At 47.9% G+C, this 56,758-nt stretch overlaps 2 protein-coding genes, 1 long non-coding RNA gene and 1 pseudogene across 5 annotated transcripts; 1 reads left to right on the top strand and 3 right to left on the bottom strand.

Moving 5' to 3' along the window:
- Positions 1 to 2,124: 2,124 nt before the first annotated feature.
- On the bottom strand, positions 2,125 to 2,262 carry LOC144116798 (U2 spliceosomal RNA; annotated as a pseudogene).
- A 4,556-nt stretch (positions 2,263 to 6,818) lies between these two features.
- On the bottom strand, positions 6,819 to 26,194 carry LOC144114706 (uncharacterized). Of its 3 annotated transcripts, none has more exons than XR_013311088.1 (4): positions 25,797 to 26,194; positions 24,252 to 24,330; positions 22,100 to 22,169; positions 6,819 to 7,269 (listed from the first exon to the last, which is right to left on the bottom strand). It is a non-coding gene; the product is annotated as an uncharacterized LOC144114706 (long non-coding RNA). The 3 variants fall into 3 exon arrangements; XR_013311089.1 differs by having other exon boundaries at positions 6,819 to 7,254; XR_013311087.1 differs by having other exon boundaries at positions 6,819 to 7,225; positions 25,797 to 26,193.
- A 5,014-nt stretch (positions 26,195 to 31,208) lies between these two features.
- Positions 31,209 to 36,170, bottom strand: LOC144114708 (uncharacterized). Its single transcript, XM_077648608.1, has 2 exons — positions 35,777 to 36,170; positions 31,209 to 33,166 (listed from the first exon to the last, which is right to left on the bottom strand). The coding sequence occupies exons 1-2, from the start codon at positions 36,068 to 36,070 to the stop codon at positions 31,289 to 31,291; spliced, it is 2,172 nt and encodes a 723-aa protein (XP_077504734.1). The 5' UTR covers positions 36,071 to 36,170; the 3' UTR covers positions 31,209 to 31,288.
- Positions 36,171 to 40,691: 4,521 nt separating this feature from the next.
- Positions 40,692 to 46,283, top strand: LOC144095484 (uncharacterized). The gene is made up of 2 exons (XM_077629212.1): positions 40,692 to 40,871; positions 45,446 to 46,283. The coding sequence occupies exons 1-2, from the start codon at positions 40,833 to 40,835 to the stop codon at positions 45,818 to 45,820; spliced, it is 414 nt and encodes a 137-aa protein (XP_077485338.1). The 5' UTR covers positions 40,692 to 40,832; the 3' UTR covers positions 45,821 to 46,283.
- Positions 46,284 to 56,758: the final 10,475 nt, after the last annotated feature.

Raw genomic sequence — 56,758 nt, 5'->3', positions numbered from 1 at the left:
ACGACGGAGGCCTCGAGACGCCAAGCCCTTGAAAGCATCCAAATAAAGTTTTTCTCTCTCTCTCTCGGCTCCGCGGCGAGGTACGCGTTGTGACGTAATTCAGTAGCTTCGGCAGTTGGGCGGAGCTGTTCTTTTCGAGCTCTTGGCTAATTTACTCCATTCGCAGTACACATCTGAAGGTACATGCAAGTGGGCGAGAGAGCCCGATCCAGTGGACCCGTTGGACCCAGCGGAGGCCGTTGAAGCGTCGTGCGTCGGCTTTAGTTTCAAGCCGCCATCTCTAAACGCGAGCGCCCTTGAGCACCCATCCGTTTTTTGTGGCAACCGTGGGAGACCTCGACGCCGCCTGCTGCACCGTGCAACCGCGCTGTTCAAAGAACCACAATCCGTTGACCCCAAAGTCCCGGCCAGCCTCCGATGGGCGCAACGCGCCGTCCTTGTCCTGGCCCCTCGCGACTCCCGCACTGGGGTTATGATATTTAATTTGCAACGGCTGCTCACGGCGGAAGGGGGGAAACGACCCGCCGGCGACTAACCTAACCGTGCTCCCTCAAAAGCATTGCACGCTCTGTGGGGCTGAGGTCGCTGAAATGCAGGCCGGAGTTTTTGCGAGAACTTCGCCGTCGGGTTCGGGAACGGGATCCATCGTAACGCTGGCAAGACGCCGGTGCACACGTAAACGAAGCGACGGTAGCGACTCTCGATGGATGCCTTCAACGTGCGGCGGCGGTAGCTTTCATTTCGGAAGCTGCTAGACCGTACCGCTAGCCACCAGAAATCACGGAGTCTGCATTTACGTCACGTATCACGTCGCTCTGTCCTATGACGTCATAAGAGTTCGCTGTGACGTCATAAGAGTTCTCGAGTTTGAATCGAAGCGGCGGGAAAAACTTTTTCTACTCTGAATCTAAATTTCTTTGAAATAAATGCATCTTTCGCTCCCGGACAAGCGGCAACAAATCCATGAAATTCCGTACTATCAGATTTTGGTAAAAAAAAATTTGGTAGAGTTCTTCTCACTGTCCCTTCAAGCTACGCCTTAAGGGTATGACGCCATAGCCTACTGGGCTAGGCTTTCGATCCTGGGAATTTGCCACCTTCGAACGCATTTTTCATTTCTTAATCTTGCTTCAGGTAATTAATCGATCAATTGCACACACTACGTTTTCTTAATTAGCATCATCAAGCATTGGCTTTTCATATTGAGCATTTTGGTACCTTTGAACCACCTTTTTCCAATTTTGTCATTTTCTTATTTCTTTAATAACCAATTAATTAAAATTTCATTAACTCGTCACCGCCTATCACACACCAATCAATCATCAATCACTAGAACCACAAATTACCATGATACGATTTTTTACCGCAGCCCCCAATTATTTCCGACATGCTGTGCCGACTATTACTGCGCCGATGGCTTTTCGACCGAGCGAGCTGTATATGCTATCGCGTAAAACACGACAATGTTGTTAGGTTGACAGCCTCGAGGGTGTAGGAGAGTGCAAGGCACATCGAACAGAGAGACATAGGGAAGCGAAATAAAGTTCTGGGTTGTTGAGCTGAAAGCACCGAAACGAAACGACACTAACGTTCCAAAGCCGAGGCATGCATCTGTCGCTTCGGAACGTTAAACTCATTTGTATAAAATTACTTATCTTTGCCATGTGGCACCATTTGGAAAGACAGAGCGAGGAAAGGTGAGTACAGCCGAATTCACCTCCATTATTCTTCGAAATACGAGGGATTTATGGGGTCATTGGGCTTTCAACCCTAAGATGTTCCGTTTCTGCTCTCGTCGCAAGGTTAAGAGGATGAGCACGCGGGCAGTGTACCTCTTCAGTTTTCTAGATTAAGTTGCTGATATACATGCAGTGCATGGTTGCTAATAGGAAAACGTAGAGGAAGTGCGCGTACGGGGTATACGGAGTCTCATACATCTAGAGCAATAAGGTCATGCCACTCCTTCCAATGGAGAGTGAAGAGAGAGAAGTTGTTGCCAGGAAGAAAGAAAAGGAAAGTGCACAGGCCTGCCCACTGGCTCAAGCCGAGCCACAATCGCTACCACGTGCAGATAGTGGGAGAGTTGAAAGAGGGGATAGAAAGACAGGATAGTAAAGACGCGCTAAAAACAAGGCCGATCCCGGAGGCAGTGCAATACCGGGCCAACCGGTGGCGGGAGTGAAGCATCCTTCAAGCACTCCACCATATTCCAAAAATAAGTCCAATTGGACCCGCAACAGATACTCTACGGGGTCCGGAAATTTCCTTTTAATGGCTGCATTGCAAGTAAATTATATAATTATGTTCTTGCGGCTTCGTTTCGTGTGTGTACACATATTTATAGCATTTATCACCTATGAGTGTAGCACCTCAGCAGCAATTGGATATTGGTCATAGAGTAAAAAGAATTTATTCCTGACAATGAAACAATAGATGTTGTGAAATGATGATGACAGGTTGGTGATGTAGCACAGAGTACGCACAAACATGGACACAGTTTCAGGACAGTTTCAAGGCCGCAGGGGTGGCTCAGTGGTTATGGCACTCGGCTTCTGACCCGAAAGATGCGGGCTCGATCCTGGCCGCGGCGGTCTAAATTCGATCGAGGCGACATTCTAGACGCCCGTGTACTGTGCGATGTCAGTGCACGTTAATGAACCCCAGGTGGTCAAAATTCCCGGAGCCCGTCACTACGGCGTCCCCATCGCCTGAGTCTCTTTGGGACGTTAAACCCCGATAAATCATAACCAGTTTCAAGACATTGCACACAACGGGCGATATTTGTCCTCCAGCTACTGAAATCACACACCACTGGCCTAGCATAGAACTTGTGTTAGTAATGTCCTTCGTCGTTCGCTTCGTTAAGTAGGTAAACTAATGAATGATAGTAATGGTTGGTTTTTTGGGGAAAGGAAATGGCGCAGTAACTGCCTCATATATCGTTGGACAAATGAACCGCGCCGTAAGGGAAGGAATAAAGGATGGAGTGAAAGGAAGAAAGAGGTGCCCTAGTGGAGGGCTCCGGAATAATTTCGACCACCTGGGGATCTTTAACGTGCACTGACATCGCACAGCACACGGGCGCCTTAGCGTTTTGCCTCCATAAAAACGCAGCGGCCGCGGTCGGGTTCGAACCCGGGAACTCCGGATCAGCACATCAGAGTTCCCGGGTTCGAACCCGACCGCGGCCGCTGCGTTTTTATGGAGGCAAAACGCTAAGGCGCCCGTGTGCTGTGCGATGTCAGTGCACGCTAAAGATCCCCAATTTAAGGGGAAAGGAAATGGCGCAGTATCTGTCTCACATCTCGGCGGACATGTGAACCGTGCCGTAGGGAAGGAAGGAATAAAGGAGGGAGTGAAAGAAGAAAAAAGGAAGGTGGTGTAGTGGAGGGCTCCGGAATAATTTCGATCACCTGGGGATCTTTAACGTGCACTGACATCGCACAATTAACACACGGGCGTCTGCGTTTTGCCTCCATTGAAACGCTGCAAATGCTTGGGCTTCTGGCACGGCAGCTGGGAGACTAACCCACTATGCTCCGAACTATGCAGTGGACAGAGTCACCAGTAGAATACCTAGGCGTAACAATGGACCAATACAAAGATGCCACTGAATACTGGAGTGGCACAACAGATAGAGCGCGAGAGAAAACGCTAAGCGGGGGCAGACGCGAACTATCAATGTTCGCTCGGTCGACTGTGTGCAACCTGTTTATTGTGGCAAAAATTTGGTACGTGCTTCAAGTTTTATGCATGAAGAGAGTGAATGTGCAGAAGCTGCACCGAGTTTTCGTGGTGTTCGTATGGGGGGTCCACGTGGGTGCGAACATGCCAGGACCATTTTGTTTCGCTCTGTCAGAGTAGGGGGTCTGGACTCGCTCATTTGTTTTTACGACGGATGGTGTCGTTCCTCGTGGTGGGTTCCTCAAACATTTTATGGGACCTTATGCTGTCTGTCAGATATAAAAATGAGGACGCAATAATAACGTCCTCCTAGTGGTGCCATCTGTTTTATATAACAGAAACCATCTTGTCAACAAACAATGTAACCTGACCATGGCGGCTGCGTTTTTGTGGAGGCAAAACGCTAAGGCGCCCGTGTGCTGTGCGATGTCAGTGCACGTTAAAGATGATAATAATAGTAATTGGTTTTTGGGGAACGAAAATGGCGCAGTACTTGTCTAATATATCGTTGGACACCTGAACCGCGCGCCGTAAGGGAAGGGATAAAGTAGGGAGTGAAAGAAGAAAGAGGTGTCGTAGTGGAGGGCTCCGGAATATTTTCGACCATCTGGGGATCCTTAAAGTGCACTGACATCGCACAGCACACGGGCGCCTTAGCGTTTTGCCTCCATAAAAACACAGCCGCCGCGGTCGGGTCGCGTTAAAGATCCCCAGGTGGTCGAAATTATTCCGGAGCCCTTCACTACGGCAGCTCTCCCTTTCTTCTTTCACTCCCTCCTTTGTCCCTTCCCTTACGGTGCGGTTCAGGTGGCCAACAATATATTAGACAGATACTGCGCCATTTTCTTTCCCCAAAAACCAAGTATTATTATTATCATTATTATTATTATTATTATTATTATTATTATTATTATTATTATTATTATTATTATTAACAGTCTTTTACTTCTATGAGCGGCAGAATCGTTAGTAGAAATAAAAAGAATTATGCCCATATTTTCTCATGTAGTTTCTCTCATGTATTTTGCTGTGGGTGAGATAAGGCAGAACGAAGGCCTGATGCTGCATTTATGACCAGTGAACATACTGAAAAGCCCAGTAAAAACGACGAATTCACCCCGATGCGAGGGGTCCTTGATCGAAGTTCGTCGCCATGCTGAGTTCTTTTAGCTTAGGCAAATGTAGCGCGCGCTGAACTCGGGGAGTAGCGTACTTTAAGGCTTCATTTCAAATAGTGTTTGGCGCATGAGCACTTTAAAGCACGGTATCAGATACGCCGGTATGCCCAAGACACTCCCCGTGAAAAAAAATACGCATATGAATTGGAAATCGAGCATGTCAAGTTTGTTATCACAAGCCCAGTCTGACGAACTCCAGTAACTATGCCGTTATTCGCCATTTCTGATAAGTACCACGTGTTCCTTCATCTACTGAGAACAGAGTCATGATGGAAGGAGTTTGGACAAGAGCAAGAAAATGCACTGCGACAAAGCAAAACGGACGAAACTAGGGAATATATAATTCCAGTAGCTGCATTTCCAAATTAGGGTTCATATGCTGAAACGATAACTCTAGCGTGTACCAAAATTTTATCAATATGGAATACGGTGATCACCATCGCCAAAGTCAGGTAGGCTAACCAAAGCGAGCGAAAATGTTTTATGGGTAGTTTTCAGCTGCGTCCACATATTTTTAGGCATCATCGTACCTAGAGGAAGCTGAGCCGAGACTAATCAACGCCGTTGCAGCGGTATTTCCCCTGCGCGCATCGTAAAAACTCAGTGACGTGGATATCGCAGGAGTTGCAACTACCTTTTCGAGTTTGTTGCCTCTGAAGTTAGCATCAGTGAGTTTTTATACGCTTTAAAATGAAGGCGACATGAAGAAGCAGAATTTGGTGCAAACTCACTGCCTTTTTGAGCCCGTTAGTCAAGTTCTCTCTGTAAAACTCCACTATCATGCAAAACAAATCGTTGAAACTAGGGCGGTTGAGTTATTACCAGATCCGGTTGAAAGCTGGTTTCACAAACTGCTCCTGCAGAGCTGAGGGCACCTCAAACACAGCCCCGCAGAGAGGTCGAGGAGTAGCCATGAAACGGGCCGTAGCATATAGGTTGCAATATTTGCGTCATTTATGACGACCCCACCCATGGAAGGCTGGCGTTATCAAAGCACGAATGTAGCGATAAACAGCGAATATGCTAGCAGTGGACGTCTCTGCTGGAACTGTGGACGGGCTCTGCCACGCGAGGACGAAAGCCGAGGTGTAAGATAAACACAAACCGTATTTATAGGAAGTATACGCTTCTCTAAGTATGCAGTACACGGGCCTCTAGAATTTCGTTTCCATCAAAAATTGACCGCCGCGGCCGGGATCGAGCCCGCGTCCTTCGGGCCAGCAGCCGAGCGCCATAACCACTCAGCCACCGCGGCGGCCCCCAGCGGAATATGGATGCTGCTGAAGCCACTAGGGAGAAAGGAGTCTGTGGGAAGGTCATCAGAGGAAGACCTGTCTAGGGCGCCCCGGCTTGAAGTTCGTGGATATGAGACTGAGCTATCTTATTCCAACCACTCTATTCCATCCTCCGCTACCCGCTTCCATCGTCTTTCCCGCTGGCACAAGCGGCTCACTGCACTTGCCATGTCATATTGCCGCGAATCTTTGCAGTTTGTTCATTCTTCAAATCTGCCGCCACGCCTTTGTTCGAGACTAGATTTATTTCGATTGATCGCAGCCACACTGTAAAAAAAATACACCTTTAAAGGAGTTTTCAGGTGTCTATTATAACTCGCACCCGGCCCAGAAGAGTGTGTTTTCATACACTTTCCACGCGGTGTTTCGCGAGAGAACCAGCCCGAAAATGACGTGACCTAAAGGTGTTGGGGCGACTCCCACGCTATTGCCGCCGAGCCATTGGCGCTTCAGCGCCTCTTACACCCCTACACCCTTCGGAAAAAATGCATGCAATGGGTTCATAAGTTGATCTACTTTTATTGCTTTTCGAAAGTCTTCATTAAATTTACCATTATAATGCTTACAAAATGTAGTATACCTGCATTACTGGAGCTCTTCATAGCAGTACACAGGCTGTGTGCCAACAAAAAACATTTTTGACAGGCAAATCGCAATACTGTAGAAATGTGGAAAATTTTTATTATCAGAACAAAGACATCCACAGAGCACAAGAAGCTTCGCCAATGAATTTTTTACTGCCATCCAAGGAACAACTGCACCATGCCTGCTTTACTGGTGTTATGGTGCTGCAAAAAATAAGATTCAATTGCAGTTACTTCTACCTCCTATTTTTTTTCAGAGGAAATGATCAAAAATTCATGCCTGTGCATCATTATAAACCAGCTTGAGTAAGGCTTGGACTGTGACAATAACTACCAGGAATAGCTTGTACGCAAACTTAAGGCAGCATATGCTGAACATTCATTAATCTTGACAGTATGGCAGTTGTAGAGTGAACTGCAGTGGTGAGCCTGATGAGTAGTCATCCTCCCTCGACGAACAGGTTCTCAGCCAGGTCAGGATCTCCTTCGCAGAACGGCATGCATGATGAGAGTCTGCATTTTACACAACTACAGTACATTTCATATCAGTTCACATTGCTCAATGATCCTTATAAAATGCCAACATACTTCTCATTAATGATGTGCGATATTATGCATGCTAACACTAACAGAGATATGCTTTAGTAAAACGAGCTTTTGGGCAAGTTGGTTACTTTGCTTCCACATAACTGCAGCGTAGAAAATTACGAGCACAAAAAAGGGGAGAAACACATACGACACGGACAAAAGCTTTTGTCCGTGTAGTATGTGTTTCTCCTCTTTTTTGTGCTCGTAATTTTCTACGCTGCAGTTATGTGGAAGCACTAACAGAGAGAATAAAATCTGCCCATATGGCAAGCAAGCGCCAGCTGTTATTCCCTAAACCATTCCAAGGAGGCCATTGTGGTTTCAGAGAAAATAGCTCTAAACGGCATTATAAAAACAATGTTTGAACTAGAAAGCTACCTGTTAGGAAATGGAGTGAAGGTGGTCAGGCCATGCAATTAATTCTGCATGAATTGCTACAAGCTAGTGCAACCACTGGCCTTGCTGGAGAGTAAACTGATTATAAAAGGCCCAAAACATTACGACAGCAGACGAAAATATAGCGCACTTCATAATGCTTTACAATCACGCCAATGACAAGTGAGGTGTAACATTCACTGTGACAGAAAAAAATATAGTATCTGCATTGAAGTCAGCTATGCAACCCCTTCCATGACAGTGGGCTGCATCAATGCAACACAAAGCATGCATTCATTATTATGCCAAGTATGTGACATCTTGAAAGGCATGCAACAGTGCCAAGTTAACGTATAGTCCATGTCTGCAGAAAGTAAACTCAAAAACCATTAAGAAAAACTTGCACGAGGTCACTAAACTACTTCACAGAAAGCCACCAGGCCAGTTGGTGCATGATTCTTGGCAAAACCGTGCAGGGTAACAGGACACCGACAAGATGACACATATACAGCGCTGACTAACAACTGAGGAATTTATTGCTTTGCTCGCAATACAGGAAGCATCATCTTGTTGTGTTGGGTTTTATGGCAAATAGGCAGCTAAGGCCATCATGTGCCAAACACAAGGTATAGAAAATTGCCTTGTGCTGGATTTTATACAAAAAATAACAGACTGGTGGCGTGAAGGACCTAAAATTTTATTTCACATCACATAGTGAAGGTAAAGGGCATAAATATTTTTAAAACGGCTAATGGTAAAAGCTTTAAAGAAGGCCAGGTAACCTTAGCGGCCATCCTTTGCAGGGCAAGGATGTCAAGGCCCTCAACCAATGAAATAGACACCTTAGCGTCTTCTCAGGAGTGAGAAAGTGGCTGAGGTGTATCAAAGAAAAGTGAGGCGTTCACAGGTCATTAAGACAGCCAGCCTCTCGTAAAGTTAAAAACATCAGAAATGTCAACAATTGCATTATCACGCAAGACTAGCGCTGGGTGAAATGAAATACATTGATTATAAAATTGACTAAAATACTTTTTCCTTAGTTTTTCTAGGTTCGAACACGCGAATAAGATATGGTTTAGTGTGAGCTTGTCTCCGCATCTTTCACAAACAGGTTTGTCTTCTTTTGTAAGCAGTTGTGTGTCAGGTGTGTGTGTCCTATGCGAAGACAACATAAGATTACATCAGTGAAACGTTCCTGGTGTCTGCATGACTTTCATTCCCCCAAGGTGGGTTTTATGAAGTGTAGTTTGTTGTTGAGTTCATTATCCAACTCTTTCTGCCATTTGTTCTTTATGTATCAACTTCAAGCAGTCTTTAAAAGGTATGTCCACATTTCTGATTTCAGCATTTTGAGCTCGTACTGCTGCTGCGTCTGCTCTCTCGTTACCCCCTATACCGACGTGGCTTGGGATCCAGCAGAACCTTATCATATGTCCTTGTGTTGTGAAATTTTCTATGTTGAGTATGATGCTGCCTACGGAGGGTTCAATTGCATTTATTGACTGCAGCGATGTGAGTAGGCTCAGGGAATCGGTGTATATTATACTGTTTTCGATGTTCTCATGTACTAGTTTGTCCACAGCCATACAGACTGCATAGCATTCGGCAGTAAAAATTGATACATAACTTGGTAATCTTACTATTTTTTCCCATTTCCCCTGTACTACTTCCAACATGCATCTCTGTTTTGGAGCCACCTGTCTAAAACTCAATGTAGCTTGAATATTTCTCTTTCAAAGCCAAGTATTTTTGTAGTAGGTGTTTATGTGGGGTTTGTTTTTTAAGAAACTGTGTAAGCATGAAGTCGCATGTAGCGGGAAGGCAGTACCATGGCGGCAATGGATCGTGTCTCGGGGCAATTTAGGTAGAGCATGTAATATTCCCAGTTCATGACATGCATCTTCCAAGCGTAATAACAAAGGTCTGATTGTGGTTTATTATTGAACAGTCTTCTAGATGTGCACTTGGTAACTATGGGGTAACAAAGGTGTTTTGGTAAGGATCTTATTTTCAGTACATATGCACAGGTACGCATTTATCTGTTTGCAAGAGATGGTTCATTTGTTTCGACATATACACTGTTCATTGGGGATGTTCTGTATGCACCAGTTGATAAACAGAGACCCAAGTTTTGCATAGGATCCAGTTTTTTGAGGTATGGTGGTGTTGCAGACCCATACACAATGCATCCATAGTCCAAAGTGGACCGTACTACGGAGCTGTAGATCTGTAAAGGGCATAACCTATCGGACCCCCAGTGTTCCCGTGAGAGTATCCTCAGTATATTTAGTGATCGGGAAGCTTTCTTTTTGAGGGTGTTTGTGTGGGGTAGGAATGTGAGCTTTCTGTCAAAAGTTACGCCTAGGAATTTATGCTCGTTTTACTTGTAAAACAGTTTCATTCAAGTGCAGGGTGGGATCAATCTGCACGCCTCTTTTCAGTGAGAAAAGGATGGCAACTGTTTTTTGTGGAGAACTTAAATCCATTTTGGTCTGCCCAAGTCTCTAGTTTGTTCAGTGTAAGCTGTATCTGTCTTTAGCATGTTGATAAACTGGAAGATGTGCATGAAATTTGAAGGTCGTCAACATATACGGAATACATGATGGACTTTAGAATTATTTGCTATATTGGGCTCATTTTTACAATAAAAAGAGTGGTACATAGAATACAGCCCTGCGGTATGCCATTTTCTTAGATGAATTTTTTCGAAAGCGTGCAGCCTAGACGTACACGAAAGAAACGGTCAGAGAGGAAGTGTTTCAGAGTTTAGCATCCTGCCACGGATGCCTAGATCCGCGAGGTCACGAAGAATCCCAAACCTCCACGTGGTACCATAAGCTTTTTCCAACTAAAAAAATATTGCCAGACAATGCTGTTTGCGTATGAATGCTTCACGGACTGTGTTTTCAAGACGGACGAGATGATCGTTTATACAGCATGCTTTCTTAAATCAACACTGGTGGATATCAAGAAGTTTTTGCGATTCTAGGATGAGCATTAACCTAATATTTAGCACACTTTCAAAACTTTTAGAAAGATAACTCGTAAGTGCTATTGGCCTGTAACTACCAGCCAAAGTTGGCGGTTTTCCAGATTTCAGGAATGGCACAACCACGGTGTTTTTACACGCCTCTGGCATTTTTCCAGACTGCCATATTTTATTAAGAATTTCAGAACAGCTTCTACAGCATCTTCAGAGAGGTGTGCAAGCATTTCATAATGGATTTCTTCTGGGCCTGGTGCTGTCTGTTTGCCGGCCAGAAGTACTGCACGGATTTTTTGTAGTGTAATTAATTTATTGTAATGTTCATTTGCACTGCCACTGGTCGGCAGTCGTTTTTCAGTTGTGTTCTTGCATTTTAAAAATGATTGTGTGTAGTGTGAGGAGCTTGAAACTGTGGCGAAGTGTTCCCCTAGTTTGTCGGCCTGTTCGCTAATGCTTGTTTGTCTATCCGGAGATGTTAGGAAAGGAATTGTGAAGAAAAGCTGCCATTAAGTTTATGGACTTGTTCCCACATTTGTTTTGATGTAACTGAACTATTTATTGATGATACGTAATTTTTCCACGAAGTTTTTTCAGTATTGCGACAGATCGTGCTCTTGCTCTCACCTTTTTAAAATTTATGAGGTTGTCGTGTGTAGGTTATCTTCAGAAAGTTCCCCAGACTTGCAATCTTGGTTATACCAAACCTCGTGGTTTCAGCGTACTACTCCTGACGACTGCGGAATAGCTAGATGTGCAGCCCCAATTATGTGTGTTGTAAAAATTTCATTTATTTCGTCAATGCTAAGATCATCCGAAAATAATTTCTCCAGACAGGCCTTTTCTTCAATAGTGGCCAGTCCGCTAAGTGCAGTTTCCAACGGCGTGGTTTAGTTGGAATGATTGGTGGTGGTGATGAAAACTTAATTATCACTGGAAAGTGATCACTTCCGTATGGGTTATCAACAACATTCCACTTAATATCTGTAAAAACGGATGAACAGCTAAAGGACAAGTCTATGCAACTCATCTTACCTGAGGATGAAGAAGAGCAATACGTAGGTTTGCCTGCATGAGCAAGCAGACGTTGTTGCACAGAATAAAATCTTCAAAAAAACCCGACCTCTAGTCTGTCTGTTGACTCCCCCAAAATGGGAAGTGTGCATTAAAATATCCGACTACCAGATATGGCTCTGGTAACTGATTAAAAAGTGCTTCTAGGTCATGGAGTGTTACTGTGAGGTGTGGTTGAAGATACACTGTGCATATGGTAATTGTTTTAAAGCTAACGACAGTGACTGCAACGGCTTCATAATTCGTCTGGAGCTTGATTTCATGTGTTGCAACACCGCTCTGAACTACAACAGCAACGCCTCCAGAGAGCCTATTCGCCTGCTCACGGTCATGGCAAAAAGGTCCTAAATTGGTCTCCTGAAGGCACAGTGCCACAAGAGACAGAGAACGTAAGAGATCTGTTGCATCACCATAGTTATTTAAAGTTATTTAAGGCACGGCAGTTCCAGTGGATAAGAAATGCCATTATAAATTTTTAAGGGGATGTATTCTGAGCCCCAGGACCCTCCTTTTTGAGGGCGTTATTTTTTTTCGGTCAAGGGAGCCCCGCCGCCGTTGCGAGCTCAGAGTTGTATCCATCGCCTCAGTGGAGCCACTGGAGTTCCGCGGGGAACCCATGGGCAAGGGGGTGGTGGACTTCTCCCAAACGGGGGAAGCCTTGCGGGCTGCCAACTTGGTGGCCGGCGGGCCCGTTTGCGGGGGTGGCATAGCAGCTTTCTCTGCATCTGCCAGGGGCGCGGATGGCCCTGCCTCAATCTCACTTAGTGTGAACTGGGCAGGTGCCGAAGGCCGCTGTGATGCGCCGTACCTGCACACATCGGCGAAGTTTGTGTGAGGTGTGGAGAAAGTGCCATGTGACATTGCATAACACCTTCTTGCCTCTTTAAATGTGATATTGTCTTTTGTCTTTATTGTAATTATTTCCTTTTCTTCCAGGCAGGACAAGACCTTGAATAAGCAGCGTGTTAGCCTTCGCAGTTTGCACAGCGTGGCGCGGCATCGCAGTCGTCTGATTGATGGTCATTTGAGGCACATTTAGCACAGGTGTTAAAGCCGCGGCAGCTTTGTGAGCCGTGACCAAACTTCTGGCATTCGAAACAGCATCTAGGACTGGGTATATATGGGCGAACGGAGATTTTTGCACAGCCTACTTCGATTGACTCGGGTAGGGTGCAAGAGGCAAACGTCAGGACCAGGTGTTTTGTTGGAATCTCTTTGCAGATTGTAATTCTATGGACGTTGGTTACATTTTGAGGAGAAAGTCCTTCAAGCATCTCTTCCTCTTTTAGGTGCAGAAAGTCATTGTCCGAGATGACACCACATACTGTGTTCAATGATCTGTGTGGTGTGACAAAAAGGAATATCGCCAAAAGTTTTAATGTTTGCAAGCTTTGATATTTGAGTAATGTCGAGCAGTTCGAGCAGGAGGTCACCACTAGTTGTGACTGTACTGAGGACCCAAGGAATCTAAGAACTCTTGAAACAAGGAACGGGGATATTTGTCTGGCTGGCTTTTCTGTTTCTTTACTGTGGACGATGTGGTACTTTGGAAAAGTTTTCTTTTTGTTGAAAAACTGGGATGTGACATCGGTTCGCCCCCTTTTCAGACGGCGATCATTAGTAAGCAGGGAGGAAGCCATAAAAAGTTTTGTTCTTCAGCCATGGTGCCAGCCACCCGCCATGGAGCCCAACAAGGGGGCGGGACAGGAACATTAAACAAGCCCTTCCCAGCCAGCTATACACCACTGCTATAACCAAATATGACGCAACTTAGGGTGGTTGGCCACACAAGGTTAACCCTCGCCGCCTATGAAAAGTGAAAAAACCGAGAAGGGAGGAGTTCTAAGAAAGATGATAGGAAAGTAAAAACGGAGGGGAGGACAAGAAAAGACTGCCGATTTCCCCCGGTCGGGTCAGGCCGGGGGTGCCATCTACAGGAAGCTGGGGCCAAAGTGGTGTGTTGCCTCCGCTGAGGGGCCTTAAAGGTCCAAACGCTCAGCATCGGCTCAACCACCAGGATCCCCTTTCCCCCGGACATGGCGATGCCATGCACGGCGAAGCGCGGGTGCTCGTGTCCGTAGTGATGCACTGTTCACCATCATCCCCCTGGGGGGGGGATGTCCCTGCAGATGCTCGGGAACCCGTGGTGTCACCACTCACCAACACCTGCAAGCTGCAGGCGCCCCCCTGCGGGGAAGGAAGCATCATCTAAAATACAGAGAACGAAGGTCACGGAATCATCATTTTGTGACATCTGTCGTGATTATTTACCCATATATAATCACGGTCTATATCCGTGCCTTAGTTATATATCCAGTCAATTTCTTTTTTTAATTAACGTTAGTGATGATGTGTTTACGATGATTTACACCTCATATATCTCAGGCATGAGCTATCGATTATATTTCCTCAGAATTTTACAATGTTGAAAGTGCAGAATGCATTCACTGTACAACACGTGTGTTGCTTGCTTGCTGCCATATCCTGTCTATGTTGCCGAAATGCTCCATTATATGAATGTTGACACGCCAGCCTTTTTTCCCAACATATAATGATATACATGACAAAGCTTTTGTAAACCAAGTCACTATCACATGCTGTGAATTTGTCTCTTTGCTTCTTCTTACACCGGGCTGTCTTTGAAGCACCTCTGCTAGGTGCGGTGCATACTAAATTCACAGCAGCCCGCCCAACCACTTTCCTTAGCACGTGGCTGACACCATGCACATATGGCATGATAGCTAACTTCCATTCTTCTTTCTGAAGCCTCATTGGGGTGGATCGGCAAATTTCTTTCATTACCTTGAAGCCAAGGCCGCAGATGAGGTGATCTGCGAAACTAGCTTCACGTAGATGTGTCAGTTGGACCTTGACACTTTCCTGCTGATGGTCAATACACAATCTATTTAGAGCATTTTTCAGTGAGTCTGTAGCCACAGCATTTTTTTCGACTGTGGAAGATAACACAAGCACATATGGGCCTCTACAATGTACAGTCATAGATCGAAAAACTGAAACTGTACCTCCACTGGCATTTCTTTCCTCAGCTCAAAGTTGGCAAGAAATTCGGAGGTCTCAGAGATGTCAACAATGTCCTTGTATTGCCCTTGGTTAGCTTGTGGATTACTAGGAAGTCGTACACAAATCAGAAGGTCATTATCATATTCGTGCCACGAAAAGCTTCTATTGGCGATCTTGACAGGCAGTTGAGCACAAAGTCACTGAGAACTGGTGCAATGCAGGAAGCAATGCATACTCCTTGCCACTGAATGTAGATTATCATTAAACTTTACACAGGTAGAACGCAAATAGATGGTTAACAACTCCACTAATCCATCCGCATTGGTTCTGGAATCACACTGCTCACATAGAATCAATGCCTTCTGTTACCATCTCAAACAAGGTAGCATGTGCAGCATGCAAGTCCTTAATTACAATGAAGTAGACACTTCTGGATAGCTGTTCGAGAGGAATGCAGACATTACTGGCTTCGTTGCCAGGAAAAGGTCTTCCACGGTGAGCAAGGAGAGCAATTCTTGCAGATACTGCCCTAAGGGTTGCTGCCACAATCCTTGTTCAGAGACAATTACAACAAAAGGCCAGTTATCCTTGTGTGTTTCTACCGTAAAGAAGGCACAGGCCCTCACCCTTCCTCCCAGCCAGCCCTAGCTTGGTCAAGTTGTTGGCTTGACACAAGTGGGCATGTCAGCTGGTCGTCCGGCAGAGCTATGACGAACCCCTTCATGTTGTTCACGCAGATTCTGCTATCGGCCGTGGCAACGATGGCCAGCACCCAGCAAGATACGACCGGTTTCGTCACCCTGGCACTCCCCCCTCTCTACCCGTACGGAGACTGTGCAAGCAGGCCTCTTCCACACTCCTGTCTTTTGACAAGACCACACCGGAAACCACTGCACTAGACTTCCGTCCCGCCTGACTACTTAAGCAGCCTCCTGCCCCGGAATTCTTTCAATGGGCATGCCAGCTGGTCATCCGGCAGAGCTATGACGAACCCCTTCATGTTGTTCACGCAGGTTAGTAACAAATATTCCACTGTCAAAACCTCTGAACGCTGTTTTGTCCAGCTGGCGTGCCCTCGCAGCTTTTGTGCTTTCTGCTCTTATGTAAAACAGTTTTTGCTTTCTTTGCTACTGCTTAGCGGCGATGTTGAAACCAATCCTGGCCCCAATACTGAACATTTGCTGAAAAAACTTCTTGACGGTCAAAAAACAGAGAAGTGATTAAATGCCATAGAGTCTAAGCATGAAACCGTGGAAGCCATAGCGTACAAATATCCGTTCTAGCAGAGCACTTCCGAGAACATGGAACGAACAATACAATGTCTTGAAAAGAAGCTAGTAGATTTAGAGGACAAAAGCAGACGAAACAACCTGATCTTTTTTGGTATTGAAGAAGAGGTGGACGAAACACCCGAGTCACTGATGACTACTCTAAATGATAAAGTGTTTTCTAAATACCTAGGTGTTCAAGTAACTTCCGTTGCGAGACTGCATAGGATGGGCCGTAAGCAGGCAAACAAGTACCGACCTATCATTACAAGGTTGATAGCTCATCGAGAAAAAACGAACGCACTGCGTAACTGCCACAAGCTCAAGGGGCAAAGTATTTCAGTTTCAGAAGATTTTTCAGCAGTGACTTGGCAGACTAGGAAAAACCTTTGGGACAGCACGGTTGAAGGAAAGCAGGTATAAAAGTAAAGCTTCAGTACAACAAAATTAAGTTTCACAAACAAATACTATATCAGTGGGACAGCGCTCAGATGGCAAGAGTGCCAGTCAGTCTACGTCCTGAAAGCCCTAAACAGCATTGACTTAATGACTGTGTTAAGCAAAAATCTGAACTTTGGTATCTAAACATTAATGCCCGAAGCATACCAAACAAAACTGCCGAATTAGAAAGCATTGTAACCGCACACAAACCCCACGTTCTAGTAATAACAGAAACCTGGTTACATAGTGGCGTCACCAACTGGGAAATAACACCCAATGGGTACAAAATTTACAGACACAACAGACTCACGTGGTGGCGGCATTGCTATTCTTATCAAAGAAACACTGAAGGCTACTAGGCTGCCTGATATTACAGGAATTGAATGCGTTGTTGTAAAACTTTTTCTCAATGAATGCAATTTAATTGTAGGAGGGTTCTATTGTCCACCAAACTGCAACGGCTTCTTCGAAAACAATGAGTTCTTGTGCGCCTGTAGGAAAAAGGGCTGTGCTATGCTCCTTAAGGGAGACTTTAATGTTCCATCTGTCAATTTTAATGATTTTCCTGAGCCCCTTTCAAGTGCTTCTGAGCCTTTCGTTGATATAGTAGTTCTCCATAACCTTACTCAGCTTGTCAAAGAACCTACCCATGTTCACATAACACACTGTCAATTCTGGACCTTTTTCTTGCAAACGCCGCTGTTATTCGTAAAAACCCACAAGTTCAGGTGTTCGAAGGCATATCAGACCACAAGATTGTTTACCTAACTTTGGAAGTGAACTTCGATTCACATATTGAAAAACAAGAAAGAACTGTCCCTATTTTCTCGCGCGCCAATGATATTGATGTACTTGATGCACTGGAGAGCTCATTTTCTACATTTCAAGTTATGCGTGGATCAAATGAACATTCAATTGATGACCTGTGGCGTTCCTTGAAATGCCTTATCTTAGAATGTGTGCAAAAGTTGGTTCCGGTGAAGCGAAAAGTGCTGCGGAAACGCAATCCCTGGGTAACAAAAGAAATCGTGCGGTTAGAACGTAAGCTAAAAAAGGCAAGAAAACAACACAAACTACGCCCCACTATTTCCACTTGTAACAGGTTGCTTGCCTTCCGCATATCATTAGCTGAAAAAATAAAAAACGCAAAAGATCATTCTCAGAAAATAATGCTAAAAAACTTTCTGGTCTCCTCCCCGGAGTTCTGGCAGCACTTATCGCCGAAAACGAAAGTTGCACCCAAACTCTGTATCGGTGATACTATTATCGCTGACAATGCAAATATCGCAGATGCGCTCAACCAGTACTTCTGCTGTGTTTATGCATGATGACAGTATCAGCACACACTTTCCAGTTTATGAACACATTCTGCCAATTGGTGACGTCACGATTACTCAGGAAGGGGTGTTAGCACTTTTACTCAATCTAGACACCGAAAAATCGCCTGGAGCTGAAGGAATTCCGAACGCATTTCTTTTCCACTACGGCGAGTGGTGTTCAAGATACATAACTTTAATATTCAAGAAGTCATTATCAAGCGCGGAACTCCCAACCGAATGGAAGTACGCAAAGATCATTCCCATACCAAAAACAGAAAATCCGTCCCTCCTCACGTCATACAGGCCAATTTCTTTACTTTGCACATGTGCTAAATTGCTCGAACACATAATATTCAAGCACATATCTGTCTTTCTGAATGACAACGCATTAATTGATACCAGACAACATGGGTTTAGGCAATGGTTTTCCACCGTAGCTCAGCTCATCGAAACAGTTCATGATTTAGCAGCAGCTTTAGATAAGCAAAGCCAAGTTGACATAATTTTCCTCGATTTCGAGAAAGCATTTGACCGCATCTCACTCCAAATTACTGCTGAAACCAAGGCCCATACTAAAGAACAACACCTTAATTAACTGGATTCAAGAATACCTCTTTTTACGGAAGCAATGTGTTCAAGTCAATGATGCAGCTTCTTCTTCCGCAAACGTTCACTCAGGCATTCCACAAGGCTCAGTTTTAGGTCCGCTATTCTTTCTGATTTTCATAAATGATATCGTCAGTGACATAAGCGTGAAGATCAGGCTTTTTGTAGACGACTGCGTCCTGTATAATGAAATACGTAATGCAAATGACCAGCCAGTTTTAAACACCTCCCTATATAAAATACAAACTTGGTGCTCGAATTGGCAGATGACTATTAATCTTAAAAAGACTGTGGCAATGACCGTTACACACAAAAAGAACCCCTTAACATTTGCTTATAACATTAACAACCACTGCTTATCTGTCGTTTCCAGCTACAAATACTTGGGAGTTATTTCATCAGATCTTGGGTGGAATGAACATGTAACACACATCTACAATAGAGCTATGAAGAAACTTGGATTTTTAAGGCGTACGTTAGGGAATGCTTCACCTGAAATTAAAATTTTAGCCTACAAAACATTTATCCGACCCGTCCTAGAGTATGCCGCGATTGTCTGGGATCCTAATACACAATCTAATATTACCAAACTTGAGAAAGTTCAAAGAAAATCAGCTAGGTTCATCTTTAACTCATACAGCTGGCGCACGTCCCCATCATTACTTCTAGAAGCTGCAGAACTGGGAAGTCTCACATTGAGACGTTACCGGGATAGGATGAAATTTTTCTATTTACTCTATCATAATCAGTTGGGAATAGACAAAAGTTTATACATTCTGCCAGCTAACCGCCGCTCTACGCGCTCATATCGCACCAAAAAAGTCCTAGATTTTCGTGCAGGACTAACGCATTTAAAAATTCTTATCCCGCACACTATTTGCAATTCGAATGCGTTATCTGCCTACATGGTTGACTGCCCAACGGTTTCGTCATTCCTCTGTGCACTTGCGCATAAATCCTGAGTGACATGTGCCTCCCCCCACAAAAATGACATTCATGTTGTAAATAGTATCTTGTGTTTTGTTTTTGCTCTGATTTATTACTCAGCGTCCTGTATCTTGTTTGCTGATTTTGATGTTTTTGAATTTGTTGATTTGTGTTGTCCACTCCTGCCTAAGGCCTGGTAATAAGGCTGGCAGTACCTGTAAAAAAAAAAGTTTTGGGGATTTGTTTTTCAATGTTTGGCACTTGACCTTCTTTTTACAGCTTCCAATGTCATTGCAATGGCTTCATTTGTTTTCCCAGAAAGTGCATGAAATAAGCACACAACACACCCAGCAAAGGTGCTTCAAAGACAGCCCCGTGTAAGACGAAGCACAAATTCACAGTACGCGACAGTGGCTTAGAGTGCAAGATCCCTGTGTCATGAGGAGCGTCATATATTGGGAAATAAGGTCAGTGTGTCAACATACATCTAATGGAACATGTCGGCAACTCAGACAGAACATGGCAGCATGGTAGCAAGACACTTGTCGGACGATGAGTGCATTCCACAATTTCGAGAATGTAAAATGCTGAGGAAATATAATCGATAGCTCATGCACATATACCAGATGTACATCATACATAAGAATTGTTCAACCTGCATAAGCACATCATCAGTAATGTTAACTAAAAATAAATTGACTATCTGGATAAATAATCACAACAGATGTGACCAAATGACGACTCCATGACTTTCCTCCTCTGCATTTTGAATGATGCTTCCAGTATTTATTTTGAGCAAAGCAATAAACTCCTCAGTTGTTAGTCAGCATTGTATCTGTGTCTTGCCTGTGTCCTGTTACCCAGCGTGCTGCTTTTCCAATACTAAAATACTGTCACACATTCTTAAGAGACGAAGTCTAGATCTGGAAAACGACCACATGGGGTTCCAAGCAGATGTTTCCTTTCTGCGCCCACTCTTGAAGAAATACATACAAATAAATGTGTGCATTTGGAGATCACAAATGCTAGCTGTAGCATCACAAGGTTCACAACAAACAAGTCAGGCAAATTTTTTACTCCACGAGATCTGGTTCCCTTTCTTTAAGGCATACACGCACCATTTAGAGAACAAAAGTACAAACTAGATAAATAAAATAAATCATCCATAATATTAAAACAGCGCTTAGCAACAAGGACCAAGAACGAAGGGAACACACAAAATGGCGCTGATCTTACAACTAAATTTTATTTGAAGTAAGCACGTCAATTTATACATACAACAGAACTATGCACATGTGCATGGTCAAACACAGATGTACTTATTAAAAATGCAAATAAAAATAACACCGCATGAATTAGCCGGAACACTCATACGCATTTTCCGTTACGTGGATGATTCCCTGGTTTTTGGAAGGCCCCAGGATCTTGAATATGTCACGAGTTGATGTTTTTACACAAAATGGCTGTTTTTACACAAAATGAAGTCCCCTCCCAAAATGGCTTGCAATTTCTTGGTTTAAAACTGACTTTTGAACCAGACCATGTGTTGGCAATATTCCCCCCCCCCGAAGCAAGAAGCCCCCTAATTGAACTATAAGTCATTCCATTCCAAACTTGTAAAAGCTGGAACTGATACTAGTTGTTATGGCAGTAAATAAATCTTGTTTTCATCAAATGAGCAGCAGTCTCCTAGCCCAAGTGCGCAAGTGCAGAGAAGCAGGATACCCAGACTCGGTTACTGTATCAAGTGCTGATAAAGTATTAAAAGCGCTGAAGTCCTCTGAGCGCACCTCAGACGTGCAGTCTAGTCAAAAAGAGAGTGACTGTCATGCCATATGTCCACAACCTGTCGCGCTGGTTTAAAAAAGTGGGGGCTACGTACGGAGTTAATGTTCTTTTTTCAGCTCCTAATAAACTATGTAAAGTAGGAGCCGCAGTACAAAGAAAAAGCAAAGGACATAGAAAGAGGAAAGCGTGTAACATCAACCATGTCAATCAATATGTCCCGTGCAGGACTGGCATTGTCTGCCAGATCCCGTTGTCTTGTGGTCCTACGTACGTAGGTCAGTTTGGCCGATGTATTAATGTACACCTCATGGAGCACGCCAATTCCTTGAGAAAAAAAAAAGACGAGCTTAGCCAAGCATTGCTTCATTTGTAAATGCACACCGTATTTTGTCCACACAGAAGTGTTGTTTATGCACAATGATTGGCACACAAGGGAGATAGCAGAGGCCTGCAGAGGCCTTCCATATCATCAGAAAGACAAGCAGTTGCGTCAGAACGCCTTCAGTAACCCTAACCTCCAAGGAAATGAAATGAGCACAGGGGATAGGATATCGGCGATAACTGCATGAGCCTTTGATGCGGTGTTATTTTTATTTGCATTTTTAATAAGTACATCTATGTTTGACCATGCGCATGTGCGTAGTTCTGGTGTATGCATAAATTGACGTGCTTACTTCAAATAAAATTTCGTTGCAAGATCAGCGCTGTTGTGTATGTTCCCTTCGTTCTTGGTCCTTGTTGCTTAGCGCTGTATTAATATTATGGATCATTTCCAACTCGCCCAATCTGCCGTTCTACAGAATAAATCATTTTGCAAACATCGCTACTGTAAAATGGTGTTAACAAATGGCCACATTCATCCTTAGGACAGACCTGCATTTCATCTGCCGCTACATATGAAACATGAAAATACCAAGCAGCCAAATGAATGAACAAAATTTTCTCGAAAATTTAGCAAAGGTACATACAGTCATGCCATCCCACTGGTCCAGTTGAGTATACTGCTCAGGAGCAGCAGTATCCATATGGTGTGAATGCCTGCACCAAAAATTAGTTACATATCAATACAAGTTTGCACAAATGAGGCAAAATAAATGGCATGATATGGAAGCATTACAATTATGCAAGCAGAAAAAATTGCATTCTACCTACACTCCAATATTATTCGAGCTACAAAAATATCATAAAGGCTCCTTCAAACCAGCACGCAGTTGGTATTTAAATGTCATTGGGTCATTCCACGCGAACTGATCCAGACTTAGTACTCAACCACCTTCGATTTCTTTAAAAAAAATAATGCCTCATTGCATTACTATGACAAACCTTAGCCCAGCTTCTTTTTGGCAGAATAAATTTCTTTGTGTCGTGGCCGCCATCTCACGTTTCTAAGCGGTAGCCAAACCTAGCCTTGCAAAAAATTTGTGAAAAAAATTCTTACGCATGACTATGAAACTTTTTTATATAATTAAAAAGTATTGCACTTCCATATGCAGTAAATTGAACTTATTTTGTTTTAAACAAAACATGGAAGAAGGTACAAAATACGAACATTTGAAATCCTATATCAAACTATGTTCTCGCAGCAGTTCTAACTATTTTTCTAAGCTTTCCAGAAGGCAAAGAAAGCAAAAAAAGGTTTCAGAGAGCAAAAAGCATAACGCATGTCAGCAAAAGAATTTTAAAGTAGAGAAAATTTGCTTTTTAAGACAATCAGCAGTCTATTCCATAATGAGGTGATCTTAACTAAATTATGAAACATAGGAAGTTGCACTTTGCCATTTAATGGCATTTATTTCTAGAAGTTTAATTGGAGCATTTTTTAAGTGAGAAAACAATTTGCAAGTTAAGTCCCTGCGTTCAACATCCGACATTTCTCCGTGCCTTCTCCTCAATGCAGCACATTTTGACGCCGGCTGCAAATATACACAAAACCAGCGCTCCACTGCTCGAATACAATGGTGTGCTGGGCTTCAATGCCGGCAGGTTCGGCAATACAGAAACCTGCTGAAGGGTACATTTACAAAAAGTAAAAATGAAGTGGCCGCGAAGCACATTTTGTGGGCTGACCAATCAGGGTTAAAAACCTCTGCTACCATGAAAACGATTTCAATTTTTCAGTGGAATGGACTTTTTCACCACGTCACATGCGAAGTGCGCTTGTGACTGCACTGGAGGAACTGTGAGGCCCTTGGCAGCAACAAAGTATTCACAGGCCATACAAAGGTTAAATACTGACCCTCTATGAGCTGTTTACATGGGTGAACAAAACTATCAAGTGTGTTGTACCCCTTTCGGTGCTCCAACAAATGATTGAAGAAAACGAAGGTGAACTCACTAGGCGGTTTACAAGAACACTACCATTAAGAGGAATACTCAAGTTTCACCATATCGATCCTTTATCTCTCTCTCAATGGTCCATGCCCGACTTACATCATGCTCGAGCTGAAATTGACAAAAAGTGAATGAACATGCCAGCGGACCTTTCAAAACCAACATATGAGGAGCATCCACCTCCTGGAGCACCGTGTAGCGAGCATGCTGGGGTTGAATGCAGGGACACAGATTGCAAATTTATTTTCTCGCTTAAAAAATTGTTCCAATTAAACTTTTAGAAATAAATCTTACTGCCATTAGAAAACAAATGAGGACCACATCACCTTGCAACAGATGGCTGAATATGCCTCAAAAATAGAAATTTTTGCTCACATGCCTTACATTTGCTTTCATCTCTGAAACATTTTTATCAGCTTCTTTGCCTTTTGTTGTTATTGTGATGGGTTTTATGGCACATAGGCAGCTGAGGCCATCATGCACCAAGCACAAGGTATTGGAACAGTTTTTTTGTTGAATATCATAGAAATGTAAAAAATCATCCACACATTTAGCACTTATTCATTTAATGCAGGGTTTCAGAAAACTACGTTCAACAACACACAAATTGGATTGCAATAATCCTATGCTGACGACGCACTAGCAAGGATGTAGAAATAAATGAGAGTATGGTTAGGCTATGTACCCTCTTTCATGAAGCCATTTGATGAGAAAAAGAACGGATAGTGGCCCAAAAGTGAACCTAACATACAACGTAAAAAGAAGCTTGCTGAAAAACTTAAAATGCACCTTTGCTTCCATGCTGTTCAAGAATGTTTCCCAGTGGCAACAAGGTGGAAGCTGTGGGCTCCCAGGTGGACGTTTTCCCCTGCAGACATCCATTTAATACCATCGATTACAGACAGCCAAAATTTATTAATTAGGTCACTTTGGCCACACTTAAGAACTTGAAAAAGTAAGCTATATATACCTAGCTTGAACGGCACAGGATTCTTAATATGGGTGCCATTCTACAAAAAAAAAAAACCAAAATAGATGGCAGCATCAACAAATTGCAAAGCGGCCTGATGCACAAAACTACCGGCAGTCAGCGCTTGTGCAGCAGACAAGCCTAAGACAAGCCTGGACTCCATGTGCGCGAAAGAGCGAGCGACGCGACAAGGCGGCACGGCGATGCTCGCTCCGTCGCTTGTGGGCAACCTCCATGCAAGCGAAGGCGGCAGGCGACGCGAACCCGCGACGTGCGCCGCGGACTCCGTGCTTTGCGCACTCAAGCTTAGAAACACGCCCTTAACCTGTTCTCTCTCTTAAAATTTTGTGAGTCAGGGCCAAAGGAATATTTCCTCTACGGCAGCGGTGTAGCGGCAGTGGAGATAACACACGGAGTGCTTGCGGAGACGAAGTCACATCACGGATTCACGGCGGAGGTGTGCCTGTGCACTCCGGCTTAGTAAAAACACTCCCATAAACTGTCACCCCAATTTGACTGTGAGAAAACTATAATATACCAGTGAGAATGCGCGCCGCGCGTGTTTTTCTGCACGTATGTATGTAGAGTTGGAGCGCAGCGGCACGGTGGATCGAGCGCCGGTACCCGCGGCTCGACACTCATCTCTCCCAGGGATGCAGTACGCCCGCTCGCGTAGCCCGCTCCAAATGCTGTTAGCCCTCCGCAACCAAGTAGATTGTTTTAACTATTTAAACCATGCGGGTCTGCCTCTCAGCTACAAAACCAAATATTTTCTCGACGGTGGCGATGACCAAGACCACGCGCTGGTTTCGTGAGATGTATGTACCCGTGACAAACCGGAAACGGCTCTATGGGGCTGTGATTCCGGACGACGAGCGAAATTTTCTGTGGGTGCAGATCCGAGCGACACGGCAAGCGACACATTCATTTTGCTTCGCGCGACGGCGTCGCTCGTCGCTTGCCGCCGTCGCCTTCGCGTGAGTTTTCGCGCACATGGAGTCCAGGCTACATTTTACGCAGAGATACGGTACAGTCCCTATGCGCAGCTGCAAAAATTACCACGAACGAATAAACCGCAGGGCAAGCAATTTGACAGAACACACATACTAGAAGCTCTTAAGCAGCATGCGGCAGTACTCTGCAACATTGGTTTCGTCAAAACAAAAACAGCTGTTTCCACAATGATTCTCGGGGAACTCTGTCCATCGCTGCTTCTCTTCCTAGGATACAAGGAAAGAGCGGCCTGACGCACTGCAGATATTGGCACTTAGGTACTTAGAAACGGCAAGACCTGAGACCGCTCTTCCATAAAATATTTTTTGTTCAATGGGAACCAGCATACATGAAGAAATAGGACTGCTTACCATTCGAGGCAGGTGCGTGGTAGTGCTGAGCTGCTCTACGTCTCCACAACACGGCAACGCTCGTCTTTTTCACTAACGCCGACTTTAGGACAACGATTGCTACATTGCAAATACATCCTGGCGCAAGAACACGCGCCCGTGCTTTCTGACTTCGAATCTTTAAAATGTGAGTGAGCGCCGCCTTTTCTGCCAATCTGAACATTCGGCAGAGCGGCTGCTTCTGTCCTGATACTTCATATACGGCACTTGGACAGCAGTGAACGAGCCTACGCACTTTTCCAGACATATATGCACACTAAAACATTTCAGTTCACTACGGTACCTCGAAAAATGCGGTGTTCTCGTCAACAGCTGAACCACGCACACCGCCACGCCATAACGAACAGTCTGGAAAAAAAGTCAACAAAGACCCGACGGTACCCACGGCCGCCTAGCGGCAGAAATTCAGTTTCGCTTTCAGTGAATGTGTACGGGAGCTGCAATACATTTGCAGCATCGAAGCAACATATGCAGCGATTGCTAACATTTGCCAGTTATGGAAAGTAAGAAGTGATTAAGCATGATATATTTCTTCGGATTGAAGAGTTACCATGAATTGTACCCTTTGCCGATTTTTTTTTTTACTTTCACTCCAGCGGCTGCATTTCGATGGTATCAAAATATATGAAAGAATTGTAGCCTATGTCGTCATCGAAAGAGGAGGGAAGCATGAAATGTATGGCAGCGAAGCATAGCACATTCTACGACGGCTCTCTCTCGAACAGATATCCCGGAATGCTCCCTAAGAAGTTGGGACGTTGCCTTCGGGCGGGGTTCCTTCACTAGTTCGACGTATTCGGCGGTAGTGTTGTTGGCGCGGGACAGCTGTAGTGCGGTCGTACGGCAGCGTTCGTAACACGGATCTGTGGCATGGACTCAATGGCGGTGTTAGGTACTCTTTCATGAATGCGTCATGCCTGTTCGCTGTTTACCGCAAGCCGGGGATCACGCGCCTTCTCAGCCTCCCGTCTGCACGCGCGTCGTCCTGGCGCCGCGGCTTTCGAGCGGAGAGACCGCTCGGCTTACGCGTTTGCGCTTGTAACCCGAGCAACCTTCGAAGGCCCGCGCAGGGACGGTGGCAGGGCATTCGTGGTGAGGTGGTTCAGAGAGGCGGGAGAAGGGCTGGAGGGTGCGGTGTTATATGTTGGATAGGCATAATGCCCCTGGGCCTGCAGCATTGCTCTTCATAAAATTAAATGAACCAACAAAACGCAGCGGTGATTGAGAGCAACACGTACCGAAGAGAGGGCACAATGCGGACTGAAGGGTCGGATCGAAACCATCGAAACGCTGGACCGATGTTTCTGCGGTCCAGTAGACCTGCGGCTCCCCTTGGCGCCCTCGCGGCCCGCACAGCGTGCTAGCTTCCACTCGCAGCGCGCCGGTTCCGAATTCAGCGGGAGGACGGAAATGTTAATAATAACTGGTTTGGGGGGAAAGGAAATGGCGCAGTATCTGTCTCATATATCGTTGGACACCTGAACCGCGCCGTAAGGGAAGGGATAAAGGAGGGAGTGAAAGAAGAAAGGATAATAGGTGCCGTAGTGGAGGGCTCCGGAATAATTTCGACCACCTGGAGATCTTTAACGTGCACTGACATCGCACAGCACACGGGCGCCTCAGCGTTTTTCCTCCATAAAAACGCAGCCGCCGCGGTCGGGTTCGAACCCGGGAACTCCGGATCAGTAGTCGAGCGCCCTAACCACTGAGCCACCGCGGCGGGGCGGACGGAAATGTTCGTTTAAGGTTTTAGCAGGTCTAGCTTATGTTCTTTGCCCGGTGCGCTGCGGTGCATAGATGATGTTCCCGAGTTTGCCCTGAACGGGAGCTCAAAGCACTGAATGCCTAAAACGCCCGCGTGTTGTGCAATGCAAGTGAACTTTAAAGGACGCCGGACTGCCGAAAAGAGTATGGAGCTTTCCACTACAGCTTTCGTACATGAAACGCCGTATACCAACGCTGCGTTTTGTTGTTTCATTTAATTTTAGGGTCAGTTGACGCCTCAATCACGCTGTGATATGACGGTGGTGTCCACCTACAACGCGAATCAGTTATTCCTTTCCTCAAAAAGAACGAAGGCTTTAGAGCGCGGGAGGATGGGCGGCCGCGTTTCAATGTCGGCGAAACGCAAAAGGCGCCTGTGTGTGTGCGATGTCAGTGCACGTGAAAGGTCCCCAGTTGGTCGAAATTACCCCGGAGCCCTCCACCACGATGCCTCTTTCCTCCATCCCTTCCTTCACTGCATGGTGTCCACCGAGGTGTCCACCGATATGTGAGAAAATTGCTGCTCCTTACTGTTCCTCATAATCAATGGGAGACTCTTCTGCCGCCGCGCTGGACTTCCTCCTTTCTATATGTAACGCGCGTTAAGAGCCACTCCGACATTACTCCGCCGTTGTATCCCGTATGTTTGGTTCTTTAACAAAGCTATTGCAGCTTTCGCTGTAAAATGTTCTTTCCTCCTACTACTCGTCTTCTTTCCTCCTACTACTCTTCCTATTTAGCCTATCGCCGACCAAACGAAAAGCCCAGGAAACAGGACTCCTGCCCAGTCTTTGTAACGCGGTGTGTCTGGAGAGACGGAGTCGTCGACGTGTGGGCCCAACGAACATAATGGCAATCGGGCGGCTGTGGCTGGGCGGCGACGATGTGATTGCGTTGATTCTCGGTGAAGAGTAGACTGCGGCTTCAATGTGGCCACTCCAAAGTTGGCTGAAGGAAACAATAATTTAAAGCGTTCAAGTTGTCATACACAGCACTTGAATAAACAGTTAGCGGCGCTAGTGAATGTATTAAACAATCTAGAGATCTGGCCCGCACACTGAGGGGAGAATCTGCTTACTGATCGATCGTTTGGTTGCAGCTAAACTAAAAGGACATGCGACCGGTGGACGGGCTTGTCTCACAGTAACTACAGGGCGTCGGCTGAGCGAATTTCATATTTCCTTTGGCAGTGGGGCGCCGCATCCATGCAAGGATAGAAGCAGACAGCCTCCCAGTTTGATCCAGCAGTCTACAGGACTTGCAGATAATGTGCGGTAAGCTTCCTTTAGGTCAACAGAAAGTAAATAAGAGGGTCGTTATGATTTCTATCTCCATAAATACATAGCACCTTTGAACAGCAAGTAGGAACATAAACTTAAAGGGCACGTAAATACCTCAAAAGCACATTCAAAAGGAAACGAATTATTTTTAGACAATGAGAAAAAAATTAATATTACCGTGAAAAACAAGAGCGCAACCACACAAATTTATGGCGAAGCACAGGAGGAACGCTTAGCTTTTTTTTTTTCTCTCTGATTTCGGAGGCTCCTGCCTTTCTTCTTTGATCTGTCAATGAAAATAAAAAAATTCAAGCGGCCGTCACTGATGCTGTGAATTTCAGCGGTAGATGTTATGCTTATCCATGATGATATATATCTTACCGTCATGGAGGAAAGGACCAGCACCTCATGACTTAACTATAGGTACTGAACGACCGCGTAGCGCCATCATGAGTCGCTTGTCGTCTTCACCTGGCAACGTCTGATTTTCGAGAAAGCAACTCGGGATCTTGTTGCTGTTTGCGTTTCGTCTCGGTTTCCCCAGCGCAAACTCCAGCGTTTTGTCTCCTCTGCAATTTCCGTTCAGCTTCGCAGGTGCGCACTTCGAGGTCTTGACGAAGTTGGCTTTTACGTTCTCGATCGCGCTCACAACGGCGTCGTTATCCGCCGAACTTGTTGATGGACTGGAAGGCCTCAATATATCTTTTGGGATTTTCTTTACCGCAGTGAACTACCGCGTTCCTTGCAAACAAAAGAAGACGAGTCCTTGCCGTTCGTAGAGCTAAGCGCTATTTCTTTTTTTTAGCGAGGTGTTTTTCTTTTTTTGTGGTTTCATACGCCGGCCTGCATACGCCGTGCGCTCATAGCAAACGCCAGACGAAGAGATTGCCAGACACCCTAACATTAACAGTTACAAGGGTGTAAAATGATCGAAACTTTGCGTCGAAGCCGTCCTTCGGACAGGTACTTCGCCGACAATTACACATCACGCGCACCCTCCGTGCCCGGTTAACGGCAATTAATTCCAAGCCATTCCTACCGCTTTTAATCGAACACAGCCTCCCTTAACGCTTTTTTGCTGTCTTTCGCTCCTTTCAGCATTCGTGGTTGGATGCAGCGAAGATGAAACGATCTCAAGAAGTCACTGCCTTTCACCGTTCTACAACGAAGAGCTGTTATGAGCTTAGTCTGAGCAAACAGCCTCAGCTGTAACGCAGCACGAGCGCTCCTCACGCGGCCGTGGCCGCTTCGTCTTCTTTGTGGCTCAGAGCGGAGGTCCCGTGGCGCGCCCAGCTCCTTCGCCATGGCAGAAGCAGGACCGTCGGATCAGCCGGAGTCGCCAACAGAGATTCGACATTCTCATGAGCGGGAGATGCATTAGTCAGGGCAAAATCCCGTCTATGCGAAAAGTAACCAGGTGAAAGAATTTTCTTCAGCTGTATAATGTAGCCCTTACGGCACCCCTAAAAACGAAAGGTCTGAATGGGCGAGGACAAGGATTCTGCTCGAGTTACACCAATTTAGAGCTTAAGAGCTGCTGTAAGCGCTCAGCTGCGCGGCAAAAACTGTTGCCTGGTTACTTTTGGCAATGTGAACGTGAAGCCGCTAGGCTACGCGGTCAAGCGAACGTCGTCGCCAGAATGACACAACACTTGTTTGGAAGTATAGCAAGCGCGAGGGAAACATTCGGCCTGGCTGCCCACGTACGCATGCCAGGAGAATCGCAGCAGCAGCCGCTTGCTGAACGTGGGCTAAAGGATGAACAACATCAAACAGCAGCGGAAACAGCCTTTCGCTGTTTTGTTAAGCATGCAGTACCTTAATCGAAGTGTCTAACGTATACCAGAGGCAGAGAGAACCAGTGCCCCCATGAAACACGAGGATTTATGACCGGGTCACTCTGGACGAAGCGAAGTCCGCCTCCGCTGCATTTTGAATAGGCTTACTGATGCACATCGGTCCAGCACTCAATTTTTTTTATTTTGCTGTCTACAACGCTTGTCGCTACAGTCGAAGCTGCTGCTTTAGCCTTCCAGCATTGATGCCAATTAGTCCACGTCGCGTGTGTTGCAGTAAACAAATGCGGCTACGGAGTGCTGCATAAGGAACACGAACCTAACACTAAAAAAAAAAGGACGAACATAATGCACTGAAGACAAAAATAGGGCACAAAACAGTCACTTCAAGCACTAAGCATAACACAATGACATGTCCAGAGTACAAACTCTAATGGCATTCTCGCAACAGACTAGCAGGCTGGCTTCTTGAGATCAAAGCTGCTTCTGAGCGACGTGCCAGTTTTTTTACCAAGAGTGTTCCTGGTCGCTCTCTTCACGAGAAATAAAAAAAAATACTAGCATTTGTAGTTGCTCCGGCTGCTGTTTTGGTGGAACGAACCCGATGGAGCCGCTACTTGGCGTCGAATTTGAGCAACAACTTGTCACCGGAGACGTAACCGTCGGTGTCAAAACAGCCTGCTTTCAAGCTCTTGGAGCTCACCGAGGGCTTTGCGATCTCACTACTACCGGGCTTTAGGCATTTTTCTTTCAGATCCCTCTTGGTGTCGACGGTCAAGGAGCGCGCCTTTCCTTTAATCGTGTGATGAATAACGCTGAGCGTCAGCTTCTTATCGAGGGGCCACTCGAGGAAATTGTCATAAATTCCTCTTCGCACGTAGAAGGAGAAGCGAAGCCGCAGTGTGCCGGCAGTGTGTTCCAGCATCAGACCGGGGACGATCATATAGCCGAAAAACGGCGTGCTGATGTCGTGGAAAAAATCCGACGCCTCGCCCACAGTAACTGCCCTGTACTTTAGTTTCGACCAGCCCTCGAGGTACCACTGCGTGGGTACCGAGACACGTACGCGCTGTCGCAAAACGTGCTTTCCAAGGCTTATCAGGTGGCCGATCTTTTCCGCGACGTATTCTTGAGAGAGTGCATCGTCGGCGTCCCCCTCATTTTGAACAGCCTGGAGAACGTGCTTTGTTCCACTTTTGATTTCGTCCGTCCAGTCACTTGATGTCGTGGTCTCCCCTTTCAGCTGTGCCCTAACCTCCTCGCAGGCCTTCAAGACGAATACAAGCTCTTCTGGCATCAGTTTACCGAGCGCATCTCTTACAACGTCGATTCCAGCGACAATCATGCGGACAAGGCGGCCGATCTCATTGAGGTACCCTTGCAGCAGGGAAGACAAAGCTTCGCCGCCAACGCTGCCAGGTGCAGAGGGTACTTCCGTTCCACTCACCGTGACCAGAGCTTCAGCCTCCCTTCCGCTGCCTCCCGTAGGGCCCTCTGGGCTCAACTCACTCTTGCCTTTGTCATGTGGCAGCGCAGAGCCCTCCACCAGAGTGGGTTGGTCTTCGGAAGAATCGTTCTCTTCTGTCTTGCCAGTGTCTTGGATGGGAGCTGTTTTTCCTTCGGCTGTGCTAGTTGTCCCAGTTTTAGGCCTCGCGCCTCGGCTGCTGTTCGGCTCGGACATGCTCAGAGTGCCGCTCGTCAGTATAGCAGCAACGTGCGGGTACTGATCGCGTCCTGGCGGCGCTGTTTCGGGTGATGCGCTGCCACTGTCCGGCGGTACTCCTCGCCCTTGAACGCTGCCTTCCTGTGGGGGATCCGGGTTCGGCACAACCGTAGGTGATAGGCATAACAGGTTTTCTGGGACTTCAGCATCCAAGGAAACACTGGGTACTTCGCTCCCCGTCAGCAGATCGATCTTCCGATCCACAAAACTTGGTATTCCTAATAACCCGGTATGGGCGGCACTGGGGAGCTGTTCGTACAGATAACGTGCTACAGACGCCGGAGTGTAGCTGTCAACAGCAGGTGCTTGCTTCCCGCCGTGGGCACTGTGTGGTTTAGGTCCCCTTGCTGCGTCCGCGATCGGATGAGTGATCGGCAAGATGTTTGTCGAATGGTAGCGCCCAGTCAAGGCGGATGCCTTTAGACTTGGGGCGACGTCTTCGCGCTCGAGCTTTGGATGTTGGTCATCAGCGAGCAGTAGGTCTACACTCAGAGGTTGGGAAGCGGCTGGGTTTTCCGGTTCGAGTTGCCTGATAGTGTCTTCGCCCCCAAGCAGCGCTCTTGGGTTGTTCTGCAGAAAAGAGGGCTGCTGCGGCCTCTCAGGGCTGCAGCCTGAAGACAGATGTGCGATTACATCCCCGTGGGTGATCGCTTGGCCGCACCTGGAGCAGCTAACAGAGTGGTACAAGCAGTCCTTGTGAAAGTGTTCGAGGATCAAGAACGACGGTCCCGAGAGCACGCAGCCCCTCTCTGCGTTCCAGCACTTTATCTGCAAGAGACAAAAACGGGAAGAAATAATTTTTCTTCACGGACCCTGCTGAAAACAGAGGAGATGGGCAGAATAATAATAATTGTTTTTTTGGGGAAAGGAAATGGCGCAGTATCTGTCTCATATCGTTGGACACCTGAACCGCGGCGTAGGGGAAGGGATAAAGGAGGGAGTGAAAGAAGAAAGGAAGAGAGAGGTGCCGTAGTGGAGGGCTCCGGAATAATTTCGACCACCTGGGGATCTTTAACGTGCCCCGCCGCGGTGGCTCAGTGGTTAGGGCGCTCGACTACTGATCCGTAGTTCCCGGGTTCGAAACCGACCGCGGCGGCTGCGTTTTTATGGAGGAAAAACGCTGAGGCGCCCGTGTGCTGTGCGATGTCAGTGCACGTTAAAGATCCCCAGGTGGTCGAAATTATTCCGGAGCCCTCCACTACGGCACCTCTTCTTCCTTTCTTCTTTCACTCCCTCCTTTATCCCTTCCCTTACGGCGCGGTTCAGGTGTCCAACGATATATGAGACAGATACTGCGCCATTTCCTTTCCCCAAAAAAACCAATTATTATTATCTTTAACGTGCACTGACATCGCACAGCACACGGGCGCCTTAGCGTTTTTCCTCCATAAAAACGCAGCCGCCGCGGTCGGGTTCGAACCCGGGAACTCCGGATCAGTAGTCGAGCGTCCTAACCACTGAGCCACCGCGGCTGGTTGGGCAGAAAACTCAAGTTCAGGATTCTTGTGCGTCAGATTTGAATCTTGTACTATTTTAAAGCAAGGTAAGCCTCTCTCCGAGAGTACACACTTTAGTCAGACTCTTATACTGCTATTGGCCACATACAGAACCGCACCCTGCCCCCTTTACTGCAGCAGGAGGTCGAACAAGCGGCCTCCGCACAACAGCTTTCCATCGTTTTCCTCCCCTGGGTCCCTGGGCACTCGGGGATTGACGGCAATGAGCTGGCTCATCAGCTCGCCCGCGACACTCTACCAGGCAGCGCTCATCCCCTGGCCCAAGCCCTCGGAGGACGGTGGAGGACTCACCCTGTGCCGCAGCATAAAGGAGGTCTATCTCGAGCTTCGCCTCGACAAACGACTTTTCCCTCCTCCTCATCCATCACTCACGGTGCCGGAGGCTCGCCTTCTTCGGCACATCCAAATAAATGCTGTCATGCACCCTCCCGCCTATTTATCTGTCGCTACCGAACAGACCCTTACTGTTCCAACTGACCCTCTGTCTATGCAGACCTGGCCATTGCCTCTTCTACTGCTCGGCTGCTCAGCAGTCGGGTTCATATCCCCTCCCTTCTCGATCCATCACCACCTGGCTCGACCGGCTTGACTCTGAAGGGGAAGAACAGCGACCCAGGTGGTCGACATGCTCGGCCTGTAAATTATGCCTGGATAAAGGTCTACTACTACTACTACTAATACTACTACTACTACTATTTGAAAGGAATGGTCCATTCTTCCTATTCGTAGCAAAAATGTTTTAAAGTTTGCACATCGCTCGTAGCGGGTAGGTAAGACCAGCATAAAAAACCTACGGGGAAAGTTTTTGACGGTAGCAAAAACATTAACAGAAAAAAATGGGAGTCTGGCGAAGGGATATCTGCGGATATACTGATTGTTATAACTAAATATTACGATATACGAAAAACTTGCGTTCATAAACTATTTCTAGTTGAAAATGCGCTCTTCCAGAATTTCTGGGTATGGGAACGCGATAAAGTTCTACCTGGCAATTACCTTTTTGCATAGCTGCTATCGGATTTCGTCTCAGGGTATGGAGCTGTGTGTGCCATTGCTGCCTTTGGTGCGAAATGAAGTTGATAAGCAATGGTTTTTAGCCCTTTAAGAGTCGAAGTGCTCTCTGGTGCTCTGGATTGTAGCTCTGGCGACGAACTGAGATATTTGTAGAAAAAAAAAGCAGTTTTTACTGCACTTGGAAAACACTGCTCTCTAGAGCCAATCGCGTGAAGGCCAAGCAATTTGAGGAAAGCACGGGCTCAGTTCTAGGTCGCGTGAGCAGAAACAGGCACAGGCGTGAATAATTTCTCATGGAAAAAGTGCACGGACCTCGGATATTTTCGTGAAGGTCCCGCTCAAAAGATGGACATGTAGAGGACCATCACGCGTGAACATTCAGGCATGCAACGCCACCCTGCTAGCGCTACGGGCGCTTAAGCGAAGTTGTGTGTGAGCATCCACGGCAGACGTACGGCGTCATAGGAGGCATAAGGTAGCATGCCGCGGTCCCATGCGTCGCAGTCAGCTGATGGGTTTGCACGCCGCACACGACGGCTAAACTTGAGCCGAGCGCTTGATCTTAAAGAGAGCGGGGTGAGATAAGGGCGAATAGCGCCTCTACTTCGAGCAGATTTAAAAAGTGTCACGAAATAACAGGACAGGTGTAAGTTCTGCGACTCCTTTTAACTGCATGCAGATTGGTGCAACGATCTAACGATTTGAACGAAAGGAACTTACGCTGCTCGTCTGAGTTGATAAAACTAGGTCTACATAATACTGAACGTAGCCTAACAACGCCCTTCTTCGCGGCGCGACGTTTGAGCGGTGCAGATATAGAAAAGTGGCTTCGATTGGCGTCACTTACGTGTCTCGCTGCCAGGTCTGGGATGGTGAAGGGCATGATGGCCACGTCCTGCTGGCGGAAGCTGAGGGCATCCAGCGCGCAGGTGTTGCTCCGTGTCGCGCATTGAGCATAGCAGCCGGCACAGATGATGTGACAACAGGGCAGCATCATCATGCTCGCACACACTCGCCCGCAATATGCGCAGTACCGGCTGGGGGGTAGAGGTTCCAGAAAACAGGTCTCTCTCCAGTCGAGATCATTGTCGAATCCATACAGCGTGTAGGTAGTAGCCGACTTCTCTGTCGCCGACGCCATCTTGTCCGTCGCCGATGAGGAAGACGTGCGGGCCTCTCTGCCCTAGCGTCTCGGCACACCGAACGGCCGCCGCGGTCGGCTGGTGTCCAAGCCCTTGCCTTCGCAGTCCCAGCGGAGCTGCAGCCGCGGCTGGAAGACCGAGTGAGCTGCTGCCGGAAGACCGAGAGAGCTGCTGCTGGCAGGCCGTGTGTTCCAGGGGAGGCAAGGCCGACGTGTACCAGCGGTACCCTGGGCTACGTGTCTGAACGCGCCGCGCGCTCACGCTAGAACGCTGGCTCGAGCAGATCACAGCACGCGGGAAGAGAAAGAAGACACGAAATTTAAACTTCTGTGCATATTCGTGCCCTTTTCAGATCATTCAAAAAGAAACGAGTTTTTATTATTTTTTTAATTTTGAGTAAGAAAAGTCGTTAGGCATTCAACGATCCTGTGTACAGTAAGCAGGAAGGAAAGAAAATGATACTTATTTGCGGGCCAAAGTAAGCTCGCGTTGTGTAAATGGCCTGAGCCGCTAGGGCTCGCCTTAAATCCAACGATGCCAAAAGCAGAAAAGCGAGTGCCATATGTCTACTAAGGGGAAGAAGAAAAAGAGGAAGAGTATGACTGCGACAGTCTCATTTCGAATCCGGCATCAGAACTTCATTCTTGTTGTCCTGATAAAATAAATGGAGGGGGGGGGATCCAGACGCGCGAAGCGGCAGGGCTGCGGAAACAGGAATGGGAAGGGTTAAAAAAAAAAGGGGGGGGTGGGGGCGGATGGCCGGTTTTGCTGATGTTTGAAGACGGCGAAGGCTAAAAGAAAAAAGACAGATTGAAGGGAAATAAGAGGGAAAATAAGTTCCCAACACCAGGGCTCAATACGTGTCAAAGTGCCCGGCGCTACAGGATCCAGAGTAGCAGAAATGGACGTCGCAAAAAGATGCTTTGCAGAGACGAGCCAGTTTTTAATTTTTTTTAGAACAAAATCCGCCGTCTGGATGTACCATGCTCAAGGAGAGGGGTTTGTGCTGATCTTAGGGGGGGGGGGGGTGACGACAGTCGAGGGGGGGGGGGGGGGGGGGAATGAACGAAAAAAATTAATGTGGATTAGCCCTGCTAATCCAGGATATACAAAGCGAAAGATAGATTGAGGTCTCCAGTGGCCCACGGAGCCGGTTGTCGCCTTTGCTTACCTGAAAATGAACGGTCTTTGCAAAGTTGTCAGCGCCAATGAACTCTATGAACGCCGTTGGCTCACTTGTTTTGTTTGGCTTTTGAGGAAAGTAAATGGCACAGTAACCGTCTCACATATCTCGGTGGACACCCGAACCGCGCCGTAAAGGAAGGAATAAAGGAGGGAGAGAAAGAGGAAAGAGAAAACTGAAAATCGAAAGTTGGATTTTGAGGAAGGGCGCGGCGCTGCGCAGCGGCGGATAGGATAGGATACACTTTACTGCTCTAACAAGGTATTTCGGTCAGACAGAGGTCATCTTCAAGCAGATGTCTCCCTCCATCTTGCAGAGGTCGGCGCCCCTATATTCCAGGGCACCGCTGAGTTTGGCCGCTCGCTGGGCATGGATGACCAATTCGCTTTGGAGGATTGCGTTGCCCCTGGAGAGCACTCTCCCACAGCTCCACACTCGGATTTTCTGAGCCATGGAATGCTTTATTTATGTCACATTCCCAAGTAATGTGGTATAGGGTGGGTGTTGCACCGCACCATGGGCAGATGTCCCTGCATTGGTTCGGGAACATTTTGCTAAGGATGTCTAAATTGCGGAAGGTTTCGGTTTGCAGCTTCCTCCAGTAAACTGCTTCTTGTTGATTTAATTTGTTGTGGGGAGGAGGATACTTTAGTCTCGTCCCTCTGTAATAATTGAGAATGTCGGAGTACGTCGGTATTACCCTCAAGAAGTCCTCCGGGTCTTCGTTCAAGAGTGCTCGGTTAGTGTACTCGCGAGCGACTCTATCGACCCTTTGCTTGCCTTCTATCTCGGTATGTCCCGGTATCCAGAAAATGGTGTGTCTACTGTGATCTTTGGGTAGGCCTGCGCGGAGGAGGATTTGGAGCGCTTTATGACCTTTTCTGCCGTTAATGTAGTTACGGCATGCCTGTTTCGAATCTGTGAGGAAATTGTTGAGGACTTATTCGCGCGATTACCCACCGCGGCCGCTAGAGCAACAGCCATTTCCTCTCGCTCGGTTACCGTGCAGTCCCGTGCCGCCGCGCAAGTGATCTTATAGTCTGAGCCTATTACTGTCGCGACCACTTTTTGCTCCGTTGTTCCCCGTCTCCGGGGGTACATCGCGGCGTCCGTGTAGATCGTGTTCGCCTTGACTGCCAAGTATTTTTCTACATATTTCGCTCGGACGTTTCGCCTAGCTGCGTTTAAATATGGATCCATATTTTTGGGGAGCGAGCCTATTTTGATGGTGCTGCGGAAATTATCAGGCAGACTCGCTGTTCTCTGCTCTGCTCTTAGCGTTGCTTGATGCCCCAGTCTTATGAGGAGCGCTCTGCCAGTGGTCGTCTGCTGGAGCCTGTCTCGTTGTGACTCTAGTTGAGGAACACCTGTGGCTCGGTGCTACTAGTGGCGCATGCGCACTAGTGACTAGGGAGCGAGAGAGAGAGAGAGAGAGATAAACTGCGCCGTTCGTGACGTCACTCGTGCTCATGGAGGAATAAAAAAACTAGGAGGGAGCATGACGTCCCGCGCTCAGCCTCTACAAGCCATCCTCCTCCGACGCCGCTGTCGAAGGCCCTTTTGCGCACTAACTCTTGGGAAATAGGCCCTCCACAGTTGCCAGACTGCCAATCAGCGCTTGGATTATCGTGCTTTTTAGTCTGACGCAACACAGCGAAAGGGCGAAACCGAAACCGAAATCCGGCTAAGAGCTACCGCTGCCGTGTCACGTGAGGACCTATTTCCCATGATGCTTTCTATTATATTTTTTTATGACTAGGCTTCAAGATTAAGACGTCACGCTCCATCCTAGTTTCTTTTTCCTCCATCTAGGCTCGTGCTCCGACATACGCCGGCTGGCGCGAAGCGCGGTGTTGACTAGCGTAATGAAGCTTTTCGCTTCAAAAAAAAACAAAAAAAAAACAGATGCGCGAAAGATAGGAGAGAAGAAATTCAGAGAGGCTGCAGACAAACACAATGACGACGTATGCCGAAAAACGCATCTTGCTCTAACCAGAGATCATAAATATTGGACATCAAAAATGTTTTTATTCATACATTCTTAGCGCACGCATTATTCGTCATACGTGCGCGAAATCCACGGAAAGAACTCGTAATACAGCTCCATCGACAGCGGAGCGCCACTCACGGCGACCCCAACGCGCGCCACCGAGAGCAAACTGCCGTCGCATCTCCCGGGGACGCAGGGACTGAACACCATCACCACCACAATCACTGTCTGGTGACTCGTCGTCGGCGTCCTCTCCTAAATCCAGACGAGTGTGGAAGGGCTTCACACGCTCGATGTTGACGATATCTCGCTTGCGACAGTTGCGATTGACGATCTCCCAGTTGTTCTCTGGTACTTGTCAAAGTAGACGGAACGGCCCGTGGTACCGGTGGAGCAGTTTGGTGGTCTTCCCTTTTGACCGAGGAGACGTCCACATGTACACGAGATCTCCCGGATAGAAAACAGCCTTACGTTGCCTCGAGTCGTATGCCTTTTTTATTCTTCTGCTGCCGCTGCCTCTCGCGCTGAGCAACTACTTGGCGCTCCTGGCGAAGCCGCTGTACATTTTGAGCGCCCATTCCGCCGCCGTCAGCTTATGTGGAACCCAGGCCTACCTCGACAGGTAGTGTTGGTTCGTGTCCTTGAAGAAGGAAAAACGGAGGAAAGCCTGGCCTTTCGTGCTGCGACGAGTTATAGGCGAACAGGACATAAGGCAGGAATTCGTTCCGGTCCCGGTGATACCCCAGTCTCGGTATACCCGCCGCTGGCTGGCGTGCCTACTAGTGGACGTCGCTGGAACTAAAGGCACTGTAGTCGCACTTTTCTACATGTCTTGCGCGTCGTCTGCGACGCCTCCGCAAAGACGGGCGACGCCGCGCCCATACCTGCAGGTAAATTCATTTTTACGGCGTGAACAAACAAGAATGTGCTATAGTTGGTGCATGGTGAAAATACCACGCTGTTTGGAGGGCACAAGGGTGCACACTGCTGAGGTTGGGACGAACGACATGATACTAGAACAGGCGCGCTTGGCCTTTAAAGTGTTGTGTGTCTCATGCCATGTAGGCGATGTAGAAAAGCTCGACTGATGGGCCGCTAGTTCCCGCGACCGATACTTTAGCCACCTCCCGAGCGGAGCTGCGAAACTGAAATTAAGTTGGCCAACGCGTTGATTTTCTTCCTCTTCCACGTCCGCAATGAGTGCGGAACACTTGTGTGGGGCGTTGGTTTCAGTCAAGAATATAGCAGCAAAAGGAACGCACCAAAAAAAATTGGAAAATTGGTTTTGGGGGAAAGGAAATGGCGCAGTATCTGTCTCATATATCGGTGGACACCTGAACCGCGTTCCTTTTGCTGCTATATTCTTGACTGAAACCAACGCCCCACATAAGGGCTCCGGAATAATTTGCACGCGCCCAAAACGAGCCGTGAGTCTCGTGCGCTTGCGTGTCGTGTGCAGACGTGTCGTGTGCACACGTGTCCCCAACCCGAGTCAGCTTTGTTCGTTTTCAGAGCTCATCGGCGATTCCAGCATCTTTCTACCCGTGCGCTGCCGAGGATCTTGATCTCCAGCGGCACCATCACCTAAATGTCTACGCGGAAGGCCAGGAGGTTCACCAGGAGACAGGTAAGCACGCACCTTTATTTTTTAGACGCGTTGCGGGCAGGGCCGCAGTTGCGCTGGCGAGGGACGCTCATCGTACCGCTCTTTGTCTGGCTGTTAGCTCTCCAGTGAAGGTGTCGCCAGGCCTTCAGTTCGAAGCTTGCCGAACTTCACCGCTGGCATCATGTAATGAGCAACTCGAGGCGAAACCTCCTGGAGCATAAGCTTTCCGCTTCAGTGACAGTCAGTGACAATTCGGCGGCTTTCACCCTTCACAGTACTTAAGGCTGGTTCACATGCAAGCGACTAAGTGATTGAGCGGCGCGTCGCAGCGAGAATTCCTTACTTGTTGGAACTTCGCCGCTCATCGCCGCGGTAGATAAACCTGTTTTGAGCCGCTCATCGCCGCGACGACTCAAAACTGGTTTTTCCGCAGCGGCGGCAGCATTCGCAAGCATTTTCGCTTGCATGTAAACAGGCTTCAGTATTGCTTGCGTTCGGGGACTTTTCATTTCATTGCCGTCATTTGGTTACTGGCGAATCTCCAATCAACTCTTGGGCTGAAGCACCTTGCTGCTTCCACAGGTCGGTGTTTTAGAGGCGAAGCGTAAGGCCACAAGTCAATTTCAGTATGCGTGCCGTCGTGCTTACCAGTCGCGTCTTTCGCTCATAACTGCGCAGCCCCGTAGTCTTACGTCGTGTCCCCCACGTTGGACAGGGATGCGTTCTTCGGCAAACACTGCCGCCAGTACAGCCGATCTTGCTTGTCTCGAATGAGTATAGCTGCACACTGCCTTTTGTCGGGTATGAACATCTTAGAAGCTGGTCAGCGCGATATCGCAGTGGTGGCTCAGTGGTAGAGCATCCAGTTCGTGAGCAAGAGGTGCTAGGTTAGAATCCAAGTACCGCACACTGATCAGGATTCTTTCTTCCAACGCCACTGTTGTCTGGTCTCTTTCATCTTCCTCGAACACATACCGTCTGCCACACGCACTTTTTCATAGCTTCACGGGTTCGCTCACGTGAACCTGTCCGCACCGACAACAGCACCGTAACACGGCCAAGCGTGCAGAGGCCGGAGCTTTGCGCAGAACGAGCAGCGCCGTTGCGACGCCGCCGACATTGCATATTTTCGTGCACGAGCGTTCGTGCACTGCCGAAAGCAGAAATAGCGCGCCAGCGGGCACTGTCTGGCACACCGTGACATGGAACGCGATCAATCATGCGCGCGCCTGTTGCAGTGGTTCACGGTGGGGGTGGTGGAAACTTTATTAGACGCAGGGGAGTTTAGGACGCGCAGGTCCTTGGGTCCCCGCACGGCCCCACTGCACTCAAGTGTTCATGTCCCGGAGGCTCATGACGCTGGCAGCCAGGCCTGTGGCGATGTCTTGCTTGGCCGGGTCCTCGAAGCGCGCCTCTTTCGCGCGAGCATACTCGAGGCACGAGTGTCAGCGTTCTGGTGAAGCCGCACGTAGCGCTTGCCGGAGCCATGCCCAGCCGTAAGGTGTTAGCTGAGCACACCAGAGGAGGCAAGGAAGGGCGCTCTGACAGCCTTGCTTTGGGTGGGCTCCTGAACGGCGCCGCGTGGGAAACGATAAAAGGAGACGCGGAATGGCCAATAACCGGGCACGCGCGTTCCTCGTTGTTAATAATGGGCACTCGCTTCCCTCACGATCTGAACAGCTGATACAGGCACCTTCAGTAGCTCAGTGGGACAACACAGGTTACCTGTCCTGTAGCCACTGAGCCACTCGGCCGGTAAACCGTCATGAACACTGGAAAGGGACGGAAGAACAGGACGAACGCCACCGCTTGCTGTATTACAATAATAGTAATAATTGGTTTTGGGGGGAAAGGAAATGGCGCAGTATCTGTCTCATATATCGCTGGACACCTGAACCGCGCCGTAAGGGAAGGGATAAAGGAGGGAGTGAAAGAAGAAAGGAAGAGATGGGTGCCGTAGTGGAGGGCTCCGGAATTGTTTCGACCACCTGGGGATCTTTAACGTGCACTGACATCGCACAGCACATGGGCGCCTGAATGTATTACAAGCCGCGAAACCGGTCTCCGCATGTCGAAGAGCCTCGAAACGCATCATCGACGTTACAGCCAATGCACTCGTTTTCAGTGCAGCACATGATGGAGCAGAAGGCAATTCCAGCCAAACAGCTCCAGGTGAGGTGATCGGCTTGCATGGGGTCAGTTCGCTCCCAGTTTAGCCGGCGAGGGCTAAACATTGGAGCTGAAAGAGTTGCATTAGCGCGAGCTGTCCAAACTCTTGCGTCTTTTGGTGGCTACAGGTAAATTGAGCTGCCCAGGCATCGCTACGATTGTTACACGTTAGAACAAAAAATTAATGTGGATTAGCTCAGAAAATCCAGGATATACAAAGCGAAAGATATCGGTATTCACTGTGTTCATTGGCGTTGCCTTTGACAATATTCTAGACGGCGATGGCTTTGAGGAAAGGAAGGGCGCATAACTGGCTCCCTAGATATCCGGACGCCTCATTCGTGCTTTGGTACATGTAGCGGTGGTGAGAGACAGATGTGGCCTGAATGCATTAGCGCTGACAGCGTTGTGGCTGGCATGCGCCACTGCAGCAATAGCTGGGTCGCAGCGTTCATTTGGTGATCAATCTCTCGTGATCAACCATTAACTGCATGCCACCTCCCAGGATGCCATGGAGGGCGCGCTGCCGATCCAGTGAGCGGAACGCATTCAAAGCAGGCTTTTGCAGTCGGACACCAACGCCATACGTATGTACATGAGCGAGATTGAAGTCTCCACTGACCCACGGAGCCGGTTGTGCGCCTTTCCTGTCGTGAAAATGAACGGCCTTTGCAAAGTTGTCAACGCCAATGAACTCTATGAACGCCGTCGGCTTACTTGTTTTGTTTGGTTTTTGAGAAAAGGAAATTGTACAGTAACTGTCTCGCATATATCATATCGGTGGACACCCGAACCGCGCCGCAAGTGAAGGGATAAAGGAAGGAGGGAAAGAAGAAAGGAAGAGGAAATTGAAAATTGGATTTTGAGCAAAGGCGGCGGTACAGCTGTGGCTCAGTGCTACTAGGGCCGCATGCGCAGTAGTGACTAGGAAGCGAGAGAGAGAGAGAGAGAGAAATATCCGCGGCGAGGCGCGCGTTGAGACGTCATGTACCGCCACGGCGAGATCGCAAGTTCGCGGCCAGTAAAGCTTTCGCTTTAAAATTCGGTCGCGACGTAAGCTTGGCCGCATTCTGAACTATGGGAGGCGAGCGCCTGGCTGATAGCATTTCTCGTTTTTATGCCGGAACTTGCCTGAATTGTCCGGAAACGGCGAAAAGCTGCAGTCGCACTCGCCACGATGGCTACGTGATTAGGGCGCTCGGCTACTGATCCGGAATTCCCGGGTTCGAACCCGACCGCGGAGGCTGCGTTTTTATGGAGGAAAAACGCAAAGGCGCCCGTGTGCTGTGCGATGTCAGTGCATGTTAAAGATCCCCGGGTGGTCGAAATTATTCCGGAGCCCTCCACTACGGCACCTCTCTCTTCCTTTCTTCTTTGACTCCCTCCTTTATCCCTTCCCTTACGGCGCGGTCCAGGTGTCCAACGATATATGAGACAGATACTGCGCCATGAATCTCCTTTCCACAAAAACCAATTAATATTATTATTATTAATTGCATGCGCAGGACATCAAAGTGGGTTCTGCATAAAACGCCGGTGTACTTTGATGCGATCGGCCTAATGTAGGTGCGTTCGATGCGACGCCTGCCATGGAGACCGCCAGTCGATCGACCACAAACGCAGCCAGGAAGATGCACCTTTTCGCTTTCGACAAGGGTTAACCAGAGCTAAATCACCAGCAAATTTTCTTCCGATTTTCTCTGATTTACGGAACAGTCAGTATATGTGCCAGTATAGAAGTCAACGAAGTAGGACCCCCCCCACCCCGAGGCCATCATTTGCATAAAATTGAGGGCCACCCGTTTGACCAAGAATGTTCGAAGTGGGGCCAAACAACTTGTCATGTTCCTGAGGATAAAATTACTAATTGAGAAGAAGCGCAATATATGTGTGAGATTCGCAACGACGACCTTTCCGCCCCAAACCATGAAAACATGCATTCAGAGGACCTTCAGACGGCCATTACGGCCGAACCGTTTGTCGCAGGGGGTTCCGGATGGTATCAAATGATTCATCGTGTTGTGATGCACGCGTTTGTGAAATTTTTTAACTGATATAACGAAGAAAAATACCGGATATAGCGAAGCTGGCTGTAAATCGAAATAACAGTGTAAAGTCCATGAGGTAGATGGCGCTGCTTGTGTCTTAGAAGGGATGTTTCCGGAAAGGAAACATCCGCGGATGTTTGGATTTGGTCTTCTCCACGTTTGCTGAGCACACAGATGTAATCAGTTGAAGCTCCTGTAGCTAACGCTCTTAACTCGAGCACTGAGGCAGTGTTTTTTTTTTTTGTTGTTGTTGCCCGTGTGATGCTGCGCGTTTGGGCTCGTTGCAGGCAAAGTATTTCTAAGCTTTGCCCCTCCTTCCCCTGGCTTTAAACCTAGTCTCACGTGCAAGGAACATTGTTGCCTTCCTCGTGTACGCAGTCGCGCCGCCAACTGGACGCCATTGGAAGCAACGTGATGCGTCGCTACAAGGGTTGCACCCATTTGCTGTGCTATCTGCGCCGGGTCCGAGGTCCCTCCGCCAAGTACTGGCTGTCCAAGTTGCAGCGCCTCGTGGAGCTCATCTGCTGGATGGTGCTGATCCGTCTGATGATCGTGCTGTCCGTGCTGACCTCAGTGGTCGTGGGCTGCCTGCTGCTTGCCAGCCTGGCCATGGGTGGTCCGGCCCTGCTGCAGGCCCAGTCTGAGTTCCTGGGCCGGGCATTCTGCGAGGGAGTCGCCCTGGTGTACCACTACATCTCGAACCCCCAGCAAGCGCGCCTGCTGGACCACGCCAGGAGGGGAAAGAGGCTGTGAGCCTGAGCTGCCGGCGCAGCGGTGAGCGGGCACCGGCTACTCGCAGCGCACAGTGCAGGGCACTGGGTAAAACGCAGTTGTGTAAGGTGTGTGTTACATTGGGTGAGTTGAAACTTAGTCTGTTATCGTCCCGTCCCGACCAGTCCATCTCCGTGGGAGCCGCAGCGCACATGTTTGTCGAGGAAAGTACTGACATCGCTCAACTGGGCCGTTGGTCAGGCCTCAACTTCACCAGCTATAATCTGAATGTGGTGCAAGCTTCCGGGACACAAGCGCACTTGTCCACCAGTGTGACCAGAGTGACAGAAGTTCGTAGCTTGTATAGAGCATTTCACACTCGCACATAAGGATCGCATGTAAACGCGGCGCTCTTTGTGTGATATTGCCTATCCCGCTACGTCATTTTGGAACCAAGTCGAGTCTTTTCATGGACCTGTGGTGTGTTCTTTTAGAGTGCTTGCGCTGGCGAAGTTGGATTCTGGTCAGTGTGATATGTGTGCTTGGGTGTCTTGTGTAAAGTGCGTTGTGTACTGCCACGTCACTGCCCCTCAGTGGCTCTACCTCATTTGAACAGACGAACCAATATGTCATTGTTTTTGCCTCTAAGGCAGTGTTTGTCCCCACCTCAAAAAACACGTCTCGCTTTCGTAACCGCAGCTGATGTGACCAGTGTTGTAGACGCAAATAGGACGCAGATATTTCCAAGTTGCACAAAAACAGGATTCTGTTCACAGGCGTAGCTAAAAAGCGTCTGATGCAAGATGCTGCGAAAGGAACACCAGGTTCAAAACCGCGCACTGAACGCTGGCGGTGCTTGGCAGAACGCAAGCAATATAAATCACCCCAGAGACCCTACTACTCGCCACCGCGTCACCTGTCGGATTCCGTACAACGCGTGGTTCGTCTGCCCGCTGCGGACTAAATATGGGTGGCATTACAGGCCACACTGGGAAAACAAGTGGTGAGGTTAAGAGTCGTGACTACATTTGTTAAGAATATTGGTTGAAATTGTGGGCAGTGTGGACGGCGGCTGAAGAGGACAGGCGAATAACAACAGGGGAAGAGCTGCCATCCAGCTCGACCGGTGGGAGAGTACCGCTGAAGCACAGGACGGCAAAGAGAACCAGGCATTAGAAAGCAGCGGGCGGACATAGGGATGTGGGCTGGAATCGCAAGGCTTGTGTAACGGGTCTCGTTTGCCAGCATACTTTGGTTACGAAAGTGACGACGCCAGTATTTTCAAAAGCTCTCCATCTTGTTATGCTGCAATCACCTGTGCCATTTTCGCAGTGCTTTCAAAGTGCTTGTTTTTGCACATCTTCTATTGGGACTTGAGGCGACAGTGATGCGTGTAGTGCGCGCTCAGCGTGCATCGAGCCATCCCCTGCTTTGTTCGGTGCAGTGCATTTTGCATTTCTCTCACCCAGTGTACCGCGCGCTTTCATAGCCTTTGTCGACTGCCTTTTTTGCAAGTGCTGTTCGCAGTGTGGTGGTCTTGAGTTGCCTTGCTTACAATTTGATGTTTGCTGGTGCAGTTGTGGGAGTTCACTTGTTGTGGCATTAAAGGTTTCCAACTCACACGTCGTTACCCGATTTCTTGGCGTGCTTTGAGGGCACAAATCAGCCCTGTTACACGTGCGGCCTTCATTTGCTTAGCTTTCAATGAAGCACCGCTGATGTAAGTTGGAGCAGACGACGCTTGACACCCAAACCATTCGCTGTGGGCTGAACATGTGTGGTGTATGGTGGTCCAGGAGCCCTGTGCCCTCCGCTCCTCGCTTAATTGGCCCGGTCGATCAGTCTCAGCTGGTCGGTTGGGTTAGCGGCTAGCAAGGTGTCTTCCCAAGAAAAGCGATGCACCGGCTCCGACAGAGCTCGTATACTCTGCGCTATATGCAAAGCTGCTGCTCCTCTCGCTAGGCCGTTTTACACCGCTGCTGCTGGCACAGAAAATACTGCAGGTTGGCTACGCTATGTCACATCCCGACGGCGCAGCATTCTGGGAAGTACAGCTAGTGTTCGCGCGTAAGAACGCTTCGTGACTGGCCGGCGCCCTCTGCTGTCGTTCACAACAGCCCATCGATGCAAACGGTCTAGCCAGTCACGTGACGTTATCTGCGTCAACAGTTTCACGCATCCGTCCCTTGATGAGCTACTAACAGTACCATCTTTTGCAATGTTCCAAAGCTTTACTTTTTTTTTAAAGGCAGATTGCACTGAGTGCTTCAGCGTGCACTTACGTGAATTGGCGAAAATAGGGTATTTGAACAACTGTTATGCAAAGAAAACATTGAAGACGAGTTAAGTGAGCGGAGTCCCCGGTTTAGGATCGGGTCTGGCAGAATCTGCTGCCGTCTTCGCCCGTTCGATCAGCTGTAGCTGCCGGTCGGGGTCAGAGCTCGACAGCTCTCCCCACTGCTCGTTAGTAGAACGTGGGACAGTTACTGCGTTGACAAGTCAGTCAACGCAATAACCTTTCAGCCAGTCTCATGGCGGCTTCGCTTTCGCTTTTTTTGTTTTTTAGGTTTCCATGTGGAAGTGTTCTGCACTGTGGAGCAGTTGGTAAATATAGTGCCGGGAAAATTTCATGTAGTCTTGTGGGGTGAGGGGAAGTGTTAGTCTGTAATAATAATAATAATAATAATAATAATAATAATAATAATAATAATAATAATAATAATAATAATAATAATAATAATTGGTTTTGGGGGAAAAGAAATGGCGGAGTATCTGTCTCATATATCGTTGGACACCTGAACCGCGCCGTAAGGGAAAGGATAAAGGAGGGAGTGAAAGAAGAAAGGAAGAAGAGGTGCCGTAGTGGAGGGCTCCGGAATAATTTCGACCACCTGGGGATCTTTAACGTGCACTGACATCGCACAGCACACGGGCGCCTTAGCGTTTTTCCTCCATAAAAACGCAGCCGCCGCGGTCGGGTTCGAACCCGGGAACTCCGGATCAGTAGTCGAGCGCCCTAACCACTGAGCCACCGCGGCGGGGCTTAGTCCTGTAGCTGTCTGAATATTGTTTCCTGTTCCTTCATAAGTGATTTGAGGCCCGGCGGATCGGTTTGCCGCGAGAGTCTGTAGAGTAGTGTTGTGCTATGTGTCTTAAAGTGACCAACCGTTAGTGGCCGGTCGGGCTGTATATGGTGCCTCGATGCCACTTCCTTTGGTAGGGTGGTGACATCTCTGCCATTTTGACGCACGGGCTCATTTAGCCCCTTAAAGTATTTTTGTGGAAATCAGTATTTTCGGGTCCTCGACACATGATATAGTTCAAGACTTCTTCCAGACATCGAAGTCTTAGAGGTGCACTAAAGAGGATTCTGAAGTCGTCTTTTTACTGCGGAACTCGATCCGCACCCACCGAGAAGTCTTAGAAACCTCGAATTATTGTCCTGTGCGGCCGATTTTCCTATTCAATTCGTATTAAACCTCCCAGCTCCCGCCTTTTTTTTTTCTTTTTGTTTAACTACGAGAGTAGGCGGAGTCAACCAACGCGTGGAGTGCCTTTCAGCCAGTCCAGTGGCGGCTTCGCTTTCGCTTTTATTTTGTTTTTTTTAGGTTTCTGTGAACAATAGTTTCAGTCACAGACAACACAGCCGCTAATTAGGCCCACGGAAATAAAAATACGCCTGGACTCTGAGTTCGCAGATCAGCCTGCGTATTCCCACGTATCACTTAGCCGATGGCAGAGCAGCAAGACGCCACGCGACTGGCTGAGAGGCACTCCAAGCGGTGGTTGACTCCTCCTAACCTCGGACGTCAGTTAAAGAAAAAAGGAAAGGCCGAAGCCGAGACGTTTAATCTGATTCAGTAGAGAAATCGATTGCACAAGCCAATGATTTGAAGTTTATAAGAATGATTGTGTGCTGTGCGATGTCAGTGCACGTTAAAGATCTCCAGGTGGTCGAAATTATTCCGGAGCCCTCCACTACGGCACCTCTCTCTTCCTTTCTTCTTTCACTCCCTCCTTTACCCTTCCCTTACGGCACGGTTCAGGTGTCCAACGATATATGAGACAGATACTGCGCCGTTTCCTTTCCCTCCAAAACCAATTATTTTAATGCTTGGAGCATGTAGATCGAGTTCCCGCGGTAAAAAGGCGCGCTCAGAATCCTCTTTAGTAAATTGTGGTCGGCTCTACGGGACAACCAGCAGCGGCTAAACTAACTGCTTGAAATGAATGAATGAATGAATGAATCCTATTTGCAAGGGAGGGCGGCTCTATAGACCCCTCTTCAGGAATTACGAGGGATGGGGGTGCAGATGCAGAAGGAACTTTTTGTCTGTTGTTTTCATAGCCTTCAGAGCTGCGCGTCGTAAGACAGTCGACCTCCTTTACACTAATCTCGCAACCGTGTGCCGTGATGACATGTTGCGCTGCGGTGCTAGATCGCTAAGGTTATCGTGTCGTCATGTGGTATGTGCTGAATTTTGTGTCTCTCTCACAAGAAAGATGGGCAAGTCGATATAAGATTATATAGATCTGCCCTTCAGTGTTCCTGTCAATAGGTGCAACCTGTTGTGAATAGGTGCTTCGTCTGTGTACAATAAAACATTTCACCGCTAACTTTGGCCAGAAACCACTTGTGAAGTATGTATTTTGCCTCCATATAAACGCGGCGGCTGCGTTTTTATGGAGTCAAAACGCTAAGGCGCCCGTGTGCTGTGCGATGTCAGTGCACGTTAAAGATCCCCAGGTGGTCGAAATTATTCTGGAGCCCTCCACTAACTACGGTACCTCTTTCTTCCTTTCTTCTTTCACTCCCTCCTTTATCCCTTCCCTTACGGCGCGGTTGAGGTGTCAAACGATATATGAGGCAGATGCTACGCCACTTCCTTTCCACAAAAACCAATTATTATTATTATGTGCGGGGTGTACGCTGCGTTTGCTATAACTTTGTTTAAGGAGTTCTCTTGTGGCCAAGTGAGTTTTCTCTTAGTGAAAATCACCTGTTCCGGTGTTCCTTCCGTCCACCGACGCCTGTTCTCTGCCCTTATTTTGGTGCAAACGACGTAGTTCATCCGCGCTGTGCCGGGGAACCTTACAGTGAACAAGAAGCCGAGGCGTCCGACGTCCGCCGCGGCTGAGAATGTGTTCCTGAAAAAAAAACGTGTCCCCTATTTCAAACAGTCTTTGCACTGTTCGAAATATAAACAATATTTTTTTTTCAGGAACACATTCTCAGCCGCGGCGGATGTCACTTATAAAACAAAACTTATCACCTAGCTTATTAGTAAGCATTCACTAATTAAGTTGTTAACATAGTCTAGTGGGTAGTGTCAATGCCGAGTTCGTAGCCACGGACAAGACAATGCCATATCAGTTTTCGAAACGAAGAAAGTCGTTCTCAAATGCTCTGCAGCGCGCTGAAACTCTGTGCTCCCCCCCCCCCCCCCCCCCCCCCCCCTAGGAAACTGAAACCGAATACATGAGCTGCGTACAGGAAGCCCGGTTAGGGGCGCTGGCATCAAGGCACCCTTAGTGTTCCTGTATATGCTCCCGCATATACAGGACTAGAGGACTTTTTCTTAATAATAATAAGAATAATTGGTTTTGGGGGGAAAGGAAATGGCGCAGTATCTGTCTCATATATCGTTGGACACCTGAACCGCGCCGTAAGGGAAGGGATAAAGGAGGGAGTGAAAGAAGAAAGGAAGAGATGGGTGCCGTAGTGGAGGGCTCCGGAATAATTTCGACCACCTGGGGATCTTTAGCGTGCACTGACATCGCACAGCACACGGGCACCTTAGCGTTTTTCCTCCATAAAAACGCAGCCGCCGCGGTCGTGTTCGAACCCGGGAACTCCGGATCAGTAGTCGAGCGCCCTAACCACTGAGCCACCGCGGCGGGGCATAAAACTGGGAAAAAAGTGGTTTTGGGGGGAAGGAAATGGCCCAGTATCTCTCACATATTGGCTGACACCTGAACCGCGCCGTAAGGGAAGGGATAAAGGAGGGATTAAGAGAAGAAAGGTAGAAAGAGGTGACGAAATGGAGGACTCCGGAATAAATTAATTGGTTTTGGGGGAAAGGAAATGGCCCAGTATCTGTCACATATTGGCTGACACCTGAACCGCGCCGTAAGGGAAGGGATAAAGGAGGGATTAAGAGAAGAAAGGTAGAAAGAGGTGACGAAATGGAGGACTCCGGAATAAAATAATTGGTTTTGGGGGAAAGGAAATGGCGCGGTATCTGCATCGCGTATCGGCGAACTTCTGAACCGCGCCGTAAGGGAAGCGATAAAGTAGGGAATAAGAGAAGAAAAGAAGAAATAGGTTTCGAAATAGTTTCGAAAACTGATTTGGCATTGTCTTGTCCCTGCGGGAGCACATACAGGAACACTAGGCACCCTAACCTAAGCCCCGATACAAACGCGACGCCCTCTGGTGACCTGCTGTGAAAACGTCACCACATTTGAACTGTCTGCTTTATTGGACCACGGCATGCACTTCCTTTTTCTTCGTTGTGCTCAAAAAATAAGAGTCACGCTGTCGGCGATTACTATCCTTTTCCTTGCACCTAGTGACGAAACAATAAGTGCGTCAAGTGGGGCAGTAGCGCAGGCAGTTTGAATTTCGCGCCGTAGGCACCTGAACAGTCACAAGCAGAGGTTGCATTGTGTTAATACCGGGTAGTTTCGGTTTTAGGCGGAAAAATCACCGCGTTTCCTGTGGCTGCACGGCTCTATAGAACGACTTGTTCCTGACACTAACCAGTAGACTGTGTAAATCTTAGTTATTTAGCAGCCAATTAGTATGATTTTCAATGACTTTCATCAGCAGCATCTCAGTGTGTTCCTGAAAGTATTTTATTTCTTGTTGAATAATAATTGGTTTTTTGGGGAAAGGAAATGGCGCAGTATCTGTCTCATATATCGACGGACAGCTGAACCGCGCCGTAAGGGAAGGGTAAAGGAGGGAGTGAAAGAAGAAAGGAAGAGAGAGGTGCCGTAGTGGAGGCCTCCGGAATAATTTCGACCACCTGGGGATCTTTAACGTGCACTGACATCGCACAGCACACGGGCGCCTTAGCGTTTTTCCTCCATAAAAACGCAGCCGCCGCGGTCGGGTTCGAACCCGGGAACTCCGGATCAGTAGTCGAGCGCCCTAACCACTGAGCCACCGCGGCGGGTCTCATTTCTTGTTCAAACATCAGGAATCTTGATGGGCTCGCTGAAACGCCCGGTATTGATGCTTATGTACTCATAGCACACTAGTTGTCGGCCTTCGGCCATAACGCGAGCCACTGACGGCCTGCACTGCGCGGCCTGCAATAGGCGCACTGGCACAGAGGGCGCAGCTGTATGCAGCAGAATGCGCATGAAGAGAGCGGCGTCGCTTCGAACGGCCGTCATTGAGCACCGCGCGGCTCGGTCAGGCCCAGCTAATAAGGCCGAGGGAACTCCTGGCGCGAGTGCAGTAATGGGCGCTGTTATGCGCGTTTACAAGTATGATCCCGCAAGCGCTGCCGAGTGCGAGAGTGAATTCCGTGGGCGGTGAAAGCCTTGAGGTGGTGAGAGCTGCAGGGAATAACCTTCGCTGTCAGCACTACTAGTGTGGTGCGTGCGTGCGTCTGCGCGCGCCTTTCGTCCGCTCTTGAATGACGGCCAAGGAGCGCGGTCCGATCCAGGAGAGGCCCTCCTTTTTTTTTTCTTCTTTCGTCTCGGCGGCGGTAATTGCTCGTTTCCGGTCTCGGGCGCATGGCAACACATCGGCGGCCACTACTTACACTGCTGTCAGACGCCTGCCTGTGTGCGCGACTCCGGGCGCTCACTCAACAGCTGGAAACTGCCGGGGGCATCTGTCCGCGACCACAGGGGGCATTGTCGCAGAGCGCTTTTGGAATAAAGTTTCTGGGAGAACATGTGCACACAAGAGTGACGACGCGCTAAGCAGACCAAACTTTTGGTGCTTGTAAGCGCGGCTCTATTGACTTTCATGTTGTAACGTTTTGTTTGTTTTTTAATTATGTGTCATGAACAGGAAAACGCAGGAAACGGCGCAGGTATTTTTTCGAGGGCACCACACCATAAAAACTACCGAGATTTTTTTTTTTTCACGCTTTCCGTGGAGGAGCGATTTCCTAGAGATAAGCACCATGCACCACAGCTTTGTTAGTGGTTGTAGATGTGCTGCGCTCAGTACTGGTCCGTTGGAGCGGTGGTGCGTGTATCGTACGCACCGCAAAGAGGCTTATAGCGACACATACTGAATAGCGCACCACAGGGATATGTCTTACATCGGTTCATGCTAATGATCTTCATTTTCACGGTGATAATTATACAGGAAACCATCAGGAGAATCAGTGTATGCCACTCTTGACAGCCCATCACGAAGGCAGGAATTGGGGTTGCTCCTTAGCCTATTTCAGGGCCAGCGTCTTCTACCGCGCTTACCTCAATGACGTAAGCGACTACGCAGGTCTGGCAACAGTGCCCTCAGAGGCAGTTGTTGCTCGTTTGCGGGCATTAGCGCTTCCGGTGAGTGCCGTGGGGCGCGGTTTATTTGTTTTCTGTGCCAATTGTCTATCTCGTGCCAACTATGCAAACCGAGTTGTATTAGCGCCGCAGGCGAAATCGGCACTCTGCCGCCACAGGGCTCAGGGTCGGCGTTTGCCGGCTCACTGAGGCCATGCAGAGAAACAGCGGAGCTGTGGCTATGCTCGTAAGCCAAGCGTTTATGAATAAAGTCCATTGAGGGGCTTTATTTATGAACGTCCGCTACCGCCATCTGGTGCCGTTTAGTGCCGACTCCTGCATGACGTAGAGCGCCTCGTACGGCCCTCTCCCAGCTGAGGTTCTCGCTCACAAGGCGCGAGCCGGTGCAGCGTGCACACCGGGCATCTTGAGTCGATGGAGTCGAACGAGGACCGGCTGCCCCAATCGCCCTGCTGGCTGCAGCGTCGATTTAAGGCTCTTCATCTGGACCTGCCCCGGCACGACGAGCCTCCGCGCCCGCTACACCTCTGTCCTCCAGATGCGGACATACGAAGACAGGACGGCCCCCCAGTGGCGACGCCAAACGCAAGATCAGTGCCCTGCTGGACTTCATTTCGTAGTCCAGTGGTCTAAGCCTCATCTAAACCTCTCTCTTCCCCCTTAGGCCTTGTCAATAGAGACATATGAATGAATGAATTTATGAATGAATGCATGCGCCTTTGATCATAAATATCAGCAAATAATGTTGAATACTAACGTCGTAGCGAGTGTTCTTAGTCAGAGACATTAAAATTCGATGCTTCGTATTCGCTCCGGAAGAATTTTTCATGCCGCTTCATTGTGCCGATCAAAACACAATGTTTTTCTTTTTTTTTTCAGTAACCGGGAGAAAATGAAGCGCAGACACGGACAGCATACAGACGAAGAAAAAACGGCGGGACATGCGTTGCCACGACCCGTCGTTTTTTTCCTCGTCTAAGTGCAGTCTTTTTTTTTTTTGCGCTTGGTATTCTCCAAGTTAAGCCCTAACTTGCCCCTTACACACTAGGATGCGTTTCTATTTCAGTGCCGCTTTATATCTCAATCGTGCTGTCAGCCTCGTGCAAAGACATTTGCTTCTCCGGCTGAGGTTTTGTGAAACAGTTCAAACTTCGAAGTCATTCTCGACGAAGCAGGAAACATGGACTCGTGGCTTGCCCTGTATTCCTGAACGTGTGTGTCAGCGTTGATCGCTCCCATACAGCCATCGATCTCTCTCTGGCCAATTGACCGCGGCTCTCTTGGGATGATATTTTGGCAGTGCTTAAGCCATGGGTTTCTTTAAACTCCGACCTGCCAGTTGGACGCTACTTGAATAATAACGACCACTACACAAAAAGTAGGTGAATATAAAGCAGTCGAAGTTGGACACTGAAAGTCAAAGTCGAGAAAGGGCGTTAGAAATAGTCTGGCTGGTCACCACTGCACCTCACGCCAACTTCCTCTCCTCTACTCCAAAAGAACTTAGCTTATTAAGAATATACGCCTTAGACAGTGCCCTGCTGTAGGGTGCAAATTGTAAAATGTGTTTGATGAAAATAGAAAGATAGGGATTAATTTTTGCTTCCCGCCCTGTTTTGCATATTACCGGCCAGCCAATGTCAGACGATGGCTTTTGAAGGGCAGGGACGAGCAGTCAGGTAGATCCAATAAGACACCGTTTCCCACACGCTGTTGCACCGTTATTACAGTTCACTGGAAGAAAGACTATTCTGCGGCTGTTGACCAGAAACACGCCATCAGACAAACTGTTCAAAACCAGGGAAATGTTGCAGGAATGAATATTAGAATCGTATTTTGTATGCACGCGAGGCACGCACGCACGCACGCACACACACACAAAATATCTCATACAGTCAATAATCACAAAGTGGACAGGGGAGGGGAAAATCTCAGGGTACTTGCCAAGCGTTTCGACATGAGTACATGTCCAGATGAAGACAAGTCCCCTTGTCGAAACTGTTGGCAAGCACCCTGAGATTTTCCCCTCCCCTGTTCACTTTGTGATTATCAAGAACCACCTGACCAACCTCTTTCTATCATGAACTTCATACAGTAAATGTGCACGAAGTGGTTATATGGGCGCAAATATTTTTAACCAAGATGCAAATCAGAGCAAGTTTTTATGAAAAGCAGCTTCCAAAATCAGCTGCGTGGGCACTCTCTTTTATACACGTTATATATCACTGACTTAATAATAATAATTGGTTTTTTGGGAAAGGAAATGACGCAGTATCTGTCTCAAATATCTTTTGGACACCTGAACCGCGCCGTAAGGGAATGGATAAAGGAGGGAGTGAAAGAAGAAAGGAAGAATGCGTGCCGTAGTGGAGGGCTCCGGAATAATTTCGACCACCTGGGGATCTTAACGTGCACTGACATCGCACAGCACACGGGCGCCTTGGACTTGAATACACGATTTAAAACGCTGTCAACTAAGTATCGCCACACTTA

This window comes from Amblyomma americanum, chromosome 1 (assembly GCF_052857255.1).
Source record: "Amblyomma americanum isolate KBUSLIRL-KWMA chromosome 1, ASM5285725v1, whole genome shotgun sequence".
Lineage (NCBI taxonomy): Eukaryota > Metazoa > Arthropoda > Arachnida > Ixodida > Ixodidae > Amblyomma > Amblyomma americanum.
This window is presented reverse-complemented; position numbering and strand designations above follow the sequence as displayed.

Excerpts from the sequence above, each read along its gene's own strand:
- LOC144095484 (XM_077629212.1), top strand. The coding sequence starts at position 40,833 with ATGTCTACGCGGAAGGCCAGGAGGTTCACCAGGAGACAG. Across the intron at positions 40,872-45,445 it reads GGAGGTTCACCAGGAGACAG|TCGCGCCGCCAACTGGACGC; the intron begins GTAAGCACGCAC and ends TCGTGTACGCAG.
- LOC144114708 (XM_077648608.1), bottom strand. The coding sequence starts at position 36,070 with ATGGCGTCGGCGACAGAGAAGTCGGCTACTACCTACACGCTGTATGGA. Across the intron at positions 33,167-35,776 it reads CAGACCTGGCAGCGAGACAC|ATAAAGTGCTGGAACGCAGA; the intron begins GTAAGTGACGCC and ends TGTCTCTTGCAG.